This window comes from Vigna angularis, chromosome 8 (assembly GCF_016808095.1).
Source record: "Vigna angularis cultivar LongXiaoDou No.4 chromosome 8, ASM1680809v1, whole genome shotgun sequence".
Taxonomy (NCBI): Eukaryota; Viridiplantae; Streptophyta; class Magnoliopsida; order Fabales; family Fabaceae; genus Vigna; species Vigna angularis.
Window position 1 is genome coordinate 10,586,958 of NC_068977.1, and position 72,089 is coordinate 10,659,046.

General features: G+C 39.4%; 1 protein-coding gene and 2 long non-coding RNA genes across 3 annotated transcripts; 2 read left to right on the forward strand and 1 right to left on the reverse strand.

Moving 5' to 3' along the window:
* Positions 1-2,292: 2,292 nt before the first annotated feature.
* Positions 2,293-3,315, reverse strand: LOC108345186 (DEAD-box ATP-dependent RNA helicase 36). Its single transcript, XM_017583767.2, has 2 exons — positions 3,057-3,315; positions 2,293-2,961 (listed from the first exon to the last, which is right to left on the reverse strand). Exons 1-2 carry the CDS (start codon positions 3,104-3,106, stop codon positions 2,454-2,456), a joined length of 558 nt encoding a protein of 185 aa, XP_017439256.1. The 5' UTR covers positions 3,107-3,315; the 3' UTR covers positions 2,293-2,453.
* A 22,049-nt stretch (positions 3,316-25,364) lies between these two features.
* On the forward strand, positions 25,365-27,630 carry LOC128193482 (uncharacterized). The gene is made up of 2 exons (XR_008244729.1): positions 25,365-25,528; positions 27,346-27,630. It is a non-coding gene; the product is annotated as an uncharacterized LOC128193482 (long non-coding RNA).
* Positions 27,631-32,382: 4,752 nt separating this feature from the next.
* LOC128193483 (uncharacterized) lies at positions 32,383-34,823 on the forward strand. The gene is made up of 2 exons (XR_008244730.1): positions 32,383-32,758; positions 34,539-34,823. It is a non-coding gene; the product is annotated as an uncharacterized LOC128193483 (long non-coding RNA).
* Positions 34,824-72,089: the final 37,266 nt, after the last annotated feature.

A 72,089-nucleotide genomic window follows, 5' to 3' on the forward strand; every position in this document is an offset into this window, starting at 1 on the left:
TTAGTGATGTCATTGTCCTATACTCAGCTTCAGCGGTTGATCGAGCTACTACATTTTATTTCTTAATTTTCCATGAAATAATGTTTCCTTCCAAAAGAACACAATATCCTGTAGTAGACCGTCTATCAATAGGTGAACCTGCCTAATCTACATCACAATACCCAGAGACCTGAATGCTTCCTTTATCTTCATATAACAATCCTTGCCCAAAAGCCTTCTTTACATACCTTAGAATGCGAATGAGAGCATTCCAATGGTGAACACATGGAGCCTGCATGAACTTACTAACCACTCCAACTGCAAAGGATAGATCTGGCCTTGTAATAGTGAGATAAATCAATTTTCCAACCAGCCTCCTATACCTCTCTAGATCGGAGAATAATTCACCTTCTTCTGTCCTTAATTTCTGGTTTGGGTCAATGGGACTGTCTACTGGTCTACAATCAATCATGCCTGTTTGTTGTAATATATCAAGAACATACTTCCTTTGGGAGATTACAACTCCATCTTTTGATTGCGCTACTTCAATGCCTAAGAAGTATTTGAGAATCACAGGCTATTGATGTATTGGGAGATTGAGATGGTTGTGCTAAGCTGTTAGACTTTAAGCTTAAATACTGTTGATATTCATCCTTAGAAAACATAGAAGTGGACGTTTCAGTCTTCGAAGTGGAAGTTTTGGAAGGGAAACCTTGTAAGGAGTAGAAATTCTCTTGAGTGTGACCTATCCTTTTACAGTATGTGCATTGAGGACGTTCCCGACCTCCTCGTCCTCCTCCTCTAGTGCCACGTCCTCCTCTTCCTCGTGTGGCAACCATGACAGATGGTTCCACTAGTTCATGCGCTTCTTGAGTTTGAGGTACCGAGACACGCAAAAGGCGAGTGGTCAATGTTTCCATGGAAGGGACCTCATGACTAGTTAGAAGTTGATCTCTACGATGATCAAAATCGGGATGTAGGGCACGGAGGATCAATTCCATATAAAATTTGTCTATTTTCTTTTTGATATCCTCTAATGGGTCCACTTCCAAAAACATCTTGAGTTCTTCGACAATAGATTGGGCTTTAGCCATGAAGGATACCATATCATGGTCTGCCATTTTAAGAGATGCAAGCTTGTTCGTAGTGTCATAGAGACGTTGAATATCATAGGCATAAATGCTTTGGGCTTTCTTCCGAAAGGAGTGACAAGTTTTGAAAGCCCTCAAAGATATAAGAAGTTTGGGTTCCACTGATTGCCATAACAGGGCACACAATTGGAAATCTGCTTGTTTCCACTGATCAACTTTTTCAGTAGGCACATGGCTTCCATCTCGCTCAAGGTGGTCATAATGCCCTTGGCCAAGGAACCACATTTCAACGGCAACAGACCATGGTAGATAATGTTTTCCATTTAGCTTATCGGAGGTAATTCATGGACTTCCAGAGAAGGAAACAGTACTACCAAACGCCATTTTTGAAGAAGACGAATAGTACAAGCGAGGAACAAGTAAACTCTAAGCGTTTAGACGAACGGAACTATGATAGCGATGGATGACGGTGGCCGGCGACAGCGAACGACGGCCAATGGCTGATGACGACGGACAGTGGTCGGACGGTCGTCGGCGGCGGACGACGTTGGCCAGCGGCGAACGATGGCGGGCGACGACGGAGTATGGCGCTGGACAGATATTACGAGACAGAAACCAGAGCGAGATCAACCCGCTCTGATACTAGGATCGACCCCCTCTAATATAATATTTTATAAAAAGGCTTTTTATATCGATATTTTACATATGTTGAAAGTGGGGCGATGACAGGATTGTAAATATCCCCTGTTGCTTAAGTGATTCAACTGTTTTAAAACCTTCATATGCCTTGTAGACATACATCTTATATTGGTAACGTTCTTGCAACTTTTGCAGATTACTTGTAGTTGTCGTAGAAAAGACCAGATTTTGTCGATTTTCAGGTAAGCACTGAAAGATAAATTTCAATTCCTCCTGAAAACAAGCATCCAGAACTCGATCTACTTCATCCAAGACAAGAAATTGCAGAAGCATAAGTCAAATATTAATTCATATAATTATGAACAATACCATAGGTAAAAGAGTATAATTAAAATGCTTATCTAAATCTGCTTTAAATCAGGGCATTCATTACCTTGTTTCAGGAGAAAACGGGAGGAATAATTAGGGTTTATGAACCCTAAATCCATTTAATGAGTTCCAGCACAAAGTTGTGCGTTAGATTAAAAGTAATAGTAGAAACAAATCTTTCATTAAACGGTTCATATATTCGAACGCTCAATGCGCAACCCTAAAGAAAAAAATGCATATATTAAAACTAAGTTTAAATGTGGCCAAAAGAGATTAATTTTGTTTGAAGTTTTGGTTTTAAATCTACTTTTGGACCTATAAATTGAAAACCAGAACAACACCGAACTGCTTATCCAAACGTAGCTCCAAATCGAATTACAAGCTCACTACCTTGGTTCTGGAGAAAACAGGAGAAATATCAGGGTTATCACGGAGCAAGACGTGGATTCTCTCAGGTGTGGCAATAACGAGGTGTGGCCTCGCAACCAAATCCTTCGCCTGCTTGAGCATATCCATGCCACCTACCACAACCGTGATGCGGAGGTGCACGACAGAGCCTAGAGCGCGGAACTGCTCTGCTAGCTGGAACGCCAGTTCGCGTGTGGCCGTCACTACGATTGCGAAAACACCGAAGGGATGCTCAGCGAGTCGATACAGGATCGGAAGAACGAAGGCCGCCGTTTTTCCGCTCCTAGTCTCGTCGATGCCAAGCACGTGTCGGCCCTCTAGCACAGGCGGTATGCAACGCTGTTGCACGTGTCGTGGCATCCGCATTCCGAGCTCCCGACACGTATTAACGCCCCACTCCGCCAGGCCGAGGTCATCGAACATCTTGCCGTATGTCGCGGCTTTGTCAAGGACTTCGCGGTCGTTTGCGACGGAGCTAGGGTTCATGTAGGGTTAGTTAATTAGGGATGAAAAATTGAATTTAGAGTTGTATGTGAATTGAAGAGATTAAAGAGTGAGTAATAATGTTACCTGCCGTTGGTGAGATTCTTGAGTTTTAGGAACTGGGAGTGTGTGACCATGAGAGTGGTGGCGTTCTACTTGCTCACTTGCTTTATTTTTTCCACCTCCCACGCCGTCGCCGATGCCGTCGCCATTGCCTCTGTGCGAACACTTCATTCTGTCTATACCCAAAACCCTAATTTCAAAAGGGGTTTTTGTTAAAAGCAGACGAAATACAATACCATTTAAAAACTTTACAAATTATATTTGATTTCAAAGGTATCAATTTCTCTCCACATACAAAGGTTTTTTTTTATTGTTCGGATTGTAAAGAAGCACTTTGTGATCTTCACACAAGAATAATTTCAATGCTTACATATATTTTTTAAATTAAAATCACTTTATTATTGTAATTTTTTTAATTCAAAAATAATTATGTTTTGTCTTTTCATTCACAATTTATTATTATCATTATGTATTTTTAATATTAAAAATTTACTTCTCATTTATTATAAGTGTTCAATCTTCAAAATATATATATATATATATATATATATATATATATATATATATATATATATATATATATATATATATATATATATTAAGGGAGAATAGGAGAATAAGTTTTATTGATAAAATTGGGAATCCAATTTCATTGGGTTTAGACATAACCCATTAAATATCAAGTACAGATGAGATAAGTTTAGGATTTCTAAAAATCATCAATTTAATCAATTATGAAATAAAATGTCACATAATTTTATTAAATGAATAATGATTGTAAAAAGTTCATCAAGGCAATAAATCATTTTATTTATTAAAAATTTGAAGTAGATGCATCACATATAAAATATAAAATAAATAGCAAAACATTATTGAAAATGAATTATTTTTTATCTTTATATTTAAAAGTTTACAATAATGATTTTATACTTAAAAATAATAGAACTTATGACATATATTTAAATAAGAGGAGTATATTGTAAGGACCGCACGTTCTTTTATTTTTTTAAATAAGAGATGCAAGCTTGTTCGTAGTGTTATAGAGATGTTTAATATCGTTCGCATAAATGCTTTGGGCTTTCTTCCAAAAGGAGTGACAAGTTTTGAAAGCCCTCAAAGATACAAGAAGTTTGGGTTCCACTGATTGCCATAACAGGGCACACAAATGGAAATCTGCTTATTTCCACTGATCAGCTTTTTCAGTAGGCACATGGCTTCCATCTCGCTCAAGGTGGTCATAATGCCCTTGGCCAAGGAACCACATTTCAACAGCAGCAGATCATGATAGATAATTTTTTCCATTTAGCTTCTCGGAGCTAATTGATGGACTTCCGGAGAAGGAAAGAGTACTACCAGACGCCATTTCTGAAGAAGACGAATAGTACCAACGAGGAACAAGAAAACCCTAAGGGTTTAGACGAACAGAACTATGATAGCGATGGACGATGGTGGCCTGGGACAGCGGACGGTGAACTATGACCGATGACGGCGGACGGTGGCTGGCGGCGGACGGCGGTGGCTGGCGACGGGCAGCGGAGGACGGTGTTAGGCAGCGACGGACTGTGGCGCCAGACATATATGACGAGACAAAAACCATAGCGGGATCGACCTGCTCTAATACCAAGATCGACCCGCTCTGATACAATTTTTATAAAAAGGCTTTTTATATCGATATTTTTCATTTGTTGAAAGTGGCACGATGACAAGATTGTAAATATGATAATTTTTTTATATAGATCTCCAAAGAAAAGTAGATGACTAATTGGAATCATTTAGTGTAATTCTAGACAGCTAGGAGTGACTTTTGGAATATACGTCTTTTAGGGAATAGGAATATTGTCGAAGAAACAAAAATTGCAAGGTTTTCGCAAAAGGGAAGAGTTCTCAAGGTTTTGACAAGATCATAGTAGTTTTGAAGAGAGTTCTGTAAGAGTTATCGTTTTTGGGTTACAGTTATTATAAAGAGAGTATCATTTTCAGTAAACAAATGAGTAAGGAAGTATGTAATCAAAGTAGAGTAGATGATGGTGGGATGTTCTTAAGAGAAAGTGATGTGTATGAAGTGTTGGAAATCCGATACCAATTTTGCACAGCGGAAATATTAAAATAGAGTACGATACAGATTGTTTAAAAGCAAAGAGCTTGTTTGGTCACTTAAAAAATGGTTCCTTTAATTTTCTCAAAGGCTTTTTATCGAACAATTGATGAGCAGAAAATATAATAAGTGTAAAGAGTAGAAAAGTCACAGAAATAATTTTTATCTTGGTTCGAATCAAAAGATTCTACGTCCAATCATTAATCACTATGAATAGTGATTAACCTTTTCAATATAAATAGTTTTACAGTTACAATATAGTGACTGAAAATAACAGTAACAAAAACACATTCCTTCAACGAACGAACCGGAAGAGTACAACACAAACCTTCCTTCGACAAACGAACCGAAAGAGTACATCACAAACCTAACCAACCCTAACCCTTTTATTTTACCCAATAAATTAAACTTTAAACATTTCCACCAAGTCAATTCACTTCACATTGTCACGTATTCATCAAAGTGCATAGGCAGTTTAGTTTTGGCCACGGTGCCAATTGCACCGTTATGTTTTTAACATTGTAAGCCAAATGAACCATGTTGAACATTTTTTAACAAAATATGGGACCTTACTGAACTTTTTTAAAAGGTAGGAGGTGTCAACACTCAATTTCGTCCGGGTTGATTAATAAAATTTATTTGCAAAAAATATAATAAAAAAATAATAAAAAAGGGGGGAAAGAGGAAAGAGCGTTCGGTCATACTGTTTATTGAGGACGTTCGTCCTCGGTTTGGAGCGCTCGTCTTATCACTGTTGCGACGCTCGTCCAAATAGTAAAGCGTTCGTTCCATCTTCTTCTGGACGTTCGTTCTTGGTTCGCGACGCTCGTCCAAATAGTAAAACGTTCGTTCATATAATTTGAGCGTTCGTTCTCGTTTGAGCGAGCGTTCGGCATTTGGAGTATCGCGACGCTCGTCCAAATAGTAAACGTTCGTCCTCGGTTTGGAGCGCTCGTACTATCACTGTTGTACCGCTCGTCCAAATAGTAAACGTTCGTCCTCGGTTTGGAGCGCTCGTCCTATCACTGTTGTACCGCTCGTCCAAATAGTTTTGAACGGTCGTTCGTTTTCTCCAATGAGAACGGGCGCTCGTTTTCACTATTTGCCGAGCGTCCGGATAGTGGTGGGTTCTGTGTTTGTTCGAGCGTTCGTTATTGTGGGATAGGTGATTTTGGGCGTCCGTCCTTAATTTGGTTCTGAATTAACACGTTGTGAGCGTTCGGTTTTCTCAGCCTTGCCTTGCAAACGTTCGGTCTGTATGGAATTCTCCACGAGCGCTCGGTTTTGGACGTTCGGTTTGAACGTTCGGTTTTGGACGTTCGGTTTTGGACGTTCGGTTTTGGACGTTCGGTTTTGGACGTTCGGTTTTGGAATTTTGGTAACTCTTAAGCGTTCGGCCTGGATCAGCGGTTTTACCTTGTGAACGTTCGTTTTTGTTGTGGGTTGGAGAGTGTTAGAGCGTTCGTTCGTTTCGTGTTCGGACGAGCGTCCAATCGTACTCCCGGGTTGACGAACGTCCACTTACACTACGGATTTTTTGGGCTGAGCATTGGATTTCTGGGAATCATCTCTCTGGCACATTCATTCTTGGAGTTGTCTGCCACGGGTGTTCACCTGAAGCTGCTGCCATTGGAACCCTGCAAAGTGGTCTTCTACACCATCCAAGAGAGGGAACATTCTTGGGAACATGGGAAACCCATTATCTTGGGCCTTTCTTCATTGGGAGGGGAAGCTTGGACCACACTAACATGCTGAGGAGGAGGGCAGCAGGGAAGAGAAAGGGAAGACTTAGCAAAACGGGAGGGGGACTCCGGTTTTTCATTTTTTTCTGAGATTTGCTCTCGAAGGCCACTACCAACACAAAAGAGTCCACCACCTATCCGCACCCAGATCACCTTCATCCATATACACCGGCCACCATAGTTATGCACCCTTTCCACCTATTGTCCGACTATCGCCCATCACCATACCCAACATCTTAACCTCACAGCCAACGTCCATATCTCCATTCGCACCAGAGAGAGGAAGCCAAAGATTCAGAAGGGACACGGCAGCAAAGAGGGAGGGAACAACTCGTTGAAAAAGGAAATTAATCAAAGAGAGGAAGGAAAAGTCGGACGCGCGAGGCAGGCAAAGAGTGAACCAAGCTTCAAGAGGTAAGTAATGCCTTCCCCCATGTTTCACTGAGTTTGGTTAATTGACCTTGAACATGCCCCTGTTGTGTTGTTGCTACGTTCGCGTGTGATTGTCGTCTGTTGTGTTGTTGCTACGTTTGCGTGTGATTGTCGTTGCATATATGCTTTGCTCTGTGGATGTTTGTATGGTTTGATTATTACCAGACACCACCGTCACCCTCCCCACATTCGCTGAATCATCATCCATCATAACCTCATGACCACGGTCCATCATCTTCATCCCTTTCCTCTTCATTTTCATCTCCAACGCCTTATACCACGGCCTAACCTCAAACCCCTTGACTCCTCTCACCCGTAACCATCCCAGCCACTATTCCTTTTTCACTCCAAGTTCCTCACCTCAAACACCCATCCTCCATATTCCTCACGGCCTTTCAAACATCCATCTCATCTCTGAGACCCGGCACTATCATCTTCATCCTCATCCTCCTCTTCGAACCCCATCTATCATCATTTTTTTCACCTCTCTGTAATCACCATATTGTAGCCAAGGCACAACACCCATCTTCAACCTACCATTCCCAGCAGCCCAAACCCAAAAACGGAAAATAGATAAAGGAGAATAAGAGAGCCCATCAGTGGCGGTCATTTAGGCAGTGACGCGGCGGCCATTATCATCACAGTGGCTAGTCTGGTTCGCGGTGGTTGATTCGGAGAAGTCTGGCGCGGCAACCAGTGGGGTACGTGGCGGTGGCTCCCAGGGCTGACGGCGTCACGATCAGGAACTGATCCGATGACATTCAGAGTTCGCCGCCGACGCCAAGGTCGCGGGGGTGAACGGCGGCCAGTTTGGCAAACGCGACGCAGAGCAGATCGAGGGTGGCTGGGTTTCGATGGTGGCTGGGTCGCGGTGGCTGGGTCGCGGTGGCTGGTGTAGCGGCACGACGGCTCGACGGCGATGCACAGTGGCACGGGTGAACTGGCCACGGACTGACGGTGGCACGCGGTGACTGGTCCGGCGGAGGCAGCGGTATGTGCAGAAATGAAGACTCTCGGTTGGAAGAAGAAGGATATGTATCTGAATTGGGGAAATGAGAAATGGGAGGAGATGTTGAAAACCCTAGGAGATTCTGAACTGGGTATGCGGATACTGCTAAAGCCCACGCAAAAAAAAAAAAAGAGAGTTCTAACCTCTTTTCTTCACACCCACTTTTGTTCTGCACCCCCGTTTCGCATTTTGGGCACCCCCATGTGTTTTGTTTTTATCATTTCTATTGTTATTATTTGTTTTATTGTTTTTATTTTATTTTATTTTATTTTTTTATTCTAGGTATCTATTTGTTTTAAAAATAAAAATCACAAAAAATATGTTTTAAAGGTTAAGCACACGTGTGATCGTTCGCATCGTCCTTGTGCTGAAACCTTTTTTCTCTTTCTTATATAAAATTACCAAAATACGTTTTAAAGGTTAAGCACACGTGTGATCGCTCGCATCGTCCTTGTGCTGAAACCTTTTTCTCTTTCTTAAATAAAATTACAAAAAATACGTTTTGAAGGTTAAGCACACGTGTGATCGCTCGCATCGTCCTTGTGCTGAAACTTTTTTCTCTTTCTTATATAAAATTACCAAAATACGTTTTAAAGGTTAAGCACACGTGTGATCGCTCGCATCGTCCTTGTGCCGAAACCTTTTCCTCTTTCTTAAATAAAACTACAAAAAAAATACGTTTTAAAGGTTAAGCACACGTGTGATCGCTCGCATCGTCCTTGTGCTAAAAACCTTTTTTCTCTCTCTTAAATATAAAAATTACAAAAATACGTTTTAAAGGTTAAGCACACGTGTGATCGCTCGCATCGTTCTTGTGCTAAGAACCTTTTATCTTTCTTAAATAAAAATACCAAAACATGTAAAATCTTCAAAAACCAAAAACATCAACAATTTCGAACACCAAACAATGTTGCCTTGCCAGAACTACGTGATCCTTGATTCTCCATCAAGAGTGGAGATACGTAGGAGCAAGGCTAGTCCTTGTCAGGTTCACTTCCCAAAAATCCAAAATCATTTCAAAACAAATTTTCAAACAATTTCCAAACAAATTTCTCAAACAGTTTCAAAAAGAACTACGTAACCCTGATTTCTCATTTTGAATGAGAATACGTAGGAGCAAGGTCAATCCTTGTCGGGCCCGAAAAACTAAAAAATATATTTTGTTTGATTTAGAATTTTATTTTAGGGACTAGTTAAACATTTTGAAAACCACATCATATTCGTGCATTTAGTTAAAGGTACTGCCTTCGGGCAGGCGTTGTAGGGTGCTAATACCTTCCCTACACGTAACCGACTCCCGAACCCAAAATCTGGTTTTCGTGGACCGTGTCTTATTATCTTATGGTTTTTCCGTAGTTTTCCAGAATAAACTATGGTGGCGACTCCAAATCTCTTTTCCAAACCCGTTTCTTTTTGGATCGTCGTCCCGTCGCGATTCCGGTTGCGACAGATGGCGACTCCACTGGGGATATGCCAGAGAGTCAGGCCATTTAATTAGATGTGCGAATTTAATGTGGTTTTTCTTTGTGTTTTTCTTCCCTTTCTTTTTCTTTATCTTTGTTTGATATTTGTCATAATTGTATATGTGTTTGTTTTGATTACATTGAACCCTAGGATAGAAAACATGTTATATCTGCCTGGGAATTTTCTGGTTGTTTTGCAGGTGAGGGTTTGGGGTGTACATTGCATTCTCCCTTCACACACACACACAGTATGCCCTTCACACACACACAGTATGCATATCATGAGTGAGGCCCTATACCCGGGTCTGAGCGCAACATAGAAGTAGAGGGGTTATGTAGCGGTGTCACTCTGGGATGTACTTCCTATTTGGCTATCGTGAGAACCCCAGCCAGAGTCTGTTCTCTTCATTTGGGTCTCCACATCTAGTTGATTACTCTGACTGTTGTGGAGAAACAGTGAAAAGAGCCATAGCTCTGGTGGCCTGATTTAAGCATTAGGAAGCTATCCTTGTGAGTGCATATATTCGGCCTTAGAACTTTTGTCATTCAACCTATGATAAGGCACAAAAGGGAGAAATGTGTTTTCTTATAACCCTCATGTTCGCTTAATAAAAATCATGCACCGCGTACATATCATCATATCTCTTTATCTTTTTTCTTTCTTTCTTTTGCCTTTTCCTTTTTCTTCGCTCATTGTTTTTCTTCATAGTCTTGTCACATTTTGTGAATTCTAGTCAAAAATTATAAAGTTTTGATTAAGGCCCTTAAGCTAAAGATGGGAATTAACATGGAATTTTGAGTCAAGAGGTATTCGAGTTCATACATTTTGACGAAAAGATGCACGTCGAGTAAAGGAGGATAATATTGGTGGGGTATAAGAATTTGTTGAGTCTGTTAGAGGTGGAGGTCCAAACATCAGCAATTACTACTTTAGCCCAGTACTATGATCCACCACTAAAGTGCTTCACTTTCCAAGATTTCCAACTAGTACCACCAGTGGAAGAATTCGAGCAAGTCTTAAATATGGAAAAGACTCCATACAACTACCTTGAGCAGTATATCCTTGTCTTGCAGTTAGCGAGGATCAGGAAAGTACACCTAATGAAGTTGGAAAGCGAGTTCACAATCAAGGGCAAGGTGAGGGGCCTTCCTCAAAGATACTTATAGGAATACCTACATCGTTTGGCTTAAGAGGAAAATTGGGAAATGTTTACAGATGTATTAGCCTTTCTCCTCTATGGTGTCATGCTCTCTCCTAAAATGTTAAGAACCTCGTCAATTATGCCGCTATGAATGCATTTGTGGGAGACAAAGAGCGCTGTGAGAATCTAGTCAGTACCATCCTGGCTGAAGTTTATGGGACCCTTAATCGTTGTTACGAACTTAAGGGGGGAAAGATGTTATGTTGTCTACCAGTGTTTTATTTGTGGTTCATTTCCCGTGAGACTGGAGACACCTTAAATTCCCTATACCCCATGGACGAGTTATTGCAGTATATAATCGATTACAAGGACATTGTAAACGATTACCCGAGAGAAAGTTGGATTTTGTACAAAAAGTCCATCACAGGTACTCAGTCAGGTGAACATGGGTCACCATTGGAAAAAGAAGTGATTTTTAGGAACTTTTGCACATGTCTTAGGCTGTTCCTTGTGAACCACATGTGAAAAGAGCAAATGAATGGGCGCAACTTTGTGCAAGTTTAAACGAAGAACAAGATAAATGGTGTGTCCCTTGGCAGCATAGATCGGATTACATATCATTGCAGGAGGTATCCTAATGTACCCCTCATGGGTATTAGGTGTTGTATTAATTGCAATCCTGTGTTAGCGCAAAAAATAATTTGAGTATCCTGAGAGGATCGCTAACACCTGCATCTCTCGCCACATTGCAGATCATATGAGGAATGAATCTTCGCTGAAATGTTCCAACAAGTTAAAGACAATTGGGGGCAATGTTGTTCGCTTCGAAGAAAAGCCCAAGATCATGGACTGTTAGTGGAAGTTCCCCTTAGCCAATGAATCACGGAAAGGTTTAAGACAATCAAGCTGTAATTGGTTTCCCTTACCCAAATTGCAAAAAGAAATTTCAAAATGAGGAGCAGCGGATAGAAGCAGCATTGACAAAACTAGAAGGAATGTTGGCGTTAGCTAAGAGGGAACATAAAAGATTGGTGAGTCAGATGAAGAAAGAATATGTCGTTGAATAAGGACAAGTTAAAAGAATCGGAAGAGAAGTCTCTCACAGCTAGCTTCCCTTGCCAATGAAGCCATTAAAGACGTCCCTAAGTTCTTAGCTGCTGCTGGGTCTGTAATGTCAATCATCAACCCGCCTAAGGGGATTGAAACATTCCTCAGTTACTGCGAGAAACTGATTAGACAAATGAAGAATGTGATGACTAAAGCCTGCGATGGTTGACCAAGAATTCCTATGTCTAGCATTTTGGGGATTTCTGAATGATGAACCACCTTATTGACTCTGTTTCGTGTTAATTTCCAAATTATACCAAGGCAAAATTTTCACAACTTTATAATTTCTGACTACAGAATTTGAACTACGTTGTCTTTTCTTTTTCTTTTCTTTTTTTATTTTCTTAAATTTGTTTCACAAAAAAAAAAGGGAAAAAAAACTAAAATACAATTAAACATCCGAGGTGCCCTAAAGGACTCGAACCAGTTAACAAATCTTGGAGAACCAAGGGAAAGTCCAAGAAGGGATGAAAATTGATATCAACCAATTGAATGAGCAAATGAGTTGAATTCTAGAGCTTCTGAATGCCTTGCAAAGCCGTGTAGATTCGCGCACATGAGCGCAACAAAGAGTTCCAGGAGCACAAACTTTCCCTCCTTATGGTCTTCCCTAGAATTACACTACATCCTTGGAAGTGGACTCGAGACAATTTCACACTCAAAAGGCATAAAATAACGCAGTTGAAGAAAGGAAACAAGCTTAGGGCAACCACTTTCATGGTCCCTACAGAAATGATTCAACCCAATGCAGTGAGCAAGACAATGATAAAGCAACCAAAGTTGAAACCTTCTCCTCATGTTGTTACGCCAATGGATTTTGAGGCTGACGGACGTAAATTGGGAATGCTGGAAAAGGATAAGAGTCATGGAAGGGGGAGGAAGCTCTAAGTTTGCAAATTTTGCAGGGTTATGCTTAGTCTCAGATGATATGCTGATACCTCCCAAATTTTAAATTACCCAGAGGCACCACTTGTCCAAGAGCCATCTCATGATGTACAGAAAGAAAATGGTTGTGAGTTCCTATGATGAAAAGTGGTCAATTCGTTTCTTCTAAGGTAGATTAGATGGCATGACACCAAACTGGGGCACTCATCTTGAATCTTCGTGCATCCGATCTTGGGAAGATTTGGTGGATGCTCTCTTGAGGTAGTACAAATACCACATGGACGGGGCATCTCATTGATTACAACCACGAAGCATGGTGAAGAAGGAGTATGAATTATACAAAGGATACGCCCAAAGGTGGAAAGAGATTGTTGCTCAAAGAAAGTCTCTTATGAGTGATAACGCGATGGTTGACACATTCTTAAATACTCTGCAATCACCCTTCTAGGAGACCATGATGAGCAGTGTTTCCCTAAACTTCTCAAACTTGGTGATAATCCAAGAAAGAATTGAAATTGGTGTGAAGACTGAAAAGATCGCACAAGGTTCTACTATGATAACAAATGTGAACAAGTCTGGTCTAAGCCTGGGATAAAGAGAGAAGAAAGAGCCCAATCACATCCCACTACTCAAATACCGTTGGCCTACCCTTTGAAACCGCTCTGAGACAAAACTGGACTCGACCCAAACTCAACTTCCCACCAAGCTGTCAGGTAGAAAAATGTTTGATCAAGAGAAAAGGCTTATGAGTTTCACTCCTAACCTTCTGACTTATGCAATGTTTCTTCCAAGTCTCCTGCATAAAAAGCTTGATCGTTACTTGTTACATGAAGCCTGTAAAGCCTCATTTCCGCAAAACTCGTGATGCATCATACACAAAAGGTGATTATCATGAATGGGTTATTGGTCATTCCACCAAAAGTGCTGGGGGTTCAAGCGCAAAGGCAAACTTTGATTCATTCAAGATGATTAAAGTATGAAGAAAGTCAACTAGACACCAAGGCAAGGCTTGTGAATGCCTCTACAAATGCCATGAAGAAATGAAGTGGGCTTTAAGATCGCATAAGAAAGCATAAGTCATTGTACAAGTGAATTCGATGTTGTGAAGTGTGTCGGAACAATCGGTATCGTTATAGAGTCGCGCAGCGGAATAAAATACTTAGAAAGCGTGTTACGGTCACAAATCAAGTTTAATGGTTCGTTTTAGAAATTTAATTTTCTTAGAGACAAATTTCCAAACGGTTGATGTACGTACAATAAAATAAGTATAGGGAATAAGAAGAACAACACAGAATTTTTATCCTGGTTCGAATCAAAAGATTCTACGTCCAGTCGTTAATCACTATAAATAGTGATTAACCTTTTTCACTAAAAATTGTTTAACAGATTACAAGATAATGAACAATAAAAATGAATGGAACTACTCTACCAACTTGAAGAGAACCACTTCAGCAATCGACCAACGATTCACAAGCTTCTCCTTTCACAAGACCAGGCAGAGCACCTTGCTAACTTGAAGAGAGTCTGCTCCGACTATCGACACACGATACGCGAGCCTCTCCTTTCACAAGACCAAGCAAGGGAACAATGAACAAAAAGCTTTCTGAGAACGTTCCTCTGACACACAGTGTTCTAAGCTTTCTCAGTTCAAAAACAACGTTTTTTTCATTCTAATTTCTCCAAAACAAAATATATAGCCAAGTACACTGAATGCCAAAGGTCAGCTCCCAACTGCCATGAATAATCGATTATTGTAAGTGATAATCGATTATTCAAAGTCCGTTATAGGTTTTCAAAGATGTGATAATCGATTATATGAAGTGATAATCGATTATTCAAGTATGACTTGTGATAATCGATTATTGCTTCATCATAATCGATTATTGTAGTTAAAAATGTAAGTTTACAAGGTTTACAAGAATTTCCTACTACATTTAATTTCTACAAATTGCTTTTAACTAATTCTAATATCTTCTGCAACTAAAACTTCTTGTAACATCATCAAAACAAATTTCTTCAAGATTTACCAATACTCCTTATTGGTAACAATCTCCCCCTTTTTGATGATGATCAAAAATTCAATTTTAAAAGCAAATTTGGCTTATCTGCAAAACATACAAGCTAACAAACAACAACAAGGTTAGCAATACCTGTAATAATTTATACTTCTCCCCCTTTTTGATCAGAAGCAAAAAGATCAGATGTTAAAGGCTCCCCCTAAATATGATCTCCCCCTTAATTAATCAAAGGATGCATATAATCAAGAGATCATTTTATTTATGAAAATAAAGATTACATTGGAAGAGGACACATAACAGACTGAATTATAACATAGATGAAATGGCAAGTAAACAACAAAACAGTCTTACAGAGAACCTATATCTAAAACTCAGGACTAGGAGATCTCTCGGGAGGTTGAATGTTGAGATGATTCTCGATGTTAGATAGGCGAACATCAAGATCAAGAAATTGATCAACCATGTGCTCATCAACAGATCGTTGCCAATCATAAATCGCCTCAAAGTGAGTCTTTTGTGCAAGACTCATATCCTCCAATTGTTTAGATAACCTTGCAAAATGTTCTTCCATAGAAATTGAGGAAGAGGAGGGTATGTTGGATGGTCCAGCATCAGACGGAGCAGCGGCACTTACGGGGTCAGCCATATGAGTGTCCATGTCATCATCTTCAACTACATCAGGATGATCATCATCTTTGTGAATAAGGACCCTGCCTCTAGTAATGAATCCCATCTGACGAAAGGTAGTGTCGCCGATTTCCGAGCCAACAACTTGAGTGGCTTGGACAAGTTCTCCTTCAATATTGACCCCTTTGTACTCCAAGATTCTAGAAATAAGAAGAGCATAAGGAAGGTGATAAGAATGGGATTTCTTAGCTTTTACCATAGTGTCAGCAATGAGAGCAGGCCAATCGATGTGGATGTGATTCAGGATCCCATATAGAAGAAGTAGATCCTGTTCAGAGCATTGAGCATGATTGGTTGCTCTAGGACAGAGGATCCAGACAAGTAAGTAGTGAATCATCCTTTCTTCAACCTTGAAACCTCCAACAAGCAATTGCCTTCGATTAGTCTGTTGTTCAGGGTGACGTAGGAAGGATTGGAAGGTCAATAAGCGATCGAAATCTTGGAGTCCGAGATGAACTTTGACAGCATCATCCCAGATGGGTAGGTGGGCAACGTTGGTCCACACATCATCATCTAAAATTATAGGGACACCCTTGACTTTGGTGGAAATAATCCCATCTCGATATCGCAAGTTGAAGTAGAACACTCTGATGAGATCGGGATAAATGCAACCGTTTTGCTCCACCAGATTTGAGAGTCCTTGATCATTAAACAGCGCTGGAAATTGAAATCCATAGAAACCGAAAAAATCAAGGCGAATATACTTTACTGCCATGATGCGTCTCTCTTGCCAGGAAGAAACATAGTCCGCATGTCTTTCTTGATCTGAAATCCATCCATCAATCGTTGCCGGACGTGGTTGAGAGGAAGAGGATGCTCCAACAGCTCTGCGGCGATGTCTCCTTGAATCTGCCATGGAGAAAGGTTGAGGGAGTGATAGTTTGAGAGAGTGAGCAAAATTGGAGGGATTTGAAGCTCAAGATTTTGATTTCAGTAGTTTCTAGGTGCAAAGAGATGGCTAACAATCGATTATCGAGGCCTATTTATAAGAAAAGGGAAGAACTAGCCGTTTATGACCGTTTTGAGCCGTTATGGAGTCTCTAACGGCTTTATTTTTGAAACTGGTAGCGTGATAATCGATTATCGTAAGTGATAATCGATTATCTGCTCATTGGTCTCGTTCCAGAAATTGTGCGATAATCGATTATGTATGAAGATAATCGATTATTTGCTCATGATTTTCCAGGGATGAGTTTGAAGATTCATAATCGATTATGGTAGTGTAGAGGATGTATCCCAGGTTTGGAATAATCGATTATGACCTGATGATAAGCGATTATTAACGCTGATATTTTGAAAATTTGCAAAGAACCATAAATGTGGAGTCTAAGACATGTCTAATACCCCTAACTCTCTTATAAGCTCATAGAATCTATCTTTAGGCAGGGCTTTAGTAAAGATATCAGCTAATTGATGTATCGTGTCAATGTATTCAATTTGGCAATCTCCCTTTTGAATGTGATCTCTCAAGAAATGATGTCTAATTTCAATGTGCTTAGTTCTTGAGTGCATTATGGGGTTCTTAGTTAGGTTGATAGCACTAGTATTATCACATTTCAAAGGAATGTGATCAAGGAAGATATCAAAATCCTCCAGTTGCTGTTTCATCCATAAGATTTGGGCACAACAATTTCCAGCAGCAATGTATTCAGCTTCAGTAGTAGATAATGCTACACAAGCTTGTTTCTTTGAATGCCAAGACACTAAAGAACAACCCAGAAAATGACAAGTGCCACTAGTACTTTTCCTATCAATTTTACAGCCACCATAGTCTGCATCAGAATAACCTATTAAACTAAGTGAAGCATCAGATGGATACCAGAGTCCAAAAGAAGTGGTTCCTTTAAGGTATTTCAAAATTCTTTTGACAGCAATTAGATGAGATTCTTTAGGATTAGCTTGGTACCTAGCACACACACATACACTTTGCATAATGTCTGGTCTACTAGCAGTTAGATACAGTAGGGATCCTATCATTCCTCTAAACATGGTTTCATTTACCCCTTCACCAGATTCATCCTTATCTAAATAGCAAGACGTTGCCATAGGTGTGTTGGCTTCTCTACAAGTATCCATACCAAACTTCTTAAGTACTTCTCTACAATATTTAGTTTGAGAGACAAAAGTCCCCCCATCTATTTGCTTTATTTGCAGCCCTAAGAAGAAGGTAAGCTCACCCATCATAGACATCTCAAATTCACCTTGCATGATTTGTGCAAATCCCTCACATAATGAATTATTTGTAGACCCAAAAATAATGTCATCTACGTATACTTGAACAATCAAGATATGTTTTCCTACTTTCTTAATAAATAGGGTGGAATCAACCTTTCCTCTAGAGAAATCATTTTCAATCAAGAAGGTGCTAAGTCTGTCATACCAAGATCTAGGTGCCTGTTTAAGACCATACAAGGCCTTTTTTAACTTATAAACATGATTAGGATATTTAAAATCCTCAAAACCAGGAGGTTGACTAACATATACCTCTTCTTTAATAAAACCATTCAAAAATGCGCTTTTCACATCCATTTGGTACAATTTAAACTTCATCAAAGAGGCATAAGCAAGTAATAATCTAATTGCTTCTAACCTGGCTACTGGAGCGTAAGTTTCATCATAGTCGATACCTTCCTCTTGACAGTAGCCCTTTGCAACTAACCTGGCTTTGTTCTTTGTGATGTTTCCATCTTCATCAAGCTTGTTTCTAAACACCCACTTTGTTCCAATGACTTGAAGATCATCTTGTCTAGGAATGAGTTGCCAAACATCATTCCTTTCAAATTGATTAAGTTCTTCTTGCATAGCAACACACCATTTATCATCTTGAAGAGCTTCCTTTATGTTCTTAGGTTCTACCTGAGACACAAAAGCTACTGTTAAGCAGAAATTATTAAGATTGTGTCTAGGAGTTACCCCTTTTAATATATCTCCGATGATGTTGTCCAGAGAAAGTCCTCTTGGTTGTTGATAGCTTTTAGGATCAACTACTTGATGTTCATTTTGAGTTTCTGGTGGATAGTTTTCATTTAGATACATCTCTTCAAGAGCTTCCCTCAAATAATCCTCATCACCTGCAATTGATTTATTTGACTCAAGAGGGTTCACCTCAAGGTCCACAATTTCATCAAAGACAACATGCATTGATTCTTCAATTGTCAAGGTTCTTCTATTAAACACCCTATATGCTTTGCTAGTTAAAGAATATCCTAAGAAGATTGCCTCATCAGATTTAGCATCAAATTTGCCTAAATTATCTTTACCATTATTCAAAACAAAACATTTACATCCAAAGATTTTCAAGTGAGATACATTTGGTTTTCTACCGTTAAACAGTTCATAGGGAGTTAGCTTAAGAATAGGCCTAATTAGCATTCTGTTCAACACGTAACAAGCAGTACTAACTGCATCAGCCCAAAAGTATTTTGGCACATTTGATTCATTTAAAAGAGTCCTAGCTAGTTCTTCTAATGACCTATTTTTCCTTTCAACAACACCATTTTGTTGGGGAGTTCTTGGAGCAGAGAAATTATGAGCAATTCCATGTTTTTCACAAAACTTTTCAAAAGATTCATTTTCAAACTCACCACCGTGATCACTTCTCAAGGTTTTGATTTTCAATTCCTTTTCATTTTGAACACGTTTTGCAAACGATTTGAATGCTTTAAAAGCTTCATTTTTAAGGGTTAAGAAGAATGTCCAAGTAAATCTAGTGTAATCATCAACAATCACAAGAGCATAGTAGTTTCCACCAAAACTTTTAATTCTAGATGGACCAAACAAGTCCATATGCAGAAGTTCTAAAGGTTTTGATGTTGAAATCATAGTTTTAGATGAGAATGAGGATTTGGTTTGCTTTCCCTTTTGACATGCAGAGCAAAGTTTATTTTTCTCAAATTTTAAATTTGGCAAACCAATCACAAGATTTTTTGAAATCAATTTATTCAAATGTTGCATATGTATATGTGCAGCTCTTTTATGCCATAGCCAAGGGTTTTCCTCTTTAGCAACTAAACATGTTATATTATGACTAGATGCATTTTCAATATCAATCAAGTAAATGTTATTATGCCTAACACCTTGCAAAGCAATTTCAGTAGAATCTTTAAGATATACGGTGCATCTATCACGTTCAAAAGTTACCTTGAGACCCTTGTCACATAATTGACTTATGCTTAGGAGGTTATGTTTGAGACCTTCAACACATAATACGTCCTTTATAGTCAATGTGTTTCCTCCTCCAATGTCTCCATTTCCAATGATTCTACCTTTGTTGTTATCTCCATAAGTCACAAAGCCTTGCTTCTTCTTCTCAAAAGAAATGAACTTTTTCTTGTCACCGGTCATGTGTCTTGAACAACCACTGTCAAGATACCACAGTGACTTTTTTTGACTTAATAAGTTCCTACAAAACAAATTTGAGCAAGACTTTAGGTCCCCAATCTTATTATGGGTCCTTGGGGTTAGTTTATGCCAACATACATCATTTTACAGTTTTAACCCATGCATATTTACCATTTGGAACACCAAAGTGTTTGATGCTGCATTTGTTTGAGGTGTGACCAAGTTTCATGCAGTAAAAACAACAAGCCTTATACACTTTATTTTTCACAAAAGTCCCTTTTTCTACCCAAACTCTACGGGTTCTTATCACTTTAGATTTTTTGTGTAGATGTGTGTTTCCACTTCTTGCATTGCTTTTCTCAAAGTTTGTTTTGGCATATGATTTAGACTTAGTTGCCTTTGCAAGTAAGTGCTCAAGAATGTCAATATCAAATAGATGACTTTTACATGATAGACATTCAATAGGATGTACAATAGTATCAGATTCAGATAATTTAGTTTCCAAATTACTAACTTTGTTTCTTAAAACAACTTCGTCATCTAGAACTTTTTCATATCTCAATTTCAATTCATTATGCTCTTTCTTTAGCTTTTTATGAGCAACATCAAGTTTTTCAGATTCATTTAACAAATCAAGAAATGCCTTTTGTAAGTCAAACTCATTACTTGACTCTAAGCTAGAATCACTTACTTGGCTTCCTGCATCTTCTAGGTCTGCCATTAAGCACAAATTTGCTTCTTCATCTGAAACGCTTGAGCTTGAAGAACTAGAAGCATTCTCTTCCCAAGCTATGTAAGCTTTCTTCTTCTTTGGAAACTTTCTTTCTTTCTTTTCTTCACTTTTCTTATTTTTTGGACAGTCAGTCTTCACATGACCTCTTTCTCCACATCCATAACATTTAATGCTTGAAGAAGATCCATGATTTTCTTTCCTTTCTTCACGGTATTTGTCTTTTCCCTTGGCTTTCATAAATTTTGCAAACTTCTTAATCATAAGACTCATGTTTTCTTCATCATCATCGGAGTCATCATCTTCAATCCTTTTAGAGTTCTTTCCTTTGGAGATCTCGGACTTGAAGGCTAGTGTCTTTCTTTTGCCTTGATCTTCTTCAGCCGTCAATCTTCTCAACTCAAGCTCATGCTCACGAAGCTTTCCAAAGAGAATCGCCGTTGACATCTGAGTGAGGTTTTGAGACTCCGAGATGGCAGTCACCTTTGGTTGCCAAGACCTGTCTAATGATTTCAAAATTTTCACATTCAATTCATCAGTGTCAAAATTCTTACCTAAACCTGTTAGGTGGTTCACAATGTGAGTGAAACGCTTCTGGACATCAGAAATTGGTTCTCCAGGTTGCATTCTGAACATCTCATACTCCTGGATGAGTGTATTCTTCCTTGCACGTTTCACGTCGTCTGTACCCTCATGTGTGACTCTGAGGACCTCCCACATTTCCTGTGCTGTCTTACATACTGAAATTCTATAAAATTCATCAAGTACAACAGCAGATGAAATAATATTACGAGCCTTAATATCAAATTGGGCTCTTCTATTTTCCTCAGGAGTCCAGCTAAAGTATGGTTTTTCTACTTCTACACCATCAACAGTTCTTTTAGGAATATAGGGACCATTTAGTACAGCTTCCCAGATGCCTCTGTCAACAGACCCCATAAAAATTTCCATTCTGACTTTCCAGAATGCATAGTTATCACCAGTAAAGAGTGGTGGTCTGTTGATGGAAGCACCCTCGGCATATACTTGAGTTTGATGACCGGCCATTTTCGAAAAGATTTGAAAGAATATCAAAGCAAGCTCTGATACCAATTGTCGGAACAATCGGTATCGTTATAGAGTCGCGCAGCGGAATAAAATACTTAGAAAGCGTGTTACGGTCACAAATCAAGTTTAATGGTTCGTTTTAGAAATTTAATTTTCTTAGAGACAAATTTCCAAACGGTTGATGTACGTACAATAAAATAAGTATAGGGAATAAGAAGAACAACACAGAATTTTTATCCTGGTTCGAATCAAAAGATTCTACGTCCAGTCGTTAATCACTATAAATAGTGATTAACCTTTTTCACTAAAAATTGTTTAACAGATTACAAGATAATGAACAATAAAAATGAATGGAACTACTCTACCAACTTGAAGAGAACCACTTCAGCAATCGACCAACGATTCACAAGCTTCTCCTTTCACAAGACCAGGCAGAGCACCTTGCTAACTTGAAGAGAGTCTGCTCCGACTATCGACACACGATACGCGAGCCTCTCCTTTCACAAGACCAAGCAAGGGAACAATGAACAAAAAGCTTTCTGAGAACGTTCCTCTGACACACAGTGTTCTAAGCTTTCTCAGTTCAAAAACAACGTTTTTTTCATTCTAATTTCTCCAAAACAAAATATATAGCCAAGTACACTGAATGCCAAAGGTCAGCTCCCAACTGCCATGAATAATCGATTATTGTAAGTGATAATCGATTATTCAAAGTCCGTTATAGGTTTTCAAAGATGTGATAATCGATTATATGAAGTGATAATCGATTATTCAAGTATGACTTGTGATAATCGATTATTGCTTCATCATAATCGATTATTGTAGTTAAAAATGTAAGTTTACAGGGTTTACAAGAATTTCCTACTACATTTAATTTCTACAAATTGCTTTTAACTAATTCTAATATCTTCTGCAACTAAAACTTCTTGTAACATCATCAAAACAAATTTCTTCAAGATTTACCAATACTCCTTATTGGTAACAAAGTGTCTTGCTATGAAGAAGTATGCTCATTGGTATCACATCTTCGTCCATGACTTGCAATGCGAACATTCACTACAGGGTTTCTCCAAGTAGTGCTAGAAATCGAGTCCTGAAAGGGTATTAAAAAAAAGGGGGAAAACAAAATTGAAAAAAAAATGAAGGAAATCTTGAGTCACTTGTCTTTCTTGTGAATCGTCAAACTTTTGTTTTTCGAAAATAAAAAAAAAGGAAAAATGATGAATAATCAAAAGGGAAATTAGGATGTCAAGTTTTTCTGAGGTCAAATGTTTAAAAATAACAATTTGATGTTTCCTTTCGAGATGTTTGTGCACGTGTTGCTTGAAAGCCTTCACCCTTCACTTTCTCTAAAATAAAGAATTTTCCCCAACAAACACTGTCACTGCCCTCAGTAACAAAAACCTTACCTTTACACTGGGGCAGATTGGTCTGGCCAAAAGTTTTCTCGCTTGCGCTAGTAGGGTGATCCCTGAATCCATTGAGACAAACAGAAGAATTTTCAAAAAGAGAATAAGCCCATTAGATTGAAAACCCGAAAGGGCAGCCAAAAAAAAAAAAAAAAAAAAAAAAAAAAAGAACTCATGTTGAGGTCATCTAGTCGTAGAACTAATCTTTTGAAAATAAAGCAATCAGAATTTGAAATGATGTGTGGCCATCTTTTCTTTATCTAAAAAGCAAAAATATATATCCATTGCCTCCCTGTTTGAGCCAAAAATAAACTCTTTTTCAAAATCATTTCCAAGCAAGGGTTGTCATCAGGTAGGAGTCAACTCATGATGCAAATGAAGAGCACTCAATGATCAAACGAAGAAATTTCATCAAGAAGAGTGAACAAAAAAAAAACAAAAAAAACAAAAAAAGGAACAAAAAATCACAAAGTGATGATGAAAAAAAATGAATGAAAAAAAATGGAGTTCAAGAAAAACAAAGTGCTCAAAAAGTCAAATAGTTGACACAGTGATAGATGACAATCCTTGTTTCAAAAAAATGTATCTGACAAACATTCATTTGGGCCTTTATATCTTTTCTTTCAGTACCTTTTAGCCCCTACCCACGTTACAAGCCTAATAAAGTCCACACAGATTGAATAATGTTTGCTCAAATTTTTATAAGCTTAATTTTGCGATAAGACGAAATGACTTGCAATGTGTCCAAAAAAAATAAAACAAAAAGAACAAAAATTTGAAAATGAATAAAAAAAAAATGAGAAAAAAGTAATGTCTCAGGAAGAGGGGATCTCTTTGCCAACGAGGCAAAAGCATGTAAAAGAAAATCAGACCAATTGGGGTCATCCTTTTAACCGATCCTTTTCATGCCCATTATCTCTTCCAAACTAAACCCTGGGCCAAAACAAACTCGGACAACTTTGTAGATCTCACCACGCATCTTCGCCCTGAAATTTATCAACCCATAATTTCAAGACTGGGGCAGCTTTGCGAATCTCACTTGAACTATTCACCCGAATTTTCAAAGATCCATACCCTATGCTGGGGCAACTTTCGGGATATCCCGTTTCACTTTGACATTCACATACCACATCTTCGGCAAGGAGTGTATGAGGAATGATGTGCCCACGTGGTTGTCCTAGTCTTCTTCAAACCATCCTAAACATCTATCATTTTTCTCACTTGCCAGTAAATTCAAGCATGCGTGCATTGATGTCACGAAAGAAAAAGTCAAAATGTAATCATATCGAACATTAGACCTCGAATGTATGACATTTCTCACTTTCACAAAACATTGAAAATAAAGATCAGTTTGATGATGATTGCAAGTAAGATGAACGACTCGAAGAAAAAAGAAGAGAGCGAAACACAAAACAAAGCAAATGTTTTCCATATGTGTGCATTCATCCATCAAAAGAAAATCTTTTGGATCCAAACCCTTTTCATTGATATGAATGGTTGTTGAATCCTTCTTCAAAAATACAAAAAGAATAACATTATGGTTTTCTCTTTAAAGTTATGTTGTTTCATGGTGATCATGTTTTTTCTCTCATTTTGGGGTTTTGACATTCACATCCTTTGACCCTGTTCACCGCTTTTAAGTTAAGGTTTCAACATTCTACCACGGTCTTTACACCTTATCCACATATCAGGATCCCTTGCTTTGGGAGTAGTCACTGAAGCCTTTGCATAAATCAAATTTCTGTCAAAAAAAAAAAAAACTATTTCACAAAACTACAAGTTTCAAGAATTTTCAAATCCAAAAGCCCAGTTTCCACAATGGCCCCAAAGTCTAGTTTTCACGCTGGCCCCCATAAGCCCAGTTTCGCTTGGCACCCTAAACTCAAGTTTTACTTTTTCAAACGACCCTCTGCTATGGCAATGGTCTGTCCACATTTCTAATTTTCCAAATGACCCTCTGCATGGCAATGGTCAGTCCAAATTTTTACTTTTTCAAACGACCCTCTGTAAGGACCGTGCAAAGTGGGGAGGGGTGGCTGCACGTTAGAAGTGGAGAGGGACGGCTGGGTGGAGTAGGTAGCAGACATGGTGGTGGGTCTTCCCACTTTGAAAGTGCTCCAGCCACCAAAACACCATCATCTCCATCCAGTTATTGGGCTTGGCACTAGGAAGGGAAAGGAGTGGCTGGGAGTGCATGGTTTTCCACTTAATAGGGAGAACCGTGGGTTTGAAGAAGGATTGGAAGAGTTGCTGCAAATTTTGGAGAGAAGAAACAGAGAGCTTGCTGTACGTACGGGAGAAGGAGAAGAAGAAGCTTGCTGCATCCAGTGGTGAGGCAGAGAACGTTTGGAATTTCTGCATTCAAGTTTGGCTAGGAGGTCTTCAAGAGGTAAGGGGAGTTGGATTTTCTGGATGTTGATAGTGGTTGCATGAGTAGGATGCTGGAAAATTGTGGTTGTATGTATGGTTGGATTGAAATTGAGGTGTTGATCCATGTATGTAATCTTGTATGCTTTGGAATTGAAGGAAATTGGAATTTTTTAGCTTTTTAGTCATTTGGAGAGGAAGTGAGGTGGTGATTTTGAGCATTTGGGGTCTAGAGTGTTATTGAGCCTTTGGAACAGTTTCACCCACTGTATTATGACTTGTTAGAATCATCAAATTGATCAAAATAGGTGTAAAGTGGTAGAATTGAATTTTGAGTATCAAAGTTATGAAAATTGGTGTTTATGGTTAAATTTTAGTATGAATCCCTTAAGAATTGAATGAGGAACGGTTATAATCAATTAGGTAAGTCCAATCTAGTATAAAACATGAATTTAGAGTGTTAGAAGTTAATAAAAGGGTTGAAAATGGCAAGAGAGGTTCTGACCTCAAATCTGCAGAATTCTGCATTCTGCAGAATTCCGCATTCTGCATCAGGTCACGCCCGGGCGCCCCACTGTCGCGCCCAGGCGCGAGTGGCACTGGAAATGCCGCGCCCAGCATGTCGCGCCCGAGCGCGAGATGCTGCGGAGCGCGTTCGTCCGAGCCAAATTGGACGTTCGTCCAATTTGCTCGACCAAGCGTTCGGCCTTAAGTTTCTGTGAGCGTTCGTCCAGGAGTGTTCGTCCACGTTCGTCCAAAGTGAGCGTTCGTCCGTAGCGTTCGTCCGTGTTCGTCCAGTTTGAGCGTTCGTCCGCTTTCGTCCAGTTTGAGCGTTCGTCCGTGTTCGTCCAGTTTGAGCGTTCGTCCGTGTTCGTTCTGTTTGAGCGTTCGTCCGTGTTCGTCCAGTTTGAGCGTTCGTCCGTGTTCGTTCTGTTTGAGCGTTCGTCCGTGTTCGTCCAGTTTGAGCGTTCGTCCGCTTTCGTCCAGAGTGAGCGTTCGTCCGCGTTCGTCCAGTGAGTGAGCGTTCGTCCGAATAGGTCAGCGTTCGTCCAAACAGTGAGTGAGCGTTCGTCCAATAGTGTCCAGTGAATAGTGCTCGTCCAAATAGTATTTTACAAATATGTTGAATTTTAAGTTCCTTTGCTTTTGGATTGAATTATGTACCAATGTTTGGAATATTATCTATGACATGAAATATGTGAATGTATGAAATATGTCGGATTTGTTGTGTTAATATGGCGGTATCTGATTATTCATAATTGTGGTTAAGTTTCAAAGTAACAATATGATTCATGGACGTAATTCCATGATCCTCAAGGAGAGGATACATGGTGGTGTTTTGGGGTTGTATAGAATGATTACATGGTAGCTCAGTTTTGGGGGTCATCCTGAAACTCCAATGGTCTTTCTTCTCATGTAGAGAGGATTGAACATGTGGTGAGGAGTAGCAGGAGGTCCTAGTCTTGGATGCTTCCATATGATCCAAGGTGAGTGATAACGGATTAACCTCGTGATTGTGGCCGGGCGGGAGTGCCCAAAGTTTCACCAGGCGGGAGTGCCAGAGCGGGAGTGCTCAAGTTCCATAAAGCCACCACGAGTGCAAGACCCGCCATAGCTCGGTAATCATTCTGGTCCGGACGAGTCGGGATATAAAGTAACAAGTCGGGGTTTAATGTAACAAGTCTTGTGATATTGAATTACCATGTATGATTGACTTTTGTATATCACGTTAAATTGTATAACATGCTTTTTATATCTAGCTCACCCTTGCATTGTTTGTGTTGTGTGCTGTTTGGGTATGATTTCTTTGGCGATGATCATCCACTTGGATGAGAGCAGATGGTGATGAGGATACTTTGGAAGCAGCTCTTGATGGGGACAGCAGTGCTGCCGCTTAGTTTAGCTAGTTTCTCTTCGTGGTTCCTAATGTTTGGAATAAACTCGTGTGTATTCTAAGTTTAAATTCTCTCTGTTTTTCATGGAGACATTCCATTTACTCTTGTTGTAATTTCCGCACTATTCTGAGGATGACTGTAATCCTTAAAATTACTCTTGACTGCTTTCTCATATTATGTATGATGACGTCTTATTTATATATGCATGATGTATATTTTTGGGACGTTACATTAGTGGTATCAGAGCAGTTTCTTCCTTAGAAACCTGTAGGTTATGAGTGTGCTTCGTTTGTGATTGCGTACTCTAGTCTCGTATAAGAAGTTGTGTTAGCTTGAATCAATCTAATGGTTTTTCTCTCTGTGTGGGCAGAAGATGGCACCCACGTCTCCACATCGTTCTCCTCCGCGAGTCGATCAACTTGGCTCTAATCAGATGCTGAATGAGGTGCTTCAGACGTTGCAACAGCAGAATGCTGATTTGGTTCAACAGAATACCTATGCATTGCAAAATCTTGAAGCCGCAAGGGTATCAGCTGAGAACGCGAGAGTGTCTTCCGAGAACACTCAGAGGGAGTTGATGGAATTTATGACTAATGCTAGGACTCCTCCGAGTGTTTCTTCAGTTGTGATTCCTGCACAAGAGTGGAGCTTAGAGAGCTTTCTGCAACATCGCCCTGCGAGATTCACTGGTAAGTGTAGCCCTGATGAAGCCGATCACTGGTTTGGGGACATGGAGAGGATATTCGAAGCCAAGGGATGTCCTGATGAGAAGAAGCTGGCTTACACCCAATACTTGCTGACAGGTGAAGCGGGACATTGGTGGAACAGTGTGAAGACGATCTTGGAGAGTAACGGGACTGCTATCACTTGGGAGATGTTCAGGACTAAATTCTACACTGAATACTTCCCAGACAGTGTCAGGTTTGCTAAGGAGATAGAGTTTCTTGAGTTGACTCAGGGCAGCAGATCAGTATCAGAGTATGCAAACCGTTTTAAGCACCTGCTTCGCTTCTACACCATGAAGATTAATGAGGAATGGCAGTGTCGCAAGTTTGAGAATGGCTTGAGGAAAGATATAAAGCTTCTGGTGAAGGGATTGCGCATTAGAGAATTCTCTGCTTTGGTAGAGATGGCCCGTGATATGGAAAAGACCAAGGGAGAACCAGAGGGGCCTCAGAAACAACAGAGCCAACCCCTTAGGGTTGGTGGACCTGTGATGTCCCGGGGAGGATCCATTTCCAGAAGGACTCCTTTTTCTAGACCTTCTTCATCCGGATTCAGGGGTTCCTCCTCTCAGTCATCGGGACGATCCAGTTTTGCCAGTTCTGTTAGATGCTTCAAGTGTGGTGGACCGCACTTCCAGAATTCCTGCCCTCAGTTAGAAGGGTATAGGAGGTGTAATATCTGCCGGCAAGAGGGACATTATGCCAGAGACTGTCCTACTACTAAGAGGGTAGGACCACAGCCAGGCCAGGCTGGCAGATCTATTCAGAGGGGTGGGCACAGACCTCAGGCAGCAGGGAGAGTATATGCATTGACCGGGACTGAGGCAGCCAGTGCAGGTAATTTAATTGTCAGTAGTTGTTTGTTATTTGGAGCATCGTGTGTGACTTTGTTTGACTCGGGGGCGACACATTCTTTTGTGTCTAAGGCTTGTGTGGAGAGGCTTGGTTTAGTTGTCAGAGAGCTTCCGTGTGATCTAGTGGTGTCTACACCAGCAGCTGGGTTAGTCAGGACATCTAGTGTGTGCTCCAGGTGTCCTATTGAGGTAGAGGGCCGTAGGTTCAGAGTGAACCTTATTTGCTTACCTCTGCAGGAGCTAGAGGTAATTTTGGGAATGGATTGGTTGGCAGCCAATCGTATTCTTTTAGATTGTGGCGGCAAGAAGCTAATATTTCCCGAAAAAGATGAAGACATGTCATTGTCACTTGGTGTTTTGAGACAAGACATCTTCGAGGGAGCCAGTTGTTTTCTAATCATGTTCCATGAGGATGGGACTTCTGGTTTGAATTCTTCAGCGCTTGTGAACCAGAGTGTAGACCTTCTGGTTGTGAATGACTTCATGGATGTTTTCCCTGAAGAAGTTCCTGGTTTACCTCCTCCGCGAGAAGTTGAGTTCTCTATTGATCTGGTCTCAGGAGTAGGACCAGTATCCATAGCCCCTTATCGGATGGCTCCAGCTGAGCTGGCTGAGTTGAAGAAGCAGATTGAAGAGTTGTTAGAGAAACAGTTTATCCGGCCAAGTGCTTCGCCATAGGGTGCGCCAGTATTGTTAGTAAAGAAGAAGGATGGTAGTTCGAGGTTGTGTGTTGATTATCGACAGCTGAATAAGTTGACGATCAAGAACAAGTATCCGTTGCCAAGGATTGATGATCTGATGGATCAACTACACGGAGCCATGGTATTCTCTAAGATTGATTTGAGGTCGGGTTATCATCAGATTTTGGTGAAAGAAGATGATGTGCAGAAGACGGCGTTCAGGTCTAGATATGGTCACTATGAGTATGTGGTTATGCCTTTTGGTGTGACTAATGCTCCAGCCATATTCATGGACTATATGAATCGAATTTTCAGACCCTTCTTAGACAAGTTCGTGGTGGTGTTTATTGATGACATACTTGTCTATTCTAAAACTCGGGAAGAACATGAAGATCACCTTAGGGCAGTACTTGAAGTGCTGAGAGAAAGAAGATTGTATGCCAAGCTGTCCAAGTGTGAGTTTTGGATGAAAGAAATTTCTTTTCTTGGGCATGTGATTTCAGCTGGAGGAATTGCTGTTGATCCCGCTAAGGTGCAAGCAGTACTTCAGTGGGAGAGACCTAAGACTGTTACAGAAATCAGGAGCTTTGTGGGTCTAGCGGGCTACTATCGTCGTTTTATTGAGAGCTTTTCCCGGATTGTGGCACCGTTAACAAAACTGACTAGGAAGGATCAACCTTTTGTTTGGACCGACCGTTGTGAGACTAGCTTCCAAGAGCTAAAGAGCAGGTTGACCAGTGCACCGGTCTTGGTTATCCCTGACACAGGTAAACCTTTTGAGGTTTTTTGTGATGCCTCTCATCAGGGATTAGGGTGTGTACTGATGCAGGAGAAGAAGGTAGTGGCATATGCATCAAGGCAACTCAAGGTTCATGAGAAGAATTACCCCACTCATGACTTGGAGTTGGCAGCTGTGGTCTTTGCTTTGAAGATTTGGAGACACTATCTGTATGGCGCGCAATTTCAGGTGTTCAGTGATCATAAGAGCTTGAAATACCTCTTTGATCAGAAGGAGCTTAATATGAGGCAAAGGAGGTGGATGGAGTTTCTTAAAGATTTTGATTTCGATCTCCTTTATCACCCTGGGAAGGCTAATGTGGTGGCAGATGCATTGAGCAGGAAGTCAGTGCATATTTCAGCCTTAATGGTCAGAGAGTTAGAGTTGGTGGAAAGCTTCAGAAATTTGAGGTTGCAGGTAGAATTTGGAGCTGACAGCATCAGATGCAGTAATTTGGTGGTGTCCAATGACTTGTTGAAGCGTGTTAAAGAAGAGCAGTCGAAGGATGTTGAGCTCCAAACGTCATCCAGTTTGATTGGGACTGAGCAAGGAAAAGATTTTGCTTTGGGGACTGATGGTATCTTAAGATTCAAAGGCAGAGTCTGTATCCCTAGCAATTCAGAAATGAAGAGGTTAATCCTTGAGGAAGGTCATAAAAGCCGTTTTAGCATGCATCCTGGCATGACTAAAATGTATCAAGACCTCAAGGAGTCTTTTTGGTGGTCCGGTATGAAGAGAGATGTAGCTCAGTTCGTCGCTTCTTGTTTGACTTGTCAGAAAGCGAAGATAGAGCATCAGAGACCGGGAGGTTTAATGCAGCCATTACAAATTCCAGAGTGGAAATGGGATAGCATCGCTATGGACTTTGTTACCCATTTGCCACGCACTATCCGAAGGCATGATGCAATATGGGTAATAGTGGACCGATTGACCAAGAGTGCTCACTTCTTGGCAATCGATTTGAGAATGTCTATGGCGAAGTTGGCGCAGGTGTATGTTAAGGAGATAGTAAGGTTGCATGGAGTGCCTTCGAGTATTGTATCGGATAGAGACCCGAGGTTCACGTCCAGATTTTGGCAAACTCTTCAGAGTGAAATGGGAAGCAGACTTCAGATGAGCTCGGCGTATCATCCCCAAACAGATGGACAGTCTGAGCGGACGATCCAATCGCTTGAAGATTTGTTGAGGACTTGCATTTTGGATCACTTAGGGGTATGGGATGAGATATTGCCACTGGTTGAGTTCACTTACAACAACAGCTACCAGGCTAGTATCGGCATGGCACCATTTGAAGCGTTGTATGGGAGGCGCTGTAGAACACCTCTTTGTTGGTTTCAGGATGGAGAAGCAGTTTTGACGGGACCAGAAATAGTTCAGCAGACTACAGAGAAGGTGAAGTTGATACAAGAGAGGATGCGAGCATCTCAAAATCGGCAGAAGTCCTATGCTGATCGGAGACGCAAACCGTTAGAATTTGTAGTTGGGGATCATGTGTTCCTCCGAGTGACTCCTACTACAGGTGTAGGAAGAGCCATTCGTGCTAGGAAACTTTCTCCTAGATATCTTGGTCCTTACCAGATTCTTCGACGAGTAGGACCCGTAGCTTATGAGATAGCCATGCCACCTCGGTTAGCTAACTTGCATCCAGTGTTCCATGTATCTCAGTTGAGAAAATACATGTCTGATCCGTCTCATGTGCTTGAAGTTGACGATGTGCAAGTCAGAGAAGATTTGTCAATTGAGGTGCAACCAATAAGGATTGAGGAGAGTCAAAACAAACAACTTAGAGGAAGAGATGTCAGACTTGTCAAAGTTATCTGGAGCAGTGGAACGGGCGACTCTACCTGGGAGTTCGAGGACGAGATGAGAGAAGCTTACCCCCACTTATTCTGTTAAGCCTAATTTTCGAGGACGAAAATTTTGTTGTTGGGGAGAATGTAAGGACCGTGCAAAGTGGGGAGGGGTGGCTGCACGTTAGAAGTGGAGAGGGACGGCTGGGTGGAGTAGGTAGCAGACATGGTGGTGGGTCTTCCCACTTTGAAAGTGCTCCAGCCACCAAAACACCATCATCTCCATCCAGTTATTGGGCTTGGCACTAGGAAGGGAAAGGAGTGGCTGGGAGTGCAGGGTTTTCCACTTAATAGGGAGAACCGTGGGTTTGAAGAAGGATTGGAAGAGTTGCTGCAAATTTTGGAGAGAAGAAACAGAGAGCTTGCTGTACGTACGGGAGAAGGAGAAGAAGAAGCTTGCTGCATCCAGTGGTGAGGCAGAGAACGTTTGGAATTTCTGCATTCAAGTTTGGCTAGGAGGTCTTCAAGAGGTAAGGGGAGTTGGATTTTCTGGATGTTGATAGTGGTTGCATGAGTAGGATGCTGGAAAATTGTGGTTGTATGTATGGTTGGATTGAAATTGAGGTGTTGATCCATGTATGTAATCTTGTATGCTTTGGAATTGAAGGAAATTGGAATTTTTTAGCTTTTTAGTCATTTGGAGAGGAAGTGAGGTGGTGATTTTGAGCATTTGGGGTCTAGAGTGTTATTGAGCCTTTGGAACAGTTTCACCCACTGTATTATGACTTGTTAGAATCATCAAATTGATCAAAATAGGTGTAAAGTGGTAGAATTGAATTTTGAGTATCAAAGTTATGAAAATTGGTGTTTATGGTTAAATTTTAGTATGAATCCCTTAAGAATTGAATGAGGAACGGTTATAATCAATTAGGTAAGTCCAATCTAGTATAAAACATGAATTTAGAGTGTTAGAAGTTAATAAAAGGGTTGAAAATGGCAAGAGAGGTTCTGACCTCAAATCTGCAGAATTCTGCATTCTGCAGAATTCCGCATTCTGCATCAGGTCACGCCCGGGCGCCCCACTGTCGCGCCCAGGCGCGAGTGGCACTGGAAATGCCGCGCCCAGCATGTCGCGCCCGAGCGCGAGATGCTGCGGAGCGCGTTCGTCCGAGCCAAATTGGACGTTCGTCCAATTTGCTCGACCAAGCGTTCGGCCTTAAGTTTCTGTGAGCGTTCGTCCAGGAGTGTTCGTCCACGTTCGTCCAAAGTGAGCGTTCGTCCGTAGCGTTTGTCCGTGTTCGTCCAGTTTGAGCGTTCGTCCGCTTTCGTCCAGTTTGAGCGTTCGTCCGTGTTCGTTCTGTTTGAGCGTTCGTCCAGTTTGAGCGTTCGTCCGTGTTCGTTCTGTTTGAGCGTTCGTCCGTGTTCGTCCAGTTTGAGCGTTCGTCCGCTTTCGTCCAGAGTGAGCGTTCGTCCGCGTTCGTCCAGTGAGTGAGCGTTCGTCCGAATAGGTCAGCGTTCGTCCAAACAGTGAGTGAGCGTTCGTCCAATAGTGTCCAGTGAATAGTGCTCGTCCAAATAGTATTTTACAAATATGTTGAATTTTAAGTTCCTTTGCTTTTGGATTGAATTATGTACCAATGTTTGGAATATTATCTATGACATGAAATATGTGAATGTATGAAATATGTCGGATTTGTTGTGTTAATATGGCGGTATCTGATTATTCATAATTGTGGTTAAGTTTCAAAGTAACAATATGATTCATGGACGTAATTCCATGATCCTCAAGGAGAGGATACATGGTGGTGTTTTGGGGTTGTATAGAATGATTACATGGTAGCTCAGTTTTGGGGGTCATCCTGAAACTCCAATGGTCTTTCTTCTCATGTAGAGAGGATTGAACATGTGGTGAGGAGTAGCAGGAGGTCCTAGTCTTGGATGCTTCCATATGATCCAAGGTGAGTGATAACGGATTAACCTCGTGATTGTGGCCGGGCGGGAGTGCCCAAAGTTTCACCAGGCGGGAGTGCCAGAGCGGGAGTGCTCAAGTTCCATAAAGCCACCACGAGTGCAAGACCCGCCATAGCTCGGTAATCATTCTGGTCCGGACGAGTCGGGATATAAAGTAACAAGTCGGGGTTTAATGTAACAAGTCTTGTGATATTGAATTACCATGTATGATTGACTTTTGTATATCACGTTAAATTGTATAACATGCTTTTTATATCTAGCTCACCCTTGCATTGTTTGTGTTGTGTGCTGTTTGGGTATGATTTCTTTGGCGATGATCATCCACTTGGATGAGAGCAGATGGTGATGAGGATACTTTGGAAGCAGCTCTTGATGGGGACAGCAGTGCTGCCGCTTAGTTTAGCTAGTTTCTCTTCGTGGTTCCTAATGTTTGGAATAAACTCGTGTGTATTCTAAGTTTAAATTCTCTCTGTTTTTCATGGAGACATTCCATTTACTCTTGTTGTAATTTCCGCACTATTCTGAGGATGACTGTAATCCTTAAAATTACTCTTGACTGCTTTCTCATATTATGTATGATGACGTCTTATTTATATATGCATGATGTATATTTTTGGGACGTTACATTAGTGGTATCAGAGCAGTTTCTTCCTTAGAAACCTGTAGGTTATGAGTGTGCTTCGTTTGTGATTGCGTACTCTAGTCTCGTATAAGAAGTTGTGTTAGCTTGAATCAATCTAATGGTTTTTCTCTCTGTGTGGGCAGAAGATGGCACCCACGTCTCCACATCGTTCTCCTCCGCGAGTCGATCAACTTGGCTCTAATCAGATGCTGAATGAGGTGCTTCAGACGTTGCAACAGCAGAATGCTGATTTGGTTCAACAGAATACCTATGCATTGCAAAATCTTGAAGCCGCAAGGGTATCAGCTGAGAACGCGAGAGTGTCTTCCGAGAACACTCAGAGGGAGTTGATGGAATTTATGACTAATGCTAGGACTCCTCCGAGTGTTTCTTCAGTTGTGATTCCTGCACAAGAGTGGAGCTTAGAGAGCTTTCTGCAACATCGCCCTGCGAGATTCACTGGTAAGTGTAGCCCTGATGAAGCCGATCACTGGTTTGGGGACATGGAGCGTCCAAAGGTACTCCCGGGTTGACGAACGTCCACTTACACTACGGATTTTTTGGGCTGAGCATTGGATTTCTAGGAATCATCTCTCTGGCACATTCATTCTTGGAGTTGTCTGCCACGGGTGTTCACCTGAAGCTGCTGCCATTGGAACCCTGCGAAGTGGTCTTCTACACCATCCAAGAGAGGGAACATTCTTGGGAACATGGGAAACCCATTATCTTGGGCCTTTCTTCATTGGGAGGGGAAGCTTGGACCACACTAACATGCTGAGGAGGAGGGCAGTAGGGAAGAGAAAGGGAAGACTTAGCAAAACGGGAGGGGGACTCCGGTTTTTCATTTTTTTCTGAGATTTGCTCTCGAAGGCCACTACCAACACAAAAGAGTCCACCACCTATCCGCACCCAGATCACCTTCATCCATATACACCGGCCACCATAGTTATGCACCCTTTCCACCTATTGTCCGACTATCGCCCATCACCATACCCAACATCTTAACCTCACAGCCAACGTCCATATCTCCATTCGCACCAGAGAGAGGAAGCCAAAGATTCAGAAGGGACACGGCAGCAAAGAGGGAGGGAACAACTCGTTGAAAAAGGAAATTAATCAAAGAGAGGAAGGAAAAGTCGGACGCGCGAGGCAGGCAAAGAGTGAACCAAGCTTCAAGAGGTAAGTAATGCCTTCCCCCATGTTTCACTGAGTTTGGTTAATTGACCTTGAACATGCCCCTGTTGTGTTGTTGCTACGTTCGCGTGTGATTGTCGTCTGTTGTGTTGTTGCTACGTTTGCGTGTGATTGTCGTTGCATATATGCTTTGCTCTGTGGATGTTTGTATGGTTTGATTATTACCAGACACCACCGTCACCCTCCCCACATTCGCTGAATCATCATCCATCATAACCTCATGACCACGGTCCATCATCTTCATCCCTTTCCTCTTCATTTTCATCTCCAACGCCTTATACCACGGCCTAACCTCAAACCCCTTGACTCCTCTCACCCGTAACCATCCCAGCCACTATTCCTTTTTCACTCCAAGTTCCTCACCTCAAACACCCATCCTCCATATTCCTCACGGCCTTTCAAACATCCATCTCATCTCCGAGACCCGGCACTATCATCTTCATCCTCATCCTCCTCTTCGAACCCCATCTATCATCATTTTTTTCACCTCTCTGTAATCACCATATTGTAGCCAAGGCACAACACCCATCTTCAACCTACCATTCCCAGCAGCCCAAACCCAAAAACGGAAAATAGATAAAGGAGAATAAGAGAGCCCATCAGTGGCGGTCATTTAGGCAGTGACGCGGCGGCCATTATCATCACAGTGGCTAGTCTGGTTCGCGGTGGTTGATTCGGAGAAGTCTGGCGCGGCAACCAGTGGGGTACGTGGCGGCGGCTCCCAGGGCTGACGGCGTCACGATCAGGAACTGATCCGGTGACATTCAGAGTTCGCCGCCGACGCCAAGGTCGCGGGGGTGAACGGCGGCCAGTTTGGCAAACGCGACGCAGAGCAGATCGAGGGTGGCTGGGTTTCGATGGTGGCTGGGTCGCGGTGGCTGGGTCGCGGTGGCTGGTGTAGCGGCACGACGGCTCGACGGCGATGCACAGTGGCACGGGTGAACTGGCCACGGACTGACGGTGGCACGCGGTGACTGGTCCGGCGGAGGCAGCGGTATGTGCAGAAATGAAGACTCTCGGTTGGAAGAAGAAGGATATGTATCTGAATTGGGGAAATGAGAAATGGGAGGAGATGTTGAAAACCCTAGGAGATTCTGAACTGGGTATGCAGATACTGCTAAAGCCCACGCAAAAAAAAAAAAGAGAGTTCTAACCTCTTTTCTTCACACCCACTTTTGTTCTGCACCCCCGTTTCGCATTTTGGGCACCCCCATGTGTTTTGTTTTTATCATTTCTATTGTTATTATTTGTTTTATTGTTTTTATTTTATTTTATTTTATTTTTTTATTCTAGGTATCTATTTGTTTTAAAAATAAAAATCACAAAAAATATGTTTTAAAGGTTAAGCACACGTGTGATCGTTCGCATCGTCCTTGTGCTGAAACCTTTTTTCTCTTTCTTATATAAAATTACCAAAATACGTTTTAAAGGTTAAGCACACGTGTGATCGCTCGCATCGTCCTTGTGCTGAAACCTTTTTCTCTTTCTTAAATAAAACTACAAAAAAATACGTTTTGAAGGTTAAGCACACGTGTGATCGCTCGCATCGTCCTTGTGCTGAAACCTTTTTTCTCTTTCTTATATAAAATTACCAAAATACGTTTTAAAGGTTAAGCACACGTGTGATCGCTCGCATCGTCCTTGTGCTGAAACCTTTTTCTCTTTCTTAAATAAAATTACAAAAAATACGTTTTGAAGGTTAAGCACACGTGTGATCGCTCGCATCGTCCTTGTGCTGAAACTTTTTTCTCTTTCTTATATAAAATTACCAAAATACGTTTTAAAGGTTAAGCACACGTGTGATCGCTCGCATCGTCCTTGTGCCGAAACCTTTTCCTCTTTCTTAAATAAAACTACAAAAAAAATACGTTTTAAAGGTTAAGCACACGTGTGATCGCTCGCATCGTCCTTGTGCTAAAAACCTTTTTTCTCTCTCTTAAATATAAAAATTACAAAAATACGTTTTAAAGGTTAAGCACACGTGTGATCGCTCGCATCGTTCTTGTGCTAAGAACCTTTTATCTTTCTTAAATAAAAATACCAAAACATGTAAAATCTTCAAAAACCAAAAACATCAACAATTTCGAACACCAAACAATGTTGCCTTGCCAGAACTACGTGATCCTTGATTCTCCATCAAGAGTGGAGATACGTAGGAGCAAGGCTAGTCCTTGTCAGGTTCACTTCCCAAAAATCCAAAATCATTTCAAAACAAATTTTCAAACAATTTCCAAACAAATTTCTCAAACAGTTTCAAAAAGAACTACGTAACCCTGATTTCTCATTTTGAATGAGAATACGTAGGAGCAAGGTCAATCCTTGTCGGGCCCGAAAAACTAAAAAATATATTTTGTTTGATTTAGAATTTTATTTTAGGGACTAGTTAAACATTTTGAAAACCACATCATATTCGTGCATTTAGTTAAAGGTACTGCCTTCGGGCAGGCGTTGTAGGGTGCTAATACCTTCCCTACACGTAACCGACTCCCGAACCCAAAATCTGGTTTTCGTGGACCGTGTCTTATTATCTTATGGTTTTTCCGTAGTTTTCCAGAATAAACTATGGTGGCGACTCCAAATCTCTTTTCCAAACCCGTTTCTTTTTGGATCGTCGTCCCGTCGCGATTCCGGTTGCGACAAAATGATGTATGAAACCTTATTATTAAAAGCATTTTTTATCTAAATAATAAACTCATGTACTCATAAAAGTAAAACAAATTAAACTAAACAAATATTAGGGAAAAAATTTCTTCATTAATTAAAATATATGTATATGTTTTTAAATATTAGATTTCTTGCTTCCATCAGGTTTCTATTAAACCTTCCAAACATGTTTCTATTATATGATGGCAACCTCCTTAGTTAGGTTGGGCCAAAGCTAGAAGAAAATTTTATGGTGAAGAGGGAAGGGTGAGTGTTTGCGGAAGTTGGTGGAAATAAGCAAAGTGTTTCATGGTTTTGGTGCTATTATGGATGATGAAGGTGGTGTTTATGATGCTCTAAGAGAGGATAGGCCAACTCTTGTAGGAAGGTAGCTATAGAAGGCTACTTGGGTTTCTCTAACCTAGGGTGACCCTACAAGAGTATTATGGCACAAAAATGGTAACATAACTTTACTCTATTTCCAAGATAATTACATGAAGATGATACACCTCTATTTATAGGCTAAGGTGTCTCCAAAGGGGCAAAAACTTAGACCTAAAAGAGCCATCTTGGCTAGCTTGGAGAGCACAGAGAAATCCTCTCCATTAGGAGAAGGACAAATGGCATAAATCCTCTTTAATGAGAGGGGGACATGTGGCCACTACTTATAGAGAATCATCTTCATTCCTAGAGTGACATGTGACCACTAATTAAGAAGAAAAATTCTCCAAAGGGAGGGTGACACATGGCATGGACAACCCATCCCTCCTTGTCCATCAAGTTAGATGAAACTTTGATCAGCCCAAAATCACATCCAACTTTGGTCAACATTGGATCTTGGCCCTTTGGTGACTCAATGGTCAAAACCCTATTCTACTTAGCCCAAAATACATCCTACATTACTAGATTTATAATACAAATCCCTAATAAATTGTAGACTACTTGGCCCAAATTACTAGACCCAAAATTATTCTTACTCTACTATAAGTTTCATGATGGCTAGAGATGGCCGAAGAGAGAGAGTATAGGCCCTCATCTTCCACAAATGACTTCAACTAATCTTGAATTTGTTTTGGGCATGCCTAGGGGTATGCCATCAATACTGATGGGGTGCCATGAAAAAGAGACGCTGCTTCAGATCTCAAGTTGGGGAAGACAAAGATAGTGTGCGCAAAAAAGATGGGAAAGGGGAGTGTTGTTGACATTATTAGGCACATCGTGAGGCAACGAATTTGGTCAAAGGTTTTAGGGCTAAGTTGCTTTGCTTTGATAGAGAAGATGGCCATAAATAGAGGGAATAAAAATGCTACACTGTATGGATAGTAAGGAAGGAGGTGCACCACCAACGATTACAAAGTCACCAACTATTATTGTCATCGTCGGTGACAATGACTAGGTTTTTAGGTGGAAGAGAAGATGACCTAAGTTTCTTTGAAGAAAAGAGAGATGTGTTGATACAAGATTGTTTAAAAATACTAGATTGTCTAGCAACCTATCTTTTGAAGTTTAACAAACAACACTCGACGAAATATTGATCATAAGATATAATGTTTAGTGATGACATGTACTAAAGGATAATATTGGATGAAATATATCTAGTATATCAAACAAGATAAACATAAATAATATAATGCTTGAAGTTAACTCTGTTTAAATGAAATACAATAGAAACACAATCTATGTAATCGTTGATGCTTAAAAGTTAAACATACAAATATGGAAAGTCATCAAGTGTTTGTCAAGACAAGCTATCTAGGATATCAGAATAACACACTAAATGTTATCAAAAGATGCATAATTATCTGATATCTCGAACATATCCAAGGCACAAGGTACATGTGGTGTCAAACGCTATAAAATTTTCAACAAAATATCTAACACTTTAACAAAAGTTATAGCATCTGAAAAGAAGCTCTTTTAAACATGTCCAAACGATGTACTTGAGGCTAGACATCATTTTGAAACAAAAGGCTTAAAAGATCATATCATAACATACCAAACGATTTGCCTTCGAACAATACATTTATTAAAACATGTTAAGATGTGAGAAAATATTTTGAACACGCAACATGCTTAACGATCATCAACGTTTAAAACATTTAATATTGTATGAAAAATTACCTTTTGGCTTGCATGATTTGTTCTTGTTATTTGTACAGGTAATGTCAATACTAAAACTTTATTCAGGAGCATCACACAAAGGACAAAAAAATGTTAAGTGATAAAAAGAAATTCTTAAAATGTTTCCTCAATCTTTGCACTAAAAGGTCGTACAAGCTACATTTGAATGAAAGCACTGTTTTGCTATAACGTAGACCCAGACTAAACTGCAACCCTCGTATCTTCTGACTCCTGCTCCAAGGGAATCTCCTCGACAACATCTGCTCCCATCCAAGTGGATGATCATCACCAAAGAAACATACCCAAACAACACACAACACAAACAATGCAAGGGTGAGCTAGATATAAAAAGCATGTTATACATATAGCATAGTTAATTCATGTTATCATACTTAGATTCATATAAAAGAACAATTAAAGCATACTCATTAAACCACAATTCCCACACTCACATGACATGCAAAAGTCATCCAAACATGGTAAACTTACATCACAAGACTTGTTACTTTATACCCCGACTTGTTGCTTTATAGACCGACTCGTCCGGACCAGAATGATTACCGAGCTATGGCGGGTTATGCACTCGTGGTGGCCTCTACTGCTTTGCAAAGCCATTGCCAATGGATTCCACCCTACCACCTGTTAAGGCGATTATTTCGGCAAGTGTACCGAATCACTTCAAGTAATATAAAATGGTAAGTCCAAGTATCGTTTTCCCAAGAGACTCGTAATACTAAAGAATTGTGCGATTAACAACTCATCACTCAAGAACATAACATCAATTTACAAAACAAGTACAGAAACATAAATTCATACATAATTACAAATTTGGACTCTGGTAGTGAAAACACTGAGATATGGAAAAAGGTCCGAAATGATATGGATCGGTTTTGCTCAAATTAGATTTCACCACTTTCACTCTTGTGCATAAAAAGTTTCATCTCCTCTCCATTAATTACTAATGTCAATCCATTAAAACACTTTACCCCTAATCTCTTAGGTGAAAAAGTCTAGGTTTTCCTCATCAAACTCCAATCCCTTGGACAATCTAACAAGTGAACCCGCATTAAGAACTAGGATCTTAAGGCAACATGGAAATCATCTTCCATCCCTAGAATCAATGAACCACAAGGACTCTTATTTCATTTCTAGGTTCCATCTTACGTCCCCATAACCCATGAAACCCCAAAATCAAGTCATGAACGTCCCCATTACATGCAAGATTTAAGATTTGAAACAAGAAACTAGAAATTAACAGAGCAGGTATATATATAATCAAATCATTCTTCAAATACACAAGAATTCAGTAATTACATCAAATCTTCACAAAATGAAACTGGTTCCCCATTTCCATGGAAGAACCTCAAGCTTACAAACATGGTGGATGGGAGAAGAAGAAGACCCAAGGAGGAGAAAAGAGATGCTTCCACATGCCCCAAGCGGCCTCCATGAGCTCCTGTAGTGAAGTCGCGCCTCCACACCTTCGTCCTTGAGCTCTGTGAGGGTTTCCCCCCTCCAAAAACTGAGTTCTCTACCTCTGGTTCGCGTTCTTAAAGAGATTAGTCGTAAGTGATTTTTCGCTGGGCGAACAGGGTCGGCTCGCTGGGCGACTGGTGCTAGCTCGCTGGGCGAGCGTCATTTTTCGCTGGGCGCGAGCGCTCGCTGGGCGAGCGTCCACTTTGCGTCGTCGCTGGACGAACGTCCACTTCTCGCTGGGCGAGCGTCCACTTTGAATCCTCGCTGGACGAACGTCCACTTCTCGCTGGGCGAGCGTCCACTTGCTGGTCACGGGCGACCGCTCGCTGAGCGAACGTCCACTGCTCGCTGGACGAGCATTCGTTCGCTGGACGAGCGTCCTCTCGCTAGGCGAGCGTCCTCTCGCTGGGCGAGCGTTCGTTCTCGCTGGGCGAGCGTCCGTTCTCGCTGAGCGAGCGTCCTCTGCGTCTTGTGCTCGCCAGTTCTTTCCAATCCTTATTCTGTTGCAAAGTAAACACACAAAAACACTCAAACTAACACAAAATCAACAATATATACATATTATACAACTTTTCATGAGATTTTACTCCATAATGCATCAAAGGAGATTAAAATAAGTGCTCAGGATATGCAATTCTTGGCACTTATCACCACCCTCACGAGGTTAGTCCGTTCCGCGCCTTGGAGCATCCTGGAAGCCTCCAAGACTAGGACCTCCTGCTACTCCTCACCAGATGGATCAATCCTCTCTACTTGAGAATGAAAGACCATTGGAGCGTCAGGAAAACCCCCAAGACTGAGCTACAATGCAATCATTACATACACCCCGAAATCACCACCATGTATCCTCTCCTTAAGGATCATGGAATTACGTCCATGAATCATACTGTTACTTTGAAACTTTACCCAAGTCATGAATAACTAGATACCACCATATTATCGCAATAAATCCAACATATCTCATACATTCACATACTTTTCACATAAATCACATCACAGTATATATATTCCAAACATTGTGCACACTCAATTCAACCCAGAACAAGAGTAAAGTGAACTTAGAACCCATCACTATTTGCAGACCACTATTTGGACGAACACTATTCGCCGAACGCTATATGCCGAATGCTATATGCCGAACGCCACTATGCTAATTGGACGGATGCTATGAGATTCAACACAGTTAGGCCGAAAGCTAAAACCGAACACCATATTAGACTGAACACCATTCGGCCGAACACTATAACCGAGCACCTTGAACACCATTCGGCCGAACGCTAAAATCGAACACCGGGATTGAACACTATTAGGCCGAACGCTAAAACCGAACATCATATTGGATTCAACACTATTTGGCCGAACACTATGAGATTAACCACCATTGGGCCGAACGCTAAAACACCGACCTCCATATTATATCGAACACTATTTAGCCAAACGTTAAGATTGATCACTTAGGCTCGACACTAAACACCAAACGCTATTTGACCGGATACCATTAGGTCGAACACCAAAAGAACGAACGCCAAGATCAAGCACTTAGACTTAACGCTAAGACAGCGAACACTACAAGATCAAATCTCATTAAGATTGAACGCTACCTTTTGACGAGCACTACCTGATGACGAACGTTCTCTATGAACAAACAAAATAATCCTCCTCAAGACCGAACACTTACAATCTAAACCTCAGAATACCTGTTCCAAGTCGAACGCTATATATTACTAATCACATAATAAGACCGAACGCTAAAGATCCCAAACTTAAGACTATCGAATTAATACCGAACATTCTGGATTGCTACCAAAGAATACCACTTAAGAACGAACGCTTATAATCATTAATACACTAAGGCCGAACGTATGAGATTCAAACCTAAAAATCCAAATTAAGACCGAATGCTCACAAGCACTAATACACCAAGACCAAACGACTAAGATTCAAACCTAAGAATCCCAAATTAAGATCGAACGCTCACAAGCACTAATACACCAAGACCGAACGACTAAGATTCAAACCTAAGAATCCCAAATTAAGATCGAACGCTCACAAGCACTAATACACCAAGACCGAACGACTAAGATTCAAACCTAAGAATCCCAAATTAAGATCGAACGCTCACAAGCACTAATACACCAAGACCGAACAACTAAGATTCAAACTTAAGAATCCCAAATTAAGACCGAACGCTCACAATCACTAATACTCAAGACCGAACGCTTCTGATTCAACCAAAGAGTCCAAATTAAGGACGAACGACTACAATCACAATTCATCAATACTGAATGCTCAAGATCACTTCCTGAGAATATGAAATTAGAACGAACGTATATAATCACTATTACCCCAAAACCGAACGCTCCAGATTGAAACCTAAAAATATCAATTTAAGACCGAACACTCAAGGTTGGCCAAACGCTCAGGATCACTATCCGAGGATACTAAATTAATACGAACGCTAATAATACTTGAAGATACGGTTCCTTGAAGATACGGTTCCTCTTATTACCTGTTGTTGTTGCTTCTTGTGTTGTTCCACTTCTGTCACGTTCTTCTCTAATACTTGAGCCCTCTCCACTTCGTCAGGGAGACACTTCTCATTGAACTTAGCTGGATGATGTTGGAGGAAACTCTCCAAACTCCACTCGGTTCGATTCATCCCAGAGGAAATGGACGCTCCGGTAATATTCCTAGTGATTTCTATAATCTCCATCAGCTATCTTTGGGTAGCTTCAGAGTTTGCCCGTGCGGCCTCCAAATTCTGCAAAGCGACCGTGTTCTGCTGCACCAAAGCAGCGTTCTGCTGTTGAAGCGCCTCTATCACTGATTCCAGTAGTCTGGTGTGGTCAGACGCATCATGCTCGGTAGGTTGAGGAGGTGGTCTTGGTGCCATTTGTTCTCTCTGATAAGCAGAGAAAATAATCATTAGTTAAATTCGGACAGTTTGATACACTCATCAAACGAACGTTGAGCACACAGCACAAGCATAGTATGCTCATAACCTATAGTGTTCCTTAAGGAACAAAACTGCTCTGATACCACTAATGTAACATCCCAAAAATATAGCAATAAACTATATATTAGAATAATCACATTAATAATAATCCAGAATCAGTCTTACACTAGAGTCGAGCGTACGCTCATGGCCGAACGGCCTTACAAAAAGAGTTACAATTTAAAACCGTACCTCACTATCCAAACTATGCGATCGGTTTACAAAAATAACAATACCGATCGTTCATACTTAAACAAAAGGAAAGGTGAGCGGACGTTGATAACAGTTGAAAAACTGTTATTTTTATGCTTAAATTTGATACCAAAAGCAACCTTTAAGACTTAGAAACTAGCTTGAATTCATATTTTTTCTTTAGTTTTGAGAATAAGAGAGTTGAAAGTGAATTTAATGGTTTTGTGCAAGATTCCCTTGATTTTGTAGGCTAATTGAATGATTTGAAAGAAGAATTGAAATACCGAATGATTGGAGTGCTGAAAAGTCAACCAGAAACCAGAAAAGTCAACCAGTCAACCAGAAAAGTCAACCAGTCAACCAGAAAAGTCAACCAGTCAACCAGAATGCTGAAAAACCAACCAGAACGCAGAAAACGTGTGACCGAGTGGCGCTGAGCGGAAAATACCGCTGAGCGGCACTTTTCGGGTGCCGAAATCACCGCTGAGGGGCAAAACAGCAGTTGGGGGGCAAAATGGATCAACCGCTAGTACCGCTCAGCGGTAAAATACCGCTGAGCGCCATTCTAAGTGGGCTTGGACCGGTTTTCTTTTGTTTTTATGGGCTTGGACTTGTTTTATGTTATTTTTATGCCCTATTTAAGGACTTGCACGTCCTAGGGTTAGACATCTTTGGCAGAAACGAGGCAAACACTCTCTCTTCCACCCCTTTGAAGGAGGATCTTGGATGCTCAGGCTACCTCTTCACCTTTTTAGGGTTTATTCTTTCATTCTTTCATTATTGTTCATCTAGGTTCACCATGAATATGGTGAACTAAACCTTGTATGTTTGTTGGGGAATCAATGTAATCTCTTGAAGCTCTCATATATGGAATTTATGCTTGCATCTTAATCTAAGACTTATGCTTTCTTTCATCATTAGTTAGGGTTTTTCCTCTTTGCTTAATGCGTGCATTGTTTAACTCATTCTATTGCATGATTATTGGTTTTGTCGATACGGACACGTACGGGGAAGTCTAGATCCGGGGAATTTCTCCCAATATTATACTGACAATATTATATTGGTTGTCGTTAAGCTCCTGCACTCATGAACTAATCATTAGGAATGCTAGGAATTGTATGAACTATTTGATTAGGGAGAAGCCATCTAGAATGGTACTTTAGAGAGTGGCATTAACAATGATGATTTGAATGTTGAAATCCTAAAATGTATGAGAGTGGACGAGATGAAATTGACCCCCAACAACATATTCATTCATATAATCCATTGAAAGTGTTTATCTTTAGTCTTTGCCATTGATCAATTCATGCATACATGTTTAGTTTTCGTCTTGCATAATATAATCCAATTATTTCGTTTGTAAGTCTTAGCTAATCAACAAACCACACAACTAAACTAGGCCGTGAGTCCTTTGGGAAGAACGATACTTGGTCTTACCAAGTTTATTACTTGAACGATTCGGTCATACTTGCCGATTGTGAAACAAGTTTGTGACATCATATTTTGGTGCTTACAAATTTGTCCATCAAGTTTTTGGCGCCGTTGCCGGGGACTCGTGGTTTAACTGGTTAATTTGTGTGATAATTGATTATCTTTGACTTTTTGAATTTCTGTTTTTATTTTTTCTGTTTTTATTTTTTCTGTTTTTATTTTTTCTGTTTTTATTTTATTTTATTTTATTTGATTAGGTTAGATTTTATTTTTTAGATTAGATTTTATTTTATTTTATCTTTTAGATTAGGTTAGATTTTATTTTTTTTTAGATTAGGTTTTATTTGATTCTATCTTTTAAATCTTTTTATCTTCTGAATATATATCTTCTTCTATATCTTTTGTGCTAACAAATATTTCCTAGAGTTTTGTGCCTAATGTCTGCAGAATGCAATTTGGTCAAGAATTTAACTATATGGGCACTCAATTCTACCAAAGTAATCTCAACCAATGGTGGGAACCTCACTCAAGCATGGATCAAAGCAAATTTTGGCAAGCTGCCGGACAATTTGAGAACCAACCACAACAACAATGGCAGCAACAACCCTTTCTATCAGGAAGTTTGGATAGGTTGGAGGACACCCTTCAACGATTTTTGAAAAATTCCGACTCTACTCAGAAAAGCATTGAAGAATCATTTAAAAGAATGGAGATGCAACTTCATTACATCAGTCAGAGATTGAATGATGAGGTTAATACTGAAGTTAACCTTAAGGAGGAAGGGCAAATCATTATCACCGAAAGTGACAAGATTCTTGATAAGGAAAAATTAGAGGAAGATGAAGAAAGGGTAGAGAGAAAAGAGAAAGAAGAGTTGAGTGAGAAAAATAAAGATGAAGAAAAAGAGAACGAAGTGGTTGAGAGAGAAGAGAGAAAGAAGATTTGTGTGAAAATAAAGAAGTTGAAAAGAAAAAGAAAAGGGAAGAAAAAAATAAAAGAAAAGAAAAAAAGAAAATTGAGGGAGAGAAAAAGGAAGAAAAAGAAGATGAGAGGAAAGAAGAAGAAATCATATGAAAAATCACATCCTCATCTAAAGAAGAATCATAGGAAGGAAAAGAAGTTCAAGTGCTTTATGGAAATCTTCAAGAAATTGGAGATTAAAGTTCCTATGATTGAGACACTGCAACAGGTTCCTGGTTTGATCAAATTTCTGAAGAAGTTCAGTAGAAAGAAGAAAAAGAAGAAGGAACTCGAGTTTGGGTCAAGCTAATGACGTTAAAAGAGCGCTTGCTGGGAGGCAACCCAGTGATTTAAGAACTTTTGATTTTATTTTGGTTTTGTAATTTTTAAGTTGTGGACTTTATTTTGTAACTAGTTTGTTGGAGATAGCATCTACTGAAGGATGCTAGGTGGTTAAGTATCTACTGAGGGATACTATGTTGTAACACCTACTGATGGGTGTTGGTAAGAAATTTTGCACCTACTGATGGGTGCTGGTAAGTTTGAAACACCTACTGATGGGTGTTGGTGGATTTTGGGTCAGGCTCGTGACGTTAAACAAGCGCTACCTGGGAGGCAACCCAGTTGATTGTTTGTTTGTTTATTTTTAGTTTTTGCATAAGCATTTTTAACATTGAATTGCAGGGAACCTATGAGGGACATGTAGGGAAGGCACGTAGGTCAAGAAAAGAAGGAGAGGAGCACTTCACGAAAGTGCCGCTGAGCGGCAATTACCGCTGAGCGGTACTATCGCAGATGGGCTTAAGTTCCCCTTAGCGGGACCCGAGCCCATTAGGGTATTGTTATACCCCAAGCTGCGTTTTAGGGTTTATTTTCTGGCTTCTCTCTGCACAAACACTTCCACACATCTTCTCCTAGGTTTTCCACATCTTTTCACTCTTACCTCTTAAGAAAAAAATCTCTTCCACTCACTTGCTCACTAGTTTTCCATCTAAGTTTGGGGTTGGGAGAGAGCATCATTGAAGGGGCTGATTTCTTCATTGTGGTTTACTAATGCTTAACAATGTATCTTTTGGTTTTGTGAATTATGTTTGATGCAGGGATGGCCTCCTCATCGGGCAAAAAGAATCAAGACTAGAAGATCCAAGAAGAGGAAGATACAGAGGACAGCTTAGACTGATGAGGAGCTGAGATAGCATTTACTGATGAATGCTATCAAATGATTATGCTTTTGTGGTTTAAGTTTTCTGAACTCATTTGTTTTTGTTTTTAGATTAGGGTTTGATGTACTCTATTGAACACCTGGTTTGTTATGATGGTTTGCTATTAACTGTGATTGTGTGATAAGTACTACTTGATGATGCTTAGTGATTGATTGATGTTGAGATAGATGTGCACATTAAAATGCTTATACAGGTGATTCACAAGCTTTGTGAACAAATGCATGAAATTATGATTGTGGTTGTGAGATTAAGCAGGATGTGTATGTCAAATGTGAATGAGCTTATATGTGAGGTTTTGAGCTCCAGAGTTTTTGGTATAATTGAATGCTACTACTTTGAAAGCATGAATGATTTTGCCCAGGTTTTCTATGATTGAATCAATTGCTTGTTTTGCATCATGTGATCAAGGCCATTTGTTGGAACCTTTTTTATTGGCCAAATTCATAAAGTTAGCCTACCAAAAGAGAACACGTTGTGTTCTATCCTTTGAACCCTTAGCCTTGAACATACACTGAAACCTTTGATTGAAAAATCTTTACCTTGAGTTAAGTAGAAGATCTTGTGTGGTATTGGTAAATGTTCAAGTTTGGGGTTGTTGGGAAAACATGAAAAGCATTGAGCTAAGAGCTAAAAAGTAAGAATATGCAAAGAGAAAAGAAAAGAAAAGAAAAGAAAAAGCGAAGCTCAATGCAAATGCAAAGGCAAGTTGGGAAAAATAAGAATAATTGTGTTGTTATGATTCTCTTAACTCAAGGATTTTGTGATCCAGAAAAACCAATTTTCTTGTTAGCCCAGCCACATTATAAGCCATTGAAAAGTCCTTGTGATGATGCATGCTTGTGAATGTTTTTGATTGTGGTAAAACGAAAGGCAAAGTTGATTCATGTGACATTGTGATAGTAGAGTGAATGAGTGATTACCTCTTATACACTTGTGTGTGAGTGAAACACTTTACCTGGTGAGGAAATATTCCATGAGCACATGAACATCCATGCTTAATTGATTGATCATTCATGAAAAATAGCATTTGTTGGAATTTAAATGACTTTGTGAACACTAAAGCATGTGCACATCTTGATTGAACTCTTGGTCATAAATTTGAGTGAAGTTGTTACTTATCTTGAAAAAGAGGATTTTTGAATGAGTGAACCATCATACGAATTGGTTAGAGATTGAGTTACATCTTGTTTGCTTGAGGACAAGCAAAGCTCTAAGTTTGGGGTTGTGATAACAGTTGAAAAACTGTTATTTTTATGCTTAAATTTGATACCAAAAGCAACCTTTAAGACTTAGAAACTAGCTTGAATTCATATTTTTTCTTTAGTTTTGAGAATAAGAGAGTTGAAAGTGAATTTAATGGTTTTGTGCAAGATTCCCTTGATTTTGTAGGCTAATTGAATGATTTGAAAGAAGAATTGAAATACCGAATGATTGGAGTGCTGAAAAGTCAACCAGAAACCAGAAAAGTCAACCAGTCAACCAGAAAAGTCAACCAGTCAACCAGAAAAGTCAACCAGTCAACCAGAATGCTGAAAAACCAACCAGAACGCAGAAAACGTGTGACCGAGTGGCGCTGAGCGGAAAATACCGCTGAGCGGCACTTTTCGGGTGCCGAAATCACCGCTGAGGGGCAAAACAGCAGTTGGGGGGCAAAATGGATCAACCGCTAGTACCGCTCAGCGGTAAAATACCGCTGAGCGCCATTCTAAGTGGGCTTGGACCGGTTTTCTTTTGTTTTTATGGGCTTGGACTTGTTTTATGTTATTTTTATGCCCTATTTAAGGACTTGCACGTCCTAGGGTTAGACATCTTTGGCAGAAACGAGGCAAACACTCTCTCTTCCACCCCTTTGAAGGAGGATCTTGGATGCTCAGGCTACCTCTTCACCTTTTTAGGGTTTATTCTTTCATTCTTTCATTATTGTTCATCTAGGTTCACCATGAATATGGTGAACTAAACCTTGTATGTTTGTTGGGGAATCAATGTAATCTCTTGAAGCTCTCATATATGGAATTTATGCTTGCATCTTAATCTAAGACTTATGCTTTCTTTCATCATTAGTTAGGGTTTTTCCTCTTTGCTTAATGCGTGCATTGTTTAACTCATTCTATTGCATGATTATTGGTTTTGTCGATACGGACACGTACGGGGAAGTCTAGATCCGGGGAATTTCTCCCAATATTATACTGACAATATTATATTGGTTGTCGTTAAGCTCCTGCACTCATGAACTAATCATTAGGAATGCTAGGAATTGTATGAACTATTTGATTAGGGAGAAGCCATCTAGAATGGTACTTTAGAGAGTGGCATTAACAATGATGATTTGAATGTTGAAATCCTAAAATGTATGAGAGTGGACGAGATGAAATTGACCCCCAACAACATATTCATTCATATAATCTATTGAAAGTGTTTATCTTTAGTCTTTGCCATTGATCAATTCATGCATACATGTTTAGTTTTCGTCTTGCATAATATAATCCAATTATTTCGTTTGTAAGTCTTAGCTAATCAACAAACCACACAACTAAACTAGGCCGTGAGTCCTTTGGGAAGAACGATACTTGGTCTTACCAAGTTTATTACTTGAACGATTCGGTCATACTTGCCGATTGTGAAACAAGTTTGTGACATCATATTTTGGTGCTTACAAATTTGTCCATCAGACGTCCACCTTACTACAACTAGACTATTGCCCGAACGTCCTACTCTCCGGTCTTGACTTCGATTTCTTCCAAATTTTCTTCTTCTAGCGCCTCTTCCAGCCACTCGTCTCCTTCTGCTGACATCCACACGGATGATCATTGCAATGACAAGGACAGACGTACAAAACCAGACACGACAGGAAACGCAGGGTAAGCTTATGTAATTTAATTCAAGTAATAACATACATTTTCATATGCAAGCACAGTCAAATACATTCCAATAAACAATTCAATCAAAACCCTGATACTAGACCGACTATCCGGACTGTATGAATTCCGTGTAGCTACGACGTTCGTGCACCTGGGTGATGTAGTAACTGGAATTCTCATCAGCTGCCACCCGAGGTTAGTCCGTTCCGTCCAAAGTACCCCTAAGGACTAGGACCTCCTACCGTTCCCACACATGACGTACCTCCTCTATGTGAGGACGAGTACTCACAGAACATCAGGATGAATCGTCAGCCAAGCTTTGTCCACATTTATACTTTACGATTTCAATAGTCATCCAAGAGTCGTTCCTCCCCGGAACGCTCGTTCAAAAGTCACCACATTTCCTTCATCACTTATACTCTTCGTCATTTATTATTCACTATTCCACATTCATTTTCATCATCAATGTGAAGACCATCACATACCGAACGTTCTGTCCTCACTAAGAATGAGGACGAACACTGTGGACGGGACCAAGAAGACGCCCGTTCCAGATCAGAATACGACTGATAGAGTTACGATTACGTTTTGAAATAACCGAGTAATATCATGTTTCATTGGACGAACGTTATTTACTACGTAAATCAGTTGAATGAACTGACTCTCGTGAATTCAAACTAATACTCAGAGAATAATTTAAGTGTGGAGGCTTTAGGCCGAATACATTGAATGTAGACACCTCAAGACATTAACGAACCATATTTAGAATAGTTCTCATACCGAAATCCACTGCCTGTCAATGACCGAATATGGTAAAGGAAAATTCTACTAAAGTTGGACGTACGTTATTTCATTAAGACTAATTTTACAAGGAATGAGTATGAGCGATTGGTATAAGACCGAACACCATTTAGTGCGAGCGCTAGGTGTGAGACCGAGCACTTATCCGTATGAGCGCTAGGTGTAAGACCGACCACTACTCAGTATGAGCGCTAGATGTAAGATCAAGCACTACTCAGTACGAGCGCTAGATGTAAGATCGAGCACTACTCAGTATGAGCGCTAGATGTAAGATCGAGCACTACTCAGTACGAGCGCTAGATGTAAGATCAAGCACTACTCAGTACGAGCGCTAGATGTAAGATCGAGCACTACTCAGTACGAGCACTAGATGTAAGATCGAGCACTACTCAGTACGAGCGCTTGGTATAAGACCGAGCACCAATAACCTTAAAATAACAGACTTTGATACATATAATAAAAGACTGTCGAAGTAACGTTTACGAACGGCGAAATTTACCATTTCACATATATATAAGAATGGAGTTTATCAAGGGATACCCAGGTACGATTGTGCTTGGCCAAACGCTCAAGCATAGTATTTTAACACGAGGACGCTCGTCCTTAACTAGGGTTCTATCCAAATGAAAGAATCCCATTTTAACTATGTTCACCAGGAAAACCGAACGGTCAAGGACCGTTCAGCAACGAACGTACTTTATCATTGGGAAGGTTCATATTCAATTTCATTTACGTTCCAGTTTATTTCTCATCACACAACTTCCTAGTTCCATTCGTTCATATCAACATCAACTTCCACATTTCATACAATCCATATCATGTAAATTCATGTATTTCATTCCCACTCATTAATCAACGAACGTTCATGCAATTCAATCACATCAAACATCATGCATTATACTCATGCATTCAAATAACGAACGTTCATACAAAACACAACATACGAATTAAATCAAATAAGCTTCCCTTACCTGGATGCGTGATTGAAAGTCCTAAATGTAGATTCTTGGTTCGTCCGACTACAACTTTCTACCCTCAACGATCAACAATTCTCCAAACTAAACCGAACAACATAAAGAACCAAAAATAACTTAGACTATACCCCTGCATGCAACCAGAACTTGGTTTGCATGTTGACAAGAATGAACGGTTAAGGAGGAGAAAACTTACCAGTTTCAGAACTCGGAAAATGATTGGTTCAAAATGAAGCTTATGACGCCGGGAACACGTCTACGGTTTCTGAAATGATGATCGGAGAAGAGAAAGATGAGTTACAGTAGAGAGAAGGGAGAGTTTCTAGAGAGAAGTAGGAGAAGATGAAAAGGTCAGAGTTTTGGGGAAGAAGGGTGCATGGAGAGAGTAGAGTAGATTTTCTGAAAATCTTAGTTTTGCTTCCCACGCCGAACAAACGTTCTCTCTTCGGTCGACACTTGCTTCCCACTACTGATTTCCGACTCCCCTCGGCATGACACCTGGCGTCCGTTACTGAAGTGTCAGGCTTTCCTCGCGACACGTCGTCTCCACTGCGTTCGTCATTTCCGAGGTCTGACAGTGTGATACCTGGCGTCCGCTCAGAGGGATTTTGGGTGCGTTTTTAATGAGATCTGACAGGTGGAGTTTTGGTGCGTTTTTCCGAGGTCTGACACCCACCACCATCAGCTGCTGGACATGGAGCCCTCCTTCCACCAAAACGTGCAGCCGCCCCCTTCCCTACTTCTTCTTTTAAAAAGGACGCACGGTCCTTACATAAAACACGTTTTGGAAGCAAGGAAACACATGCTATGTTAATGCAAAATTTGGACACGAATGAAAACATAAAATACATGTGTTAGAAAGAAGATAATGAGCCTTAACGAAAAAAAAAAGCAAGAGAGAATTAGCGAGTGAGACAAAGATGGAAATGGAGCAATGTGAGGAAGAATGAAAGACCAATGGAAGTGGCATTAGCGTCTCCCAATTGCAGAGAAAAAATAAAGGAATTCTCAACGACACAATAAAACAAATATATTTAGTAGGGTTCTAAATATTTAAAAGATTACCCTAGCAAGGAATAAGCTTTGGTTTTTTGTAAAACCGAACCTATTCTCCGACACTTGAAATTTTAGGATGATTATAGGCTTTAATTACTAGTATAGACTTTGATTATTTTAAAATCAAAGTTTATAATTATGAGTATATTTTTAAAAATGTCACCGGTGGCATTTTTTAATTTATTTGAAAAATTATAGTCTTTGATTCTTTAAAGAACCGAAAACTATTAGTATATAAGCTTCAATTATTTTAGAATTGAAGTTTATAGTTGTACAAAATTTTTCAAAAATGTCATCACATTTTGAAAGTTTTTGTTTTTCTTGAAACTAAAGCCTGTTAGGCATTTCGAAAGCGATTTTTGCACTAGTGTTGTCATATTTATCGTTGCTTGCACTTTTGTTTATGACTTTCTCCTGTTGCTCATTCCGTCCAGTTGGCTACTTGTCAAAGATATCTTGATACTTAAATCAATGTTCAATTAAGACAGAGTTCAATAAATGATTTAGATTCAAAAGTATTAGATGTATCATCTACACACCATATGAATAGGACCTTGAATTGGTCTTTTACCTTAATAATGACCCAATTACCTTTTAATCTTGTTTAGTATAATAATCCCATAATATATTACCAAATTTTTCTTTCTTTGCAATCTATCAATCATCACTTAGAACCAACCGATATGAAGCTCAAAACACCAACCTGTATGGTTTTCTTATTTCCCATTTCACATTACATGTACACTAGGCCTCCAAGCTAGAGTATTTCTTTTGAAATACAAAGGCTTTATTTCAAGGCGATTATCTTAGCATGTGCGATATCGGTAGTCTAGTCTCTCGTCCCAACCAAGAAGGGGTTTTTCTTTGAACTGTTACGACGCTTGCAAACATTGGGTCGCTTCAATCCATTCACTAGAATTGCTAACTTATTTTTTAATAGGATATGTTGCTTCAAAAATTGCTAGATTGATGTACAATGTTGCTAATTTTGAATCGTTAGAACAAAGTAAACCCAATGGTTGTGGTTTTTGTGATTGTTGACATGTGTCCTCCTTATAAATGGTCACAATTCTCCCTTCATTTCACACTCCACATTTTCTTCAGAGCTTCTTCGTGCTACACAGTTCTTAATAAGATAATAGTGACCAATATAATCGATTCTTCATCGTTTGAGGGGTTTTTGGATAAGGAAGCCAAAGGGTATGTAAATGATGTCTTAGTCGGTTTTGGGTTCATGCTCTGACTAGGAATGGTCTTCTACTCCAAGAAGCAATCGTTCGTCAAACTCCAATACGAGAGAGAGTGAGGCGGTGTCGCAACGGACGCTTGGGCGCCCAAACCATTCACCTAAAGAGGGATACTCCTTGGGACAATGCAACATTGATGTTTTCGGGGATGGGGACAATTGGAATTTACCATTCCTCCCTAGATACAACTGAGTGGATGGTTGTTTTGGAGTATGCAACCAAGTATCGTTGGAGGGATTCACTCTGTTACTTGACTGAGGGCATTGATTTTCTTGAGAAAGGTATTACAATACCCTTTTTTGCTTTTATGTTTGCCGCAGGTGAAAAGTCTAAGAGGGGCTTCTTCTATGCCTACTCATGTTTGTTCTCTAAATTGAACATAGGCCTTCCTTTGACACTTTCAAAATGGGCATACATGCTGACCTAAATGTCGGTCCTACACAACTTCTTCATAATTGGTGGGTGATATCTCAAGCCTTCACTTGCATTAAGAGTAATACTCTATATCCAGCCACAACCTTAGATTTATTCCTAACATCTAAAAGCATACAGAAGAATTGATTGGATCAAAATTTGAAACTAGTTTCCACTAATCCCAAGTGAAATAAGATGAGTGATCAGTTCATCCAACAACCATAAATCAGTAAACAAACTTATCATCAAAAGCAAACATTCATAAATAAAGATATTATTGAATATAAAAGAGTTCAAAGTGGTTTATATCTCACTCTAATACCAAGGATATTTAACTCCTCATAATGAATGGAAATAAGTTAATACATAAAAGAAACTTCATCTCCCAGTCCTCTAAAGATGATCTTTAAAATACAAAGAAAGTGTGTGAGAAGACTATCTACATTCTCTCTCTAAATCTCTAAAGAATCTCTGAAAGTACCATGAAGAGCTCTCCAAGAAATCTCTTAAAATAGAGGTGTAATCTTGTTTTTATAGACTCTAACAACGTGGCTTCAAGAGTGACTTTTGTGGCTCCAATTGTGAGGTTTTCTCCAAATGTGGGTTTCCTCAGTGGTTTAAGTTGTGCATTTCTGGGTTAGAGCTTCTTGAGATTACTTCTAGGTGAAGAATTCTTCATGGCTTGAGCCTCATGTCAAGGCTTTAGGTTTTCCTCCAAGTTGAATTTTCTTCGTGTTGCTCAAGTTATAGTCGCAATGAAGTCAATTTGTCATGAAATGCTCAAAATTTCTCTATTTTCTTCATAATTTAACTTAACTTTGACTCTCGAATTTCATAAAAGTCTACAAAATAAGTAAAATTGGAGTGATTAACACATTTATTTAACATAATCAAAATAAGATAAGTATCAAAATATCATCAAAAGTAGAACACATATAAAAAAAAATGAAACTGAGGTGCTTGAATGGACTTGCTCTCCCATGCAAATAAATAACTAGTTAGAATAGCAAATATTTGAAGCCAGATATAAACACAATTCATTAAGATTAGTGAAATTATGTGTAGATAATTTTTAAGACCTTCAAATTTATTGGAGCTAACTAAAATCAGATATGTTTATAAATACAAGTTTATTAAAAGCATTGTAATGATTTTGTACTATTACCATTATATTATATTGAGAACTGCCATTGGAACTTTCAATAGAAGTTTTCCTTGACCATACTGTTGGAACTCTATTCCGCATATTCCTTGTACTTAAAGCCAATTTTTTTTACATGCATCTCCACAAGGAATTCAGGAGATAATTAAATACCATTTATACCAAAATATTTTATACTCATTTGGAAAATCTATATTATGTAGGATTATCCTTTTGGAAATTTAATTTACAATATTTTAGACTATTTATTTCAATAATTAGACTACAGTTTGGTCATTCATAAGTGTAATAATCCCATTATGCTTTTATTTATGGAAATAGTATAGATACTAAGAAGCTTAAAAATAGAATAACCAATGCTAAAGAGAGAAAGTGATGATTACATAAATTATTCTCCAAATGTCCCAATATAGATGGCTTGCAAGTGCATACTTCTTAACTTCATCAAGCAATTGCTCACTTTAGTGTCATCATGAAGACATTAATAACTCAGTGGTTTAAGGGGTGATTTGAAATATATTTAACTAATATTTCTCATTATGAGAAGTGTTAGCTAACTAATAACTGATATTTCTCAATTCAAAAAGGTTTTCTCTGCATTAGTAATATTATTCATATGGCATAAGTAACACAAAGTTCAAGAACAGAAAATCATATGGCATAATAAAATGTAAATCCACAAAATCTAGTGCTAAACAATGAAAACAAAGCAGGTCCATTTGTAGTTTGTGCAATATCCATGTCTCAAAGCATGCAATAAGCTCTTGCAGGCAGCCCTGTGAAGAAATTAGAGGCACTGAAGGAGATTGTGCTGAGACCTAGGATGTTGTCTTAACACATCTGGGAGAGAATAAGAGAATCAAACTTTTATATGAAACACCAATAAAAGAAAGCAAATTATCTAACAATGAATCCAATAAAATTATGATAATGATAGGTTCTTTTAATCAAGAACCTATGAATAGCACTAGAAACACAACACAGAACAGGTACTCGGAATTATACAACCTCCTTTTATTGAAAAGAATCAACAAGAATGGTGTTACAACGTAACCCGAGAGCTTAACCTCTCTCCAAAGAACTACAAGAGTTCTCGCAAAACAATAATACTCCAAAACTGTCCTCTCACCAACCAAGCCACCCCTTTTATACTGACTTTCCTAACTGCCTTGGCAGTTAGGCTGGGTAACGTTTCTCCTTCTACTATATACAATTAGTTCCCTAACATTACTCCCCTTCTCCCAACAACCTTGTCCCCAAGGTTGAATACCGGAAACTGCTCTTTTTTAGTCGCCCCGTCTTCCCACGGTGGCCGCCCTCTTGTCCCCTTCTTGCCAATCTAACAACACCTGAGGTATTTCTTCTTACTCCAGCTGCCTTGTCCTTCTGTCAAAAATCCTTATCGGCCAAAACATGGGTCGGTAGGCTTGTAATTCAGTTGGAAGTTCCTCTCAACCCTCTTCTCACCCACAGCCTTCTTTAGTTGGGGAACGTGAAATATTGGGTGTATTCTTGCTGCCTCGGGTAATTGTAAACGAAAAGCTACTTTCCCCACCTGCTGTACCCGTGCAGGGAGCTTCAGTCAATTGGCCCAACACATCACCGCTTGTCCCCTGCTCCACTACGCACATTTCCCAAAACTGAAACCATGACTCAGCGTCCATTATTTTTGTAAATGCGTCTGTGTCACCCAGCTGTCCTGCCAAGGCTGGGTCACTGCAGATTTTATTCCTCTCTCCATCCACCACATACAGCATAGACATTTCTTTCCAGTTAATAACCACCTCACCCAGTTTTGCCAACCATGCAATACCCAATATTAAATCCACTCCACCGAGATCAAACACATGCATGTCCTCCTCTACCTTCACATTACCCAGCTTCAATCCCACCTTTTCACATCGCCCCCGAGTCCACTTCTTACACCCGTCACCCAAACTCACCGCGTATGTGGCCGTTTCTGTTACCGGAAGCCTCAGTTCCTCCACCACCTTCCGGCTAATGAAATTGTGGCTGGCCCCACTATCGATCAGGACTACCACTCTTCTCTCCCCTATCAACCCGGTCAACTTCAGGGTCTTGGAAGGCGTCAGCCCCTCCGCCGAACATGCCGACAGCTCCAGGGTTTTTTCTTCCAGGTTAAAGTTTTCCTCCCATTCCTCCTCCTCGTCTTCCGCTAGTAACAGGACCCTTAAGCTCTTCTCTGCACATCGATGACCCGAAGCAAATGGTCCACCGCATCGGAAACACCTTCCTTCTTCCCGCCTCTTCAGAAACTCTGGATAAGGTAAGTTTCTGACCATTCTTCCCCTGTTATCGCCTCCCGATGTGGTAACATCCATCTTTCCCTCCTCATCCTTCATTCTAATGGTAAGGCCGTTCGACCAAGTACTGAGAGGTTGTTTGGACTTTAAGACCTTCGGCCTTTGAATCTAATTGTAAGACCGTTCGGCCAATGACTAGGAGACCGTTTTGAGTGTAAAACCGTTCGGCATTTTACTGTAGCTATAAGACCATTCAGTTCCTCCCGTCCTCTTCCATTCTGGTCCGTCAGTCCTCTCCCGTGCGGATCCGGCAATCCTCTCTCGTTGGCTTCCCGACGTCCTCTCCCATTCAGTTCTGTTAGTCCCCTCACGTTCGGTTCCGGTCTTCTCACGTTCGGATCCAACAGTCCTCTTCTACTGTTCGGCTCAATTCCCACTATCTTTATACCGTTCGGCTCTCTTCCCACTATATTTATACCGTTCGGCTCTTTATCTATCGAACCATGCAGCTCCATCGCTTTTGGCTGAATAGGGCCACCAGCCGAGAGAGTGGACAACTCCGTCTGCTTCAGGTCTAATTCTATCTCGGACCGCTCGGCAACCTTACCTGGGATATTGCGCTTGACCTCAGACCACTCGACAACCCTCGATTGGCCTGTGTTATAGCGATCGGCCTCGCATTGTGTCCACTGACCGCTCGTTCGTCTCTAAGACGACTGGTCTTCTATGTCCTCGGACCGCTTGGCAAATCTCGATCGGCTTGAGTTATAGCGATCGGCCTCGGACTGTGTCCACTGACCGCTCGTTCGTCCCCATGTCGACTGGTCTTCTATTTCGTCTGACTGCTCGGCAGCTCTTGATCTGCCTGTGTTATAGCAATCGGCCTCGGACTGTTCGGCTAATCCCGCTCGGTCTGGTCTACAGTACTTGGCCTCGTACCGCTCGGTAACCGCTTCTCGCGTTCGTCCCCCAGATGACTCGTCTTCTATTCCGCTCCCTTTTCTTACCTTTTCGCCTCCCTGCACATACTCTTCCCCTATCGCTACCTGTTTCGATGCCGCCAAACGCTCAACAATGGTTCCAAACCATATCACCAAGGCCTCCTTCAAGCCATCCCAGGAACGGTTCTTGGCTTTCTCCTTCCAGGCTCTGAACCAGTAGCCCGCGCTGCCCTCCATGCTTAAGTCCGCGAACTGCACTTTCTCCTCCTCCGCTACTCCTTGAAGCTCGAAAACCCTCTCCGCCCTATTGATCCAGTTTAACGGGTCCAACCCTTCGAAAGCGGTTAATTCACCCCTTTTCCGCCATTGATTTTGCACCTCCTGGTGATCGCCACAGTGATTGTGGGTTTGGGTCCCACCGTAATCGCCACCCACTCTCCCTCCAATATCCTCCTCGCACCGTCGCTGGTTCCCTTTGACGTAAGCCTGACTTCCACCTGATTGTTCATCGTTGTTGTGAGCCTGCGCCCCCATCATCCTCATTATTTCTTGCAAATCTTGGCGTATTGCAGCATAATTTTGGCATATTGCTGCATAATCTGGTCGTAGCTCCCCTATCTGCGCCTTCATTCTATCAACCGCAATTTCCTTCACCCGCACACAATTCCGGTGGCGTCTCAATCCGGCAGTTTCTCGATTACTTCTTGAACCTTCACCCCCACTCCGATCCGGTAGGTCGGACCAAATGATAGGTTCTTTTAATCAAGAACCTATGAATAGCACTAGAAACACAACACAGAACAGGTACTCGGAATTATACAGCCTCCTTTTATTGAAAAGAATCAACAAGAATGGTGTTACAACGTAACCCGAGAGCTTAACCTCTCTCCAAAGAACTACAAGAGTTCTCGCAAAACAATAATACTCCAAAACTGTCCTTTCACCAACCAAGCCACCCCTTTTATACTGACTTTCCTAACTGCCTTGGCAGTTAGGCTGGGTAACGTTTCTCCTTCTACTATATACAATTAGTTCCCTAACAGATAAATTCACAACCATGTTACACAATATTCACCCAATGTTATATAAATTATGGGATCATTTGGGTTGGAACAAGAAGACATCTAGAACTAGAGCAATACTCCAAATTATCTTTAGAATAAATTATACAAACACTTTCTTAGACTTTGTGATCATACTTAGTTATGTTAGGAGATTTTAATAAACAGGTTTTTTCATATTTAATATCTTCTAACTCATCAAACTAAAACCTCGGGGCTTACCGAGCTAGTGTTATAAGTTTCATAATTTTTGCTCTTTATGGATTGTTGTTTCTTTGCTACCTGATCATACTCTTTTCATACCTTCATCTTTTTATTTTATTACTTAATTATCTTCGTTTCAAGGAACTTCAAGTACTGCTCTATTATTGGTAAATTCATCTGAGGAAACACCTGTTTTGTCACCTTTAGACCAGAAGCATAAAGCTGTAACTAAGCCAGAAAAGGTTCAAGCAATATTAAAGGGAATAAAGCAGCTTTGAGATGCATATACTGTTCATGATTGTTTGCTTTTGTTTTTCTTATTTGCAATAGTTGATTTTCCTTTATTAAGAGCATGCTTGGCAGACCTGAACAAGTATATGTTTAGTGAATTTTGTTTGGAATGATTCTAATTTTAAGTGCTTAGAAGTACAATAAATTAGTCGACCACATTTCCAATCCAAATCACCAAACTCTCTAAATTATTGTACCTATATTTGTCTGGTAACATGTCAAATGGACTAATTCCTCTTTGGTATTATTCTTTGCCTTCCTTATTGTTCTTGGATCTTAGCCACAACCAGTTCACAGGGTCAATTGGTGAATTCTCAACTAATATTCTTTGCAATATTTGTTGCTATCTGATAAAAAATTGCAAGGTAGTTTTCCAAATTCAATATTTCAACTCCAAAATCTTACATATTTGAGTTTGTCATCAACATCCTTAAGTGGCATTGTGGACTTTCACCAATTTTCTAATCTTAAAGCTCTAGTTTATTTGGATTTTTTTCATAATAGTTGGCTCTCTATAAACTTTGAAGATAATTTCGATTGCATCTCACCCAACATTCAATACTTAATTTTATCTTCTGGTAACACAAGTAGTTTTCCAAATTTCTTAACATCTGAAAGTTTGCAAGTTTTAGATCTTTCTAGCATAATTCGTGGAAACATTCCCAAATGGTTTCACGAGAACCTCTTGTGTTATTTAAGAACATTAGTTCCATTGTTTGAGTTTCAAAAGTTGTAAGCACATCTTCCAATTCCACCTAATGACCTTGAATTCTTTTCAGACTCAAATAATGAGTTGAGTGAGCACATTTCTTTAGTAATGTGCAACACAAACACCATTTCTATACTCAATTTGGCTCACAACAACTTGAGAGGAATTAGACCAAATTTTTAAACACTAAAAGTAAATTAGTAACTAGTCAAAAGTATATATGTAAAATACCTATCATACATGTTACAAAGAGATTAATGTGTTATGAATGAAGAATCCTTTATATTGTATCACTAGAAATTGAGAAACGGCTTTATTCAGGGGTGGCCATGGATTTGATTTTAGGAAATCCATTTCAGATTCAGTACAAATTCAAATATTTGGATCAGATTTTGAATTCAAATTCATTTCTTCTACAAAACTAATTTGGATTTTATAAATTTAAATATAAATATTTGGATCAAATTTGAAATCCAAATCCATCTTTTTATAAAAGAAATTTAAATTAAATTTCTAGATTCATATTTTTTTAATAGAAATTAGTTTTGTTTTTATAAATCTAATTTTAAACTTAAATATATATTTTCCAAAAGTAAAGTAACTATTTCATCTAATACATAGTTATATATAAAAAATTAAATAATATATAAATATTAAAACAATACATAATAATATTATAATTTAATAATACCAATATTATATATATTTTTAACATTAAAGATAAAACTAGAATCATCTAAATGTCCATATAATATCCATCAAGAAAAAAAACTAAAACAATTTAAATGTTCACATAATATTCACCTTCAATTATAATTGTTAAATTAAGGCTAGGTAGTGCCTTTTTAACTAGCAATTCCTCAATAGCTACATTACATAAAATATATTTCATTCGCATCTTTATAATGCAATATCTTCATGTACAAAGAACAAGGAATTTAAAACTAGATATGAGTGAGTGACAGACAACAATGATGTGAGATTGGTTCTTAGTTTCTGCACTTTGAATGATTTAAATGATTTTTTTTGTTTTTTTATGGAAATATTTTTATTATTGGTTTAAGAAGCGAGTAATCCATCTATTGGGGAAGTAATGTGGAGATTATTGGGATGTTAAATTTGGTGTTAAGCAATAGTTTTATTTTGCATTTAGAAAAGACTTGTTATGTTCTCAATTTTCCTAAGAATTTAGTTTCGATGTTAAATGTAAGGGTCTGTAAATTTATAAAAAGGGCCATTGGGCCCTATGTGGGGCAGCTAACCCATCTCTCTAAGTCAATCTGACCTTAGAGAAGAGCTCAGCAGATTCTAATTTTCTGAGCTTCTCTCTCTAAAAATTTCAAGCCCTAACTTTTTCTGCCTTCTCTCTCTACCAAATCTTGAAATTTGACCGGTGCATTGTCATTTAGGTGGTGATTCTGCGTTCCTGGAGTCGAGAGCTTCGACTTGAACCGATCGGTTTCGCATTCTATAGCGGGTAAGTGGTTTTGCCCTTTTCCTCCATTGTTCTTGAAATTAGGGAATGCGATTTTGCTCTTGCATGTGCCTTGTGTATTCTTCTTTTCATTCCTTGCCCTATTCTAGATCTAAGAGTTGTTGGCTGTCACCAATGCGGTGATCTGTAGGTCCTGTTTGGTTCTCCGCTGTGTGGGGTCCTGTTTAAAGTATTTTAGCAAGCTATACTACTCAACTTCCAGGTAAGGGGAGCTGGGGTTTTTGTGCTGTTATGTGAAATTCTTGAATTTGTATGAGTTAGATTTAGTAGATATAGTGATAGAGTGCATGTAAAGTTTATGGGTTGGATTTTAATTAAGGATAATCTGAAAACTTGTGATTTTGCCTATTTGATCGTGTATTGCTGGTTGATGTTGATATGAACTGTGAATTGGATGATTAGGAACTGGTATTGATACAATGTTGTGATAATTTTGAATGCTTAGAAGAAATGAATTCTATTAAATAATTTATTAGGAAATAACCAGGTGAATCATTGAAGTTTATAACCGATGAAGAGAACTAAGGTAGTCAAAATCTGAATTTTGTATTCCAGGCTGTTAGGATCAGTTTAGGTAACTTGGGTAAGTTAATTGTGACTCATTAGGAGTGTTAAAAGTGTTAAAAATAATTTATAAGTGGTAGATTCAGAATTGAGTACCTAGGTAGATGAAATTGAGGGTTTAGAGTTTAAATCAACATTAAATCACTAGATAATAAGATTAGGAAGTATTAGAATCAGTTGTACAAGTTTATTTCGTCATATAGATCAAGTTTGGAGTGTTAGGAACTCATTAAAGTGTCTAAGATGCACCAAAACCAAAAAAATCACGTTGCTGTAAAAAACTGATAAGCATAATTGATTATCTCACTTGATAATCGATTATTTTAGTCAGAGAGTTGTATCCTCTTCAAAGCTCTCGCAAATAATCGATTATCACATATGATAATCGATTATTGTCGTCGAAAAATCATTCAGGACAGTTTTAGGTGGTTTTCGGGGTTCCGGATGTCCGTTTTGGATGTTCTTTAGGTCGTTTTGGGGGTTTGGACCTTTCCAGAACTGTTGGTCATGGTTTCAAAGTTGTTTTCCTTGTCTAAGTATGAGTTTAAGGGGTTTTGTGTTGTTTAGTGGTTCTTCTTGGACTGTTATTGCCTATTAATGTACAAGGAATGGTTTCATGTGATTTTTGATGACTTATTAAGTTGTTTGTGGTCTTTTGAAGTATAATTAGTATTATATCTATGTTTGTATGCAATGTAAATGTGAAAGTATGTGGTTTTTGAAAAGTATGATGAATTGACGTAATTCCATGATCTTCACGGAGAAGATTCATGGTGGTGCAGTAGTGTTTAGAATTATCTACAGGGAAGCTGAGTCTTGGGGGTTATCCTGACGCTCCAATGGTCTTTCATTCTCAAGTAGAGAGGATTGAACCATGTGGTGAGGAGTAGTAGGAGGTCTTAGTCTTGGGCAAGGCTCGGAACAGGCTAACCTCATGAGTGTGGTAGGGTGGGGAACCCAAGTTTCATAAGCCACCACGAGTGCATGACCCGCCATAGCTCGGTAATCATTCTAAGTCCGGACGAGTCAAGTCTAGTTTATGACGTGTTTCTTGGTATGATTTAACTTGCTTGGCGTAAAGTATGTATTTGATGAATTGTTTACTCTAATATAGTATGCTTGTTTGTAAAACTAGCTCACCCTTGCTTGTTTGTGTGCTTGTTGTATGTGTTTTCTTTTGCAATGATCATCCAATTGGATGTGAGCAGATGAAGAGGAGGTCTCTGTGGAACAAGCGCTGGAAGACGGTGATGCTGCAGCTTAGTATGCTTAGGGTTTTGATTAATAGAATTGTTATGGAGAAATTTTCCAGTGGTCCTCTGTGTTCATGAGACCAACTCTGATCTTATTTTGGATGACTGTAACTCTTATAGTCTACCTTATGTCTCTAACTACTTTCCAATATTATGACTGAATGACGTCTTTACCATATATGCATGTTGTATATCTTGGGGATGTCACATTAAAAGACTATTGGATTTGTTCTTTAATTTTTTTTATTCTTGTTTTCCTAAGAATCTAGTATTATTGATTTTTATAATACAGGAGTAAAATTGCATAAGTATTTTTGTTAATTTATCCTTGTTTAACATGGTAAATTATTCATTATGAATACATAACATTTTCAATTATTCTTATTTAAAAAAAAAAACTAACTTTAAAACCATGAAATAAAATTTTGTATCATACTACAAACAAAATGGTAAAAAAGTCCCAAAAAATTGGCATACCATTGAAATAATAGAAAATAAAAATGTTTTTCGAAGTTTAAGTCCATAATTTGGGTGAAATATAATATTAATTAGTATGATTTTGGTTTCATTCAGTTCTTAAATACATGTGCATTTACGAAACCTAGTTTTAGTCTTGGCACACACAATCTATGTAATTAAGCATTAAAAAAGAGCGTGCAATTATGATTATGAATATCTATTAATGCATTCAGCTTTATCTGCATTTAAATAAAGGAATAATATCTATGGGTACCACAATTATTTGATTCGTGCATATTCTCATATGAGAACCCATGATATAAAAACCCACCATATCTGGATTCATTTAAAAGGGATTAATAATTTTATACTAAGTTTTTTTTTCTTAATATTAATGTCGGTACGTGGCATTATTGGTACAATCTCATAGAAGATTGATCCACATAAAACATTACATGTGAAAATCAGGTATGATATTATAGACCAACAAGAACCTGAAAATGAAATAATGTGATGTGTGATTTGTGAAAAAGTGGGACATGTCTACACTAAACTCCAAGTGAATATAACGTTAGCCCATACCAAATGGACAGAGAAATACTGAAAAAGATTATAATAAAAGAGAAAATAGAACTATAATTTGGAATGCTTGCACTTGTCCCACAAAAACATGTGCAGTTTCCAAAGTTCTTTTTTTTTGGCTAGAATTTCGTTTTCTATTTTAGTAGTTTTCTTTTGCTTTCTGGGGAAATTATTACCAAAAAATTATACCTTTTGTTTGGAGAAATTTCTCCTTCTTTTGTGATTTTGGAAGCGTGCAATTTTTTTATTACAACAAAATAAAACTTGAACTTACGAAATTTTTTGCAAAATATCAAAGTTGTTCATCATTTGACAGACCCGACTGGAATTTCTTTTGAAGAGAGTGTTTGTTTAAATTGTTACATTCGTAAATTACATTTTCAAAACTCTTATAATTAGGAATTTGTGAGCATATTTAAATATATGTTTGATTAGTTTTAATATTTATAGAAATACTTTTCAATTTAAAAATAATAAAAATAAAAGCTATAGAGTTACAACAATTACTTCTCGTGCTCATAAATATACAACTTTCCTAGTCTCTTTATACGATCATAATGCATGGGAACAAAATGCATATTCTCGAAAATAAAAGACATTAAAAAAATCTTATGTGTTAACTTTCCAAGGAACATATAATAAATGTTCTCACTTTTACATTATATGAACTTGTTGTTACAAAACTAATAAATTTCTATTTTTGTTATATATTTTCTGTTATATCAGCATGTATACGGTAATAATAATATTGTTTTTCATCTTTTATCTTTTCTCTTTATCTCTCTTTCGTTTGCCCCATTCGTTCCTTATACGTTTCATACTCCAATCTTTCTAAAGCTCGAGACAAACAGGACAATTATTTGTTGTGGAGAAAGTTCATGCTACCATTCGAGGACTTCAACTTCAATCCTTTCTTGATGGATCTTCCTTCCCTTTGAAGTTTTTTTCACACCAAACACGAGGCAAATTGCACTGTTAATCCTGTCTTCATGAATTTTGAGCTGAAACATTAGCTAATCATTGCATGGCTGATAGTGGTGCTTCCCACCAATCACCCATGACTCTTCTTCTTTTACAACCAAACAAGCCTATCAAGGATATGAAGTTGTCGAAATAGGTAACGGTGCAGGTTTGCCCCTTCATCATATGGATATTGTTGTTTGCCCTATACTACACACACAAACCACTCTTTCTGTTCATCATTTACTACATGTCCCACAAATAACGAAAAAACTGACGAGTGTTTCCAAGTTTTCAGCGGGGGCCAATGGGAAGGAGAGCACGCGGATGAGATTAGGATTTCAGGAAGGGTCAATGCCAAGGAGGCCCACAGTGAAAGCTAGGGTTTCAGGTGACGACCAATACAGAACAGACGAGCACGGTGGAATAACCAATTTGAATAAAGGAAACTTTTTTATTGAACGGTTAAAAAATAGTATAGTTTTTGTTCTTAACGTGATTTTAGCAGCGAAAAATGAAGTGAAAAATGAAAGAGATGAGTGACAGAATCGAGGAGCATAGTCGGAATAATAGATGTGTTTTACAGGGCATGTGCGTGTGGTTGTTTCATTTCTAAATCTGAATTGTTACCAGTTGTTGCAGTTCAATGCGGAAAGATACATGTCTTGTCGTTTGGGTTGACGTCGACTGTTCAACAATAACCATATAAACTTTCAAGTTCGGATTTATAATGTTTCAGATTTAGCATATACCAATGTTTTATTCCGGTCTCTGATTGAGCTTAAACCATGGAATCTAAAAGTTGTGGAACCGAGAGATGAAATGTGTGAAACGGATAAGGATAAAATGATTTATAATGTTCATCCGACATCCAAATTTCCAATTTCAAGAGAATTTAGTTAATAAAATGATTTATGTCTAATCAACACAACTTGTATATAATTATCAATCAATTATTAATATCAATTGATGTTTAACTTACGTCTAGAAAAATGATCACGAACTACGTTTCTAAAAGCTTAATTGTTTACAAGTTTTTAACTCTAAAACAATCAAAATACAAATTATAAAGAATTTAAAAGTTAGAAGAATAAAAAAATTTAAATATGCAACCAGAAAAGAATAAAAAAATCAAAGAAATTATAAAGTAAGAATGAATTCGAAATCTAATCCAATGCACGTGCCTCCTATATTAATGTCGGACATACAATGATTTGATTTTGAAGCATGTAAAAATATAGTCAAATTTGAGAACTTTGAATCTGTTATTCGGTAAATCGAAATTACAGAACATAGCATTTGACGTGCATGAAATAGGTTGGTAGCAACCTCTCAAAAGCCATCATTCATTGGTAGTACTCACAAACAGTAATCACTTCACAAACCACAAACTCAACTCAGCCACAAGTTTAATCAAATCATCCTTGGATATAAATATTCATTCTTTGAATCTGACTCAGAAAATATTGTTCGTTTGAAACCTCTCTTCCTTCCTTTTACAGTTTGAGATTGAGAATCCAAAATGGAACTTGATTCCTCTGTTTTATCTGCAAATTTAGCTTGTCCGGCCTGTTCAAAATTCTTGGCCTTTTCATTTGCTTTATCAGGGTTATCATTTGTAGAATCTTCAATATCCATATTCTTCCATTTTTCCTTGTCATTAGTTTCACTTGAAGTTGATGAAGGAAACCCACATCTTGGAGTTGATGCCAGAAGGCTACAGAGTCTAACAAGAAGAAGGCCATCGTGGCTGTGGAGCGCCAACGGAAGTGGTGGTGGCTGCGCAGAGATGGCGATGCCAGGCTGGCTTCTCTCGTTGAGTTTCTCGAGGTGGAACGACGGTGCGGCAACGGTGCGGAACTTGAAGGAATGGTGATAGATTCCTCAAGGAACCACGACCGAGCTTTGTTTTCCGACGAGAGGGTCTTCCTCCGTCGAGCATCGACGACAAGAAGTCTTGAACACAAACACTCTCATTCCCAATTTGATTTCATCAATGGTCAAGTTTTGATTTTAGATTTTAGAAAACCTTTTTTCTTATTTAATTAAACATTTTTTAATGGTTTAATACCTATTTTGTTCCTCTTTTCCTATGGTCTGTTTAAAGTGGTCCTCCTTTTTTTTCAAAAGTTCACTAACATCCTACTTTTCGCAAAAACGATGCACGTTAGTCCTTTTTGGTTACGGCGTTAAAAAGACTAAAGGCACAGCTGCCCAGCTGGCACAAAACTGATGAGTTGTACAGTTTTGGTTGAGGTGGCACTGTGAATTGTTGATTCATCCTCAAAGCAAAGGGATTCATGGTTGGTTGTTCCCAAATTAAAAAGCAAAACTGGAAAGGAAAACCGCTCATTCATTGCAGAAGCAGGGGCGATTCCCTATCTTAGGAATTTACTTTCATCGCCCAATGCTGTCGCTCAGGAGAATTCCGTGACTGCACTGCTCAATTTGTCCATTTTTGACAAGAACAAAAGTAGGAAATGCTGCTGCAACGTTGTTGTGTTGAGATTTGGACACACCACAGAGACAAGGGAAAATGCTGCTGCAACGTTGTTCAGCCTATCGGCCGTCCATGACTATAAGAAAATAATTGTAGATGAGATGGGAGTAGTTGAGGCCCTGGCAGGGCTGTTGCGAGAGGGGACTCCAAGAGGAAAGAAGGATGTTGTGACAGTTTTGTTCAATCTTTCCACACACCTTGAGAATTGTGGTAGAATGATAGAAGCCGAGGCAGTGACAACACTTGTTGGTGCTTTGGGGAATGAAGGAGTTGCAGAAGAAGCAGTCGGTGCTCTGGTGTTGATTGTCCGGCAGCCTATTGGAGCCAAAGCAGTGGTAAATGAGGAGGCAGCAGTTGCTGGTTTGATCGGAATGATGCGTTGTGGAACGCCGAGAGGTAAAGAGAACGCGGTTGCAAAACCCTTCTTTTTACAGGGACAAAACATGCAAGAAGAAAAGCAGCTTCACGTTTTGCTTTTTAATTTGGGAACAACCAACCATGAATCCCTTTGCTTTTAGGATGAATCAGCAATTCACAGTGCCACCTCAACCAAAACTGTACAACTCATCAGTTTTGTGCCAGCTGGGCAGCTATGTCGTTAGTCTTTTTAACGCCGTAACCAAAAAGGACTAACGTGCATAGTTTTTGCGAAAAGTAGGATGTTAGTGAACTTTTGAAAAAAGGAGGACCACTTTGAACAGACCCTACGAAAAGAGGGACCAAAATAGGTATTAAACCTTTTTTAATCTAAGACTATCCGGGTATGCCACTTCTTAAAATTAAAATTACTCCAACTCACACTGACAATTCATGAGAAAGTTAATCCCATTAACCCAATGGATCGCGATATTCCAACAACGTTTTCTTAACACTTTTTTTACAACGCCACGTGTCGCATGTTCATTGGTTTGGTTTAAAATGAATATTTTTTAAAAACCGTGGAAATGGAAGTCCGTAACCTCTGTTTTAATTGAAAATCCCAAAATACCCCTCTGTTTGTTTCATTGGAAACGAAGGTCGCGTTTCCTGCCTCTTGACTTTGCTTTCTTTGTGATTGTTCTGAGTGCGTCGTCTTGTCTCCCTCCATTTTGGTAAAGGTGGTGTTTTTCGTTCAAGTTATCGTACGCAATGGCAAGGTCCGATGAGCATTGTCCGACGACGAAGGTAAGTGGTTTTCCTTTCCATTTCGTACCATGGTTTTTTGGTTTGGGTTAAGGTTTGGGGTTCGTATCCTTTTG

Coding starts and splice junctions, on each gene's coding strand:
- LOC108345186 (XM_017583767.2), bottom strand. CDS start 3,106: ATGGTCACACACTCCCAGTTCCTAAAACTCAAGAATCTCACCAACGGC. Junction 2,962..3,056: donor AAGAATCTCACCAACGGCAG/GTAACATTATTA, acceptor CATGAACCCTAG/CTCCGTCGCAAACGACCGCG.